Source organism: Onychomys torridus, chromosome 1 (assembly GCF_903995425.1).
Source record: "Onychomys torridus chromosome 1, mOncTor1.1, whole genome shotgun sequence".
Taxonomy (NCBI): Eukaryota; Metazoa; Chordata; class Mammalia; order Rodentia; family Cricetidae; genus Onychomys; species Onychomys torridus.
The window spans coordinates 9,306,958-9,366,998 of record NC_050443.1 but is presented as its reverse complement, the minus strand read 5'-3'; the positions used below and the strand labels follow the sequence as shown (position 1 = coordinate 9,366,998).

The following is a 60,041-nucleotide window of genomic DNA, read 5'->3' as shown; positions in this document are numbered from 1 at the left end:
GGAGGAAGAGGGGATCCAGTGTTTTCTTTTGACCTCCATGAACACCAAGCATGCATGTGGTGCATACATTCACACATTCAGAAGAACACTGATACACATCAAATAAATAAATCTTAAAAAAAACCCAAACAAACAACAACAACAACAAAACCACAATAAAACATGGGGGTTAGAGCAGGAGCTGGACAGATGGCTCAGTTGTGAGCTGCCATGGGGTTGCTGGCACAGAACCTGGGTCCTCTACAAGAGCAACAAGTGCTCTTAACTATGGATCTGTCTCTCCAGCACCTCCCCCTTTGACACAGTGTCTCTTGTAGTGTATAGCCTACGGTGGCTTTGAACTCCTGACCTGTCTGCCTCCACCTCCCAAGCTCTGCAGTTACAGGAGGGCAGGACTAACCATGTTCCATTGAGATAGCCTTTTGCTATGTAAACCCTGACCTAGTAATCACTATGTAGCCAAGCTGGCTTGGAACTCACGGCAATCCTCCTGCCTCACATCTTGAGTGCTGAGACTACAGGTGCATGCCATCCTGGCTGGCTTGCTTTCACTTATCCATTTTCTTTCTCTCCTACTCCATTCCAGCCACATTGACCTCAATATTCCTTGAACACACTCATCATGCTTTATCTCATTCTAGAGCCTCCTCCTCATCTCCCTCAATTCTTTTAGTTTCTGCTCAAATGCTACCAAATTCTTTTACCATCTGCGTGCAATTGCACCACAGTCTCCTTCTCTGGGATTGTTTTCTTTCTACAGCCTTTTTTTTTTGAGGCAGGGTCTCATGAAGCCCAGGCTGGCCTCTAACTATACAGCCAAGGCTGGCCTTGATTCTTCTTCATTCAACTAGTACGCCTTGGAAAATACTGCAAAGCTCTTGTTTGTATCCCCACTCCTTGGTTTTTCCCATTAGAATATCAGCTGCAGGGCTAGAGAGATGGCACAGTGGTTAAGAGCACTGACTGCTCTTCCAGAGGTCCTGAGTTCAATTCCCAGCAACCACATGGTGGCTCGCAACCATCTGTAATGAGATCTGGTGCCCTCTTCTGGCCTGCAGTCAAACATCCTGTATACATAATCAATCAATCAATCAATCTTTAAAAAAAAAAAAATAAGAATATCAGTTGTAAGGAAACAGATTTTGGACTGTGCCTTAGTCCTTGGGCTGAGACCCAGAACAACAATAAAAATGCTTGAGATCTGGGTGTGGTGTTCACCCTTAAAATCCAAGCACTTAGGAAGTAGAAGCAGAAGGATCAAGAGTTCATTGTCACCCTTGGTTACCCAGCATGTGTGAAACTAGCCTGAGCTACATGAAAACCTTTTCCAAAGAACAAAAAGTACCTGGGAGCTGTGTTTGTGAATAAATAAACCATAGGGAGTGCAACGTTCTGTTCTTCCTGAGTTCCCAATATTAATTCTATTGAAACAACTGCTCCAAGTGGATTTTATTTTTATTTGTAAGAATTTATTCCTGCATTTATTCACTGAGCATACTACCATGCCTTATTCTTGCTGTGCTATGGGATGTCTTTCTGTATGCTGTGAATAATGTGTGGCTCCCATTGGATAATAAATAAAGCTGCATTGGCCTATGGCAGGGCAGGATAAGGCAGTACATTCAAACTGAAGATGAGCTGAAGAAGGGTGGAGTCAGGAGAGACTCCACCAAAGGAGCAACAAGATGCCAGCAGACCGGTAATGCCATGGCCACGTGGCAACATATAGATTAATAGGAATGGGTTAGTTTAAGATGAAAGAGCTAGCTAGCAAGAAGCTAAAGCCACAGGCCATACAGTTTGTAACTAATATTAAGCCTCTGAGTGATTATTTTATAAGCAGCTTCAAGAGCTTGGGTGGGAGAGATTTGTCTAGACCTCAGGGCTGGGCGGGATGGAGAAACTTCCAGCTACATTGCTGGAATTTAAATTTTTCGAATTCCAAGAGTTTGGGTGTTCTAACACATTAACCTTCAGAATCTATATGTTCTAATCTGCCATGGGGTTCTAAAACTGCACATTAGCCTTCCAGGATAGGCATAAGCTAGGATTCTAGTGTTTTAAGGGATTCTTTAGGGTTCTAGCAATCCAATATCCTAACAGGCTGGAGTTCTAAGATAGTGACATCCTAGAATTGCAAGATACAAAGACAGAATGCAACTCAGTTTTAGAACACCTGCCTAGAATCCCCCAGTGGGGGGCTGGAGATGTGGCTCAGTGGTAGAGCACATGCCTGGCACCTGTGAGGCCCTGGCTTCAATCCCAGTACTTTGTGGTGTGTAAAGGGTTGTGTACTAGAATTTCAAGATGTATACAAGTCTTAGCATTTCTGGAATTCAGTTTGCTATTCTCATATTCTGGAATTCCACATGCTAATAAGATAATCTCCCTCCCTCCCTCCCTCCCTCCCTCCCTCTCTTCCTTCCTTCCTTTCTTTTTTTTTTTTTCGAGACAGGGTTTCCCTGTGTAGCTTTGCACCTTTCCTGGAACTCACTTGGGAGACCAGGCTGGCCTCAAACTCACAGAGATCCGCCTGCCTCTGCCTCCCGAGTGCTGGGATTAAAGGCATGCGCCACCACCACCAAGCAATTCTTTCTTTCTTAATTGTTTCTTTTCCTGTGATAAAATATTCAACAGCTGGATGTGGTGACATGCGCTTTTTTTTTTTTTTTTTTTTAAATCCCAGCACTCGGGAGGCAGAGGCAGGTGGATCTCTCTGAGTTTGAGGCCAGCAGCCTGGTCTACAGGGCAAGTTTCAGGATATCCAGGGCTGTTCCACAGAGAAACCCTGTCTTGAAAAACAAAACAGAAGAAAAAAGAAACTAGTGATGAATGTATGCCACTGTGCAGAATGCTTTTTCCCACAATTCACATGGATGCTCCCACATCAGTTCACAACAAGGTTAGACCCCCACCTCCCAGATGCTTCCAGAATCTTACCAGTTGACAATAACCATCACAGAATACTGGTACCCTGGAGTGTAGGCACCCTAACACTACAGCATTGCCTTCTCTAGTATGGGCCACCCCTGCCCCGGAGCCTCTGGGTCAGCCCTGTCCCAGAGCCTTTGGGTTAGCCCTGTCCCAGAACAGCAAGGCTCTTGAAGTTTTCCCGCTGATTTATCCTTCTTTCTGTCCCCTGCAGGTGTCTGCGGCCAGGATGATGAATCACACCACCAGCCCCGACGATAATTATGAGTATGATTACGAACTTTACCATGATCTTCTGGATGTCCCTGTAGACTGCCTGGATGGGAGTTGCTTCTCTAGCGATTTCTACCTCGTAAGCCTGCTTCTGCTGTATGCAGCCATCTTCCTGGTGGGTGTGCCAGGCAACACCATGGTGGCCTGGGTGACCTGGAAAGAGTCCCGCCACAGGCTTGGGACCTCTTGGTTCCTGCATCTGGCCGCAGCTGACTTGCTTTGCTGTGTATCGCTGCCCTTCCTGGCTGTGCCCATTGCCCAAAAGGGTCACTGGCCGTATGGGGCAGCAGGCTGCTGGCTGCTGCCCTCTGTTACCGTCCTGTCTATGTATGCAAGTGTGCTGCTCCTGACTGCCCTCAGCGCTGACCTCTTCCTACTGGCTTTCAGGCCCTCCTGGAAGGCTGCTGATCACCGGACACTCGGGGTGCGGGTGGCCAAGGTCTCTTCCTGGATGTTGGCCCTGCTGCTGACGGTACCCTCAGCTGTTTACCGGAGGCTGCTTCAGGAGCACTTCCCTTCTCGGCTTGTGTGTGGCGTAGACTATGGGCGATCCGTGGCTGCAGAGGCCACCATCACCGCCGTTCGATTTCTCTTTGGCTTTCTGGGGCCATTGTTGTTTATGGCCAGTGGCCACAGCATCCTCCAACGGCAATTGACCCGACGTCACTGGCCACTGGGCACAGCTGTGGTGGTGGGGTTTTTCATCTGCTGGACCCCTTATCACATCCTGAGGGTCATAATCGCAGTGGCTGAGCCTTCCTCCTCATTCCTTGCCCGGGTCTTGGAGGCTGAGCCTCTGGTTACAGGCCTGGCCCTCGCTCACAGCTCTGTCAATCCTATAATGTTTTTATACTTTGGAAGGAAACAACTCTGCCGGTCACTCCAGGCTGCCTGTCGCTGGGCCCTGAGGGATCCACAGGATGAAGAAAGTGCGGTGAGCAAGGTATCCACCAGCCACGAGGTGACGTCTGAGATGGCGGTGTAGGCAAGAGGGCTTTGAATTTCCTAGGCCATTTCTCAACTGTGCAGGTGTAGCTGCACAGGTGTAGCTGGATCCAGGAGCTCAGGGACTGCTTTTGTTCTTCATTCAACAAACATTCATTGTGCACTCGCTTGTGCAAAGCCGTGATATACAGGAGCTGGGTGTGGCCATGGCTGGAACCAATTCCTGCCCCCAGGAAGAATGAGCACTTTGCCGAGGAAGACAGATAGGAAGCAGTTGAAGGAATATGTACTATGTCAAGGGTGAAATGTTCCAGAGAACCTAAAGAAGGTGCTAGGGTGAAGGCTTGTGGGGCCTTCGGACATGGTGAACGGGGTGGTGGTAGCGCGGGCGTTACTGCTACCAAGGCTCAAGTGCCCGCTGTACAAAGAAGAGGACCCGGGTTGGAGCCTCAGCCCCTACACAAATGCTGAGTATGGCAGCATGCCTATAACCCCAGCACTGAATAGGTGGGTCCTGGGGGTCCTCTAGCCAACCTGTCTAGCACAATCAACAAGCTCCAGGGAAGAGACCCAGTCTCAAGAAACAGAGTGGAGCAGGCATGGTGGTGATACCTTTAATGACAGCGTTTGGGAGGCAGAGGCAGGTGGATCTCTGTGAGTTTTAGGCTATCCTGATCTACATGGTGAGTTCCAGGTGGGGAGCACTAGATGAAGATATCCAACCTTGACCTTAGGCCTACACACCACACACACACACACACACACACACACACACACACACACACACAGAGAGAGAGAGAGGATCCACGCTTAAATCTGGGGAAATATTCCAAACAGACAGTGCAAGTGCCCCTGAGGTGCCTCTTCTAAGAAGCCCTCCATGATTTGTCCCTCCCAGGGACAAGGGCTCCTCCTTTCTTAAAAATCTCTTTAACACAAATGCCCAGATGAACTATAAATTCTCCAAAGGTGAGAGACAGACTTACTCCATCTTTTAACTTTTTGTATTACGTATAATTATTTTTTGTCTGTGTCAGGAAGGGGCAGGAGTGGGTTGTGTGTGTGTGTGTCATGTTGGTCCTGAGGATCAAACTCAGGTCATTAGGCTTGGCTGCAGGCACCTTTACCTACTGATCCATCTTACCAGCCCCAACTTGTAGTTGAAAGATTTCCTGTGACCCACCTGGCCCGAAGTAGGGACACATCTCTCTCACCCACAGTCCTGCAGCCCATTATTAAAAAATAACACTCAGAGGCTTAATATTAATCATAAGCTGTGTGGCCTATGGCTAAGAATTTTTGCTAGCTAGCTGTTTCATCTTAAATTAACCCATCTATTAGTTTATGTATTGCCACGTGGCCGTGGTATTACTGGTCTGCTGGCATGTTGTTCCTTGCGTGGCAGGCTGGCCTCTCTCCCCACTCTTCTATTAATCTATACGTTTTCAGGTTGGGGTTCCTCTGTGTAGCCCTGCCTGTCCTGGAACTAGCTCTGTAGACTATGCTGGCCTGGAATCACAATGTGGTGATATATTGTGTACCCTAACATACTTGCCTGAGGATCAGAGAAGCAGAACAGCCAGCCTCTACAAAATCCTCAGCCTAAAAAGAGTGAGTTCCTGTTCCTTCACACCTTATATACCTTTCTCTGCCCTGCCATATTACTTCCTGGGATTAAAGGTGTGTGTGCTTCCCAATCAAAAGCATGAGATCTCAAGTGCTGGGATTAAAGGCATGTATCACCACTGCCTGGCTCTGTTTCTCTCCTATACTGGATCAATCTCATGTAGCCCAGTGTGGCCTTGAACTCACAGAGATCCAGACACACCTCTGCCTCCTGAGTGATAGGATTAAAGGTGTGTGCCATCACTGCCTGACCTCCATGTCTAATGTAGTGGCTGGCTCAGTCTTCTCTCTTCTCCCATCCCTTGGCTTGGAAAATACTGTAATTTTTCCAACTAGTCTGTGGGCTTCTTGATATTGTTGATATTTTTTTCTGTTAGTTAGTTTTTGAGGATCTTTAAACAATTTTATTTAAAAAATATCATATAGGTATATATTGTACATTGAGCAGATCCCCGACTCTTACCCAAATTTTGCAGGATTTTAACACGTATGGTATATGGGGTCCACCAACTCTCCTTTACAAATCCCTAGGTCTTGGTTTGGCTTTGGTTGTCTTTATTTGGTAATTTTTCTTTTGAGATAGGGTCTCATATAGCCCAGGCTGGCTTTGAACTTGGTATGTAGCTAAGGATGACCTTCAACATCTCCTGAGTGCTGGGATTACAGTCCTGCATCACCACACCTGATTTATGTGGTGCTGAGGATGAAACCCAGGGCTTTATGTATGCTAGGCAAGTCTTCTACCAACTGAGTCACATCCTCAGTTCCTCACCAGGGATTCCAAGCTGATGACCCAGTACTCAGTCATGCTTCCCCTTACTGGGGGATTCTAGGCAGATGTCCTTGTGCTGAGCTCCACCCCCAAATCTCCTTGAGCAATGTATGCACCTGTCTAAAAAATTCAAAGAATTTCTGGTTAGTTTACTGGGACCAGGGAGCCTTTTCAGAAGGTCCTTTTCAGAAGGACTTTTTCATTTTCTTTCTTTTTTTTTTTTTTTTTTTTTTTTTAAATAAGACACACTTTGAAAGTTTCCATTTAAATTCTTTGGCCTTAAAATGAAGGAGAAATTTCATTTTTTTTCCAAATTTCACAGTTTCTAAAAGTATTTATGTGCCATTATACATAAAATCTCTTGATGTTAAAATTTTATTTAAAGTTAAATAAACTGGTTCTTGTTTATTGTAAATGTTGCTTATTGTAAACTTTCTCTTGTTCAGACTGTTATGTAATTGTGTCTCCAAACTGAAACAAGAGATAATCCTTAAGAGTCAGGGAGTAGCCGGGCGGTGGTGGTGCGCGCCTGTAATCCCAGCACTCGGGAGGCAGAGACAGGCGGATCTCTGTGAGTTTTTGGCCAGCCTGGTCTACAGAGCTAGTCCAGGACAGGCTCCTAAGCTACAGAGAAACCCTGTCTCGAAAAACAAAACAAAACAAACAAACAAACAAACAAAAGAGTCAGGGAGTAAACAACTCACAAGTCTCAGGATGTTCCTGAAACCTACCACACACACCAGGTCCCTTCTTCCCCATGTGCCACCAAGGCCAGGTGAGGTTCTGTTTGTGTAGCAAATATTTTACCCACAGAACCATCTTGTAGCCCCTATTTGTGTGGTTTTGAAAATCTTTGTTTTCTGAGACAGTGTTGCTTTCTCTCTATAGCCCAGGCTGGCCTACAGACTCCCAGCAGACCTCCTTCTCCAACTTCTCAAGTAAGTACAGGGGTCACATGCCCACACTGCCACATCTGACTTGTGCTAATTTCTTAACATAAAAATAGTGATTTCCTTAAGATTTTCAGTGAGTCACATCTCAGTGATTTTCCAAGAACTGTTTGTCATAAAATGGTTTTGGTGGTCAGTGGTGGCTTCCTACTTAACTACAGATTTGCCATTTATTTCCTTCATTTTTTTCTTTAAAAAAAATGTAGTTTGCTGGGTGGTGGTGGTGCACACCTTTAATCCCAGCACTGGGGAGGCAGAGGCAGGCGGATCTCTGTGAGTTTAAGGGAAGCTTGGTCTACAGAGTGAGTTCCAGGACAGTCAGGGCTACACAGAGAAACCCTATCTCAAAAAATAAAATAAAAATGAAAAAAAAAATGTAGTTCTTCTTTGAAAGACTAAAAAAAAATTTAGTTTATCCTGTCTTCTTTTGATAATTATGTCTATTTGGTTCCTAGATGAGTTGTTTTCTGATATTTTTTTTTTTTTTTTTTGAGACAGGGTTTCTTCGTGTAGTTTTGGTGCCTTTCCTGGAACTCACTCTGTAGACCAGGCTGGCCTTGAACTCACAGAGATCCACCTGCCTCTGCCTCCTGAGTGCTGGGATTAAAGGCGTGCGCCGCCGCCGCCGCCGCCGCCGCCGCCGCCACCACCCAGCTGATTTTTTTTTAAACTAGTGTGTGTCTGTGTGTTTGAGTGTGTGTGTGCAGTGCAGTGCCCTTGGAGGACAGAAGGGGGCATTAATCCCCTGGAGCTGGAATTACTGGTGGCTGTGAACTGCTGATGTGGATGCTAGGAACCGAACTTGGGTTCTCTGCAATCACAGTCATCTGTGGGGCTCCCCTGTGTTCCAAATATTTGAGACTAATGTCCAGATTCTCACTCAACACTCATCCCTATCTGGTCTGGTAGTTTGAAAGATGTGTCCCCCATAGGCCCACTTACTTGAACACCTGATCCCCAGTTGCCAATGCTGTTTGGGTAATCTGTGGAACCTTTAGGCGGCAGAGCCTTGCTGGAGGAAGTGCATCACTGGCCACAGCTTGGAGGGCCTATGGCCTTGCTCTATGTCCAGTTAGCTCTATTTGCCACTAAAGCTGTGACCTGAGCTTCCTGCTCTGGCTGCCTGCTGCCATGCCTCCCCCACCATCATAGATACTTTGCTGGAAACTGATGCCAAAATAAACTCCCTCTTCCAAAAGTTGCTTTTGGTCATGGTGTTTCATCACAGCCACAGAAAGTCATGAACACAGTACTTCATGGAAATACAGCATCTAAGATGCTCTAAAATCCAATTTTTTTTTTCCTGAGGCAAGGTTTTATATAAGCCAGGCTGGCCTAAAACTTGGAATGTAGCTGAGGACAACACTGAGTTTCTAACTTTGCCCCCACCTCCCAAGTGTTGAGATTATAGGAGTGAGTCACTATGTCTAGTGTCTTTTTTTTTCCTTTGGTAGGTTTCTCTGAGTAGCCTCGGCTGTCCTGGAACTCACTCTGTAGACCAGGTCTGCCTCTGCCTCCCAAGCGCTGGGACAAAAGGTGTATGCCACCACTGCCCCACTTGTCCAGCTTCTCAGTTACGGTTCTATTGCTGTGAAGAGACACCGTGACCAAGGAAACTCTTTTAAAAGAAATCATTAATTGTGGGCTTGCTTATAGTTTTAAAGGGTTAGTCCATAATCAAGGCAGAAAGCAGACAGGCATGGTGCTGGAGGAGTAGCTGAGAGCTTTACATCCTGATCCACAGGCAGCAGGGAGAGAGAGAGAGACAGAGACAGAGAGACAGAGACAGAGAGAGAGACAGAGAGACAGAAAGAGAGAGAAAGACAGAGACAGAGACAGACAGAGACAGACAGAGACAAACAGAGACAGAGAGACAGAGACAGACAGAGACAGAGACAGTGAGAAAGACAGATAAAAAGAGAGACAGAGAGTCTAGGCTTTCTGTGGGCTTTTGAAAGCTCAAATCCCACCCCCAGTGACATACCTCCTCCAACAAAGCCACACTTTCAAATCCTTCCCAAACAGTTTCATACAAATATATGAGTTTATAGAGATCATTCTTAATCAAACGGTCACATTTAGTTTGTGCATTGCTAGGGATGGAACCCAGAACCTTGTGCAGTACTAGGCAAATGCTCTATTGAGCAGCATTCTAAGGGCTAAGGGCCCCAAAACTTTTTGAAGGCTGACTAGAAGAACAAATGGAAAAATCCCACACCAGACCTCTTATGACAGGTTTGTAGTAAATATAGAGACTCTCTCTCTCTCTCTCTCTCTCTCTCTCTCTCTCTCTCTCTCTGTGTGTGTGTGTGTGTGTGTGTGTACTCATGCTTGCAATCAGAGTACTCAAGAAGTAGATGCAGGAGGATCAGAAATTCAAGGCCATCCTCAGCTACAAAGTAAGTTTGAGCCAGCCTGTGCTATAGGAGACTCTGTCTCAAAAACCAAAACCTGAGACTAGGGAGATGGCACCCCATTTACCACTGATTATTTATTCTTCCTGAGGACCTGTGTTCAATTCCCAGCACCCACATGGTGGCTTACAAACATCTGTAACTCCAGTATCAGGAGATACAATGCCCTCTTCTGGCATCCTTGGGCACTTGCATGCACATGGTGCACATATAAATATGCAGGCAAACACTCATACATCTAAAATAAATCTTCCACAACAAAACAAACCCCAAACCTAATCGAAAAGCAAACCAACCAAACAACAACACAACTCACATTCCCCTCAAACTATGGTGTGAAAGTTACGTTCAAGCTTGTGGTGGTTTGAATGAGGATGGCCTGTAAAGGCTGGTATGCTTGAATGCTTGGTTCACGGGTGGTGAAACTGCTTGGGGAGAATTAGGAGGTGTGGCTTTGTTGGAGGAGGTGTGTTACTGGGGGTGGTATCTGAGGTTTCAAAAGCCCACACTATTCCCAGGTAGTGCGCGCTCTCTCTCTCTCTCTCTCTCTCTCTCTCTCTCTCTCTGCCTTCATCTTTCAGATCAGATGTGAGCTCTCAGCTACTGCTCCAGTCCATGCCGTGCTCCCTGCCATGATGGTCATGGACTCATCTTCTGAAACTGTAAGCAAGCCCCTAATTAAATGCTTTCTTTTATAAGTTGCCTTGGTCCTATCATCTCATCACAGTGAAAGAAAAGTAACTAAGACAAGGGTCTGTGAGTAGGGACATATGAAGTGGTGTTCTGTATTTAGGCCTGGGTCATATCTCTAAGGTATCTCATTTTATAAATCTATGTTAATATTCCAAAATCTGAAAGAAATCTGAAATACTTCTGGTCCCAAGCATTTTAGATCAGGGATACACAACACATAGCTAGCAAACAGAACGATTTCCCCATCTTTTTCATTGCAGTGGTCACAATTCCAGTCACTTGGGCCTGAATCTCCACCATCTCCTCTGCTATCTCACTGGCCCAGCTGATATCACTCCTCACTGTTCTGGGGTCACTACCCTGGTCTTCTTTTTTCTCATTTTGGTTTTTGGCTTGCCATTTTTGGTTGTCAACTTGACTACATCTGGAATGAACTATAATCTATAAATGGAGAGCACACCTGTGAGATTTTTTTTCTTTTGATTGGTTTGAAGTGGGTGGATCTGCTTCTGGTCTACCTTCAAGGCATGAAGACACATGCCTTTTATCTAGATTGATCTATCTATCCATCTATCTATCTATCTATCTATCTATCTATCTATCTATTTTCTAGACAGGGTTTTTCTGTATAGCCCTGTCTGTCCTGGAATTTGCTCTATAGACCAGTTTGGCCTTGAACTCAGAGACTTGCCAGCCTTTGCCTCCCGAGTGCTGGGATTAAAGGTGTGCTCCACCACTGCCCAGCCTTGCTCTGGATCTTGAAGAAGGAGGACTCACACCTTTAATCCAGATTCTGAGGCAGGAAGACACACACTTTAATCTGGGCCACTCCTTCTCCTGGAGGCCTATATAAGAACATGGAAGAAGGAAGCTTTTGTTCTTTGTCTTCTTGCTCTCTCTTTGATATCAAGGGTTTTCCTTCACTGGCATTAGAGCCTACTTCTTTGGGATCCCAGTGTCTACTGAAGACCAGCTGAGACATCCAGGTGGACTGAGCAACTTCTGGATTCTTGGACTCTGTGTTCACAGCTAGCCATTGTTGGATTAGCTGGACCATAGCCTGTAAGTCATTCTAATAAACCCCCTTTCTACATAATAGAGAAAGAGGGGTTCATTCTATAAATTCTGCTGCTCTGAGAACCCTAATGCAGTGTCTCACTGTCTGTTTCTCACACGGGCCTTGATCCTGTCTAAAGCCCTTCCTCTGCTCAGACTCCTTCCATGGTTCCCCTCCCCCTCAGTTCACAAGGCAAAGTCTTGCCACGGTGTCTGCGATCCTCCCTCCCCCTTTCTCTGTCTCATTGCTCTCCTCCATCCAGTCACAAAATCCTCACTCTTCAGTGTTCCTTGCTTGCTTGCCTCGTTTACAAGCAACCTTGGAATTGATCCTCAGCTCCAAATAAACCTGCATGTGTTGATACAAGCCTGTAAGACCAGAACTGGGAAAGTGAAGGGCAGGAGGGTCAGGTCATCTTCAGCTACATCATGAAGGCTAGCCTAAGCTACATGGGACCCTGTCTCAAAAAAAGTGCATGAACTTTTTTTTTTTTTTTTGAGCTGAGGACTGAACCTAGGGCCTTGTGCTTGCTAGGCAAGCGCTCTACCACTGAACTAAATCCCCCACCTGAACTTTTTTAAACTGCTTGCTGTACATATGCTTACTATCACTCAGTAAATGGCAGATCTTTAATTTTGATTATATACTTCCAAAATGTCTTCCTTTTTTTTTTCTTTTTTCTTTCTTTCTCCCCCCCACCCCCAGAGCTGAGGACCAAACCCAGGGCCTTGAGCTTGCTAGGCAAGCACTCTACCACTGAGCTAAATCCTCAACCCCTAAATTGTCTTCCTTTATCCTTAGGATAGCACTGTCCTTGGAAAGGTACAGCCTTAGGGCCTGGGGTTGCTTCTATGCAGCGGGGAGACTTTGGGGGAGAAAACAGATGAGGTCTCTGCTCCTAGGGCGCTCACATCTTACTAGAGCACCCAGAGATAGTCACAAAAACAAGAGTAAATAGGACATGGTGAAGCATACCCACTATCCCAGCACTCCGGAGGCCGAAGTGGGAAGATCATGAGTGGGAGCCTGACAGAAATAGAAAGCTGTTGTCTGAAACACACAAACAAGTGAATAAATAAAATATTAAGCAATATTGTCTGCCATTTGGGGAAACACAAAAAGGAACAGAGGATGCGGAGGCATGCTGCTTGTAGAAGCAAGGTCAGAGACAACAGCTGCAATGAAATAGTACTTGAGTGGAAAACAAGAAAATGAGATTCGTGGAGAAGCTGAAAGGACCAAGCAGACACCATAACGGACTGCTCAGTCTTCTCTCAGAGATCAGGCCTCAATTTCAGTTTCCTGAGATTGAGCAACCAGTCTCTGGGAGGCTGTGAACAAAAGACATAGTCCTTGCAGTAACTCCCTTTCTGCATGTACTCTAACTGCTCAAAGTCAGCCAGTTGTTTACTGTCTGGGACCCCTCACCAACTTAAAGCTATGCGCATGATTCAAGGACAGAGCCCAGACCACTGAGCCAGCCCCCCCCCCCCCCAGTCAGAACGTGCTAGGCCAGCCAGCCCCCATGGCAACTCAAGGAAAGAGCCTGAGATTTGTCCAGGCCTGCCCAAAAATGGTAACTGTAACCCCCAACCAGTAAATTCAAAGGCTTGTACCACCTGCTTGCAGGTTTTCCCTTGAAGAACCCCTCACTCTCAGAGCTCAGGGTGGTCCTCCTCCACCAGCTGTGTCGGAGTGTTGGACACAGACCAAGCCCGGGCTTGTTTGTAATCAGTAACTCCCTGTGTGTTTTGCATTGGATATTGGCTCTGTAGTGGTCTTGCTCAGGGGTCTCGTGATGCAGGCACAACAAAGTCTAAAGGGGAAGTGTTGCCAGAAGAGGAAGCAGAAAATGCAAAAGCTGAGCTACATACACCCCAACCTGGTTTATGCTTATGTGGTTTTTCCAGGGAGAGTATGTAATCTTGGCTGTCTTGGAAGTCCTTCTGTAGACCAGGCTGGCCTCTGCCTCCTGAGTGCTGAGACTAAAGGCATGTGCCACCACTGCCTGGCTAGGTTTATATATTCATATATATATATATACTTTTCAGTGGTTTTTTTTTTTTTCAACAAGTTTGAAAAAACAGGTATTCCCCCCCCCCCCCCCCCCTGCCACCCCCAGACAGGGTTTCTCTGTGTAGCTTTGCACCTTTCCTAGAACTGACTTGGTAGCCCAGGCTGGCCTCAAACTCACAGAGATCCACCTGGCTCTGCCTCCCAAGTGCTGGGATTAAAGGCGTGCGCCACCACCGCTGGACTAAAAAACAGGTATTCTTAAGTTATGAATGGGGAAACTGAGGCTCAGTTCCCCAGTGATTGGTACAACTAGGAGTACTGAGTAGTATTCTCTGGAGTCTCTTCTCACCCATTTAGTCATTAATTCAACATTTATGGCTCTATAGCAGACTTTGAGGGACGTAAGACTGACCAGCACCCAACTTCAGGGTGCTGGGGTCAGATCTGACTGCTTATTAGTGAGTTATATTAATACAGTGATCACATGAATGTTTTATTAATTAATTTTTGATCACATGAATGTTTACTAACTTAATTTTTGAGGTAGTCTCAGTATGTAGTCCTGGATGACCTGGAACCCACTATGTAGTCCAAGCTGGCCTTCAACTCACAGTGATCTGCCTGCCTTTGCCTCGCAAGTACTGGAACTAAAGGCGTGCACTACCACGTCCCTCCATGGGACTGTTTTAATAGTGCCTGAGCTCCCTTGCTAGCCCCAAACCTTGGCTTTTCTGAAATCCTGGGGTACAGGGTACAGACGGCTGTGGGTAGGGCAGGGCCAGGGCCAGGCACTTAACTGTAACCCTTCCTCCGGCCTCCAGAGGGCGCCAAATCGTCCAAGTCCTGGCCTGAAGCCAGGTGCCCCATGAGCGCCTGGTACGCAGGCGCAGCATGGGCATTGGCCCGCCCCCTACTCTTATTGGCTCCTTCGTACGGAGAGGCAGGGTCGCGCTGCAGCGGTCTGCGCAGGCGCAGAGCACTTAGGGCCGGAAGTAGAGGCGTCCGGCGCTGTTTCGGAGGTAAGGGGCGGGGCGTGCGTGCGGGGCGACTGCGTGCGGCGTTCCCTGCTGCGGGACGTGTCTGTGTCTGGTTTCCAGCGAGCCGGGGCGTTGAGAGCGCCCTAATCTAATGAAGGAATAGCCAGGAAGCCGGGACCCAGGGAGCTCTGGCGGTGCGCGATCCTGAGAGAGAAGCTGGAGGACCGAGAGGCCCGGAACTGAAAGGAGTTGGGGCACAGATGGACCAAGAGTCCGGGGACTGGAGAGAAAAGGGGCCCCGGGTGATGGGGTGCCTCCGAGTGAGGCTCACAAGGGAACAGATTGGGAAGAAGGACTAGGTGGTAGTGAGAACCACACTTACGGAAAGATGGAGTTGGAAACAACCCTCAAAGTTGGGAGGTGATGGAGAGTCGTTGTGAAAATTGACCGAAGGAAGGAATGCACCCCAAACTCACGTTTCTCCTGCTGCTTATTTAGCTTAGTAAAATAGAGTGGGGACGGCACTTTCTTAATGTTGTGAGAAAAATGAACTTATATGCTTACATACACGATGGGCTACAGGAAAAAGAGAGAAAAAATAGGTTGGGAAGATGGTTCCGTAAACTACATAACTACATGCTGGGCAAGAATGAAGGCTTGAGTTTGAGGCCGTGGGTTGATCGAGTCTGTAACCTTAGTACTGGTAGGAAAAAGAAGATACGGCGAAAAGGAGGACAGAGAAAGAGACTGATGTCTGAAGATGGAGAGCGAGAGAAACAAACCCACTAAGGGTTTGAGCCTAGAAATAGTCCAAAGAATCAAAAAATGGTTAGAGACAAATTTATAAAGAAAATGGAAGACCCAGGTAGTCTAAAAGCGCAAGAGAAGCCAGGTGTTGGTGCACACCTGCATTCTCGTCACTTTGGAGGATGAGTTTTATTCCAATCTGGGCTACAATGGCAAGTTTGTCTGAAGTAAATGAACAAGAGTTCAGTATGATGGCGCTTACCAGCAATCCCAGTACTTGGATGATGGAGACTGGGTGATGAATTCAGAGTCATCCTTAGCCCGTGTAGAGCGTTTCAAGGTCATCCTGGGCTATATGAGACCTCTATGTCAAACAAAATCCAAATCAAATGAACGAATGCTTGAAATAATAGACTACTTGGTAGGCATGGGATGCTGATGTTGGGCCTAGCATGTGTAGGCAGTTTATTGCCTGAAAGGAGCCCTCTCTTTTTTACAGTCTCTATTTTCTTTCTTTCTTTCTTTTTTTTCTTTGAGACAAGGTTTCTCTGTGTAGCTTTGTGCCTTTCCTGGAACTCACTCTGTAGCCCAGGCTGGCCTTGAACTCACAGAGATCCACCTGCCTCTGCCTCCCAAGTGCTGGGATTAAAGGTGTGCCACCGCCCAGCCCCAGTCTCTGTTTTCTGAGGACCATATTCTAGTAACTTCCAAAGCCTTGTCCTTGTTCCCTTCTAGAACAGGAGATTTTGGAGCATCCTGTCAGCTCCCAGCTTCAGATTACTCAGAAGTGATGTGCTGTGCCTGGTGTCTGCTGTGTCTGTGGGAGCCAACCCAGCCACTTCACAAGGTCTCCCTCAGTCAAAACTAAAATATAGCTCCAACAGTTCCTAGGGCTGGAATGAGCCCCCTCCCACCCCGGTGACTGCATAAAGTAAACCTCTGGACTCTGAGACTGAAGGCTGAGTTGGTGAAATTGCTAATGCCACCAGGAGGTGATTTGTGGCCTTTTGTGTCAGTTTTCCCAGGATGGGTGTCCCTGTGCCTTTGCTGTTTCCCACGTGTTGGAATCTCTTATTGTGGGGAAGAAAGCATTGAATTTGAGTAATAGTTGCTCTTTGGCTCCTTTGCCAGTGTTTTGATATTTGATGGCTATTGCCCCAGTTTTATACATGGAGAAAATCACCTCAAATAAATTTATTTGTTCATGGTAAATGGTCAGATTCAAACCTGATGAACTACATGTCTCTAAGTTCTTAACCAAGGAAGTGTGTGAGCCCTTTTAACAATCATAAGCAACTCCCACCTTACGACATTTTATTTGTGTGTGTGTATGAGAGAGAGAGAGTGAGCACTCGTTTTCTGTCCTCCCATATTGGTTCCAAGACTCAAACTCAGGTTGCCAGGTTTGTTGGCAAATGCCTTTACCCACTGAGCCATCTCACTGGTCTCATAAACCCTTTCAAGAAGGCGGAATGAACCTGGCTATGGTAGCACACGCCTTTAATCCCAGCACTCAGGAGGCAGAGGCAGATGGATCTCTATGAGTTCAAGGCCAGCCTGGTCTACAGAGTGAGTGCCAGGACAGCCAGGGCTACACAGAGAAACCCTGTCTCTAAAACAACAACAATAACAACAACAAAAATCCAGCACTGCTCAGTCACCTGCCATCCCAGCACAGAGGGCACTGAGCAGGAGGGTGATGAGTTGCAGCAGGACTGAGCCTGCAGCTCAGCCGGAGAGCGCCTGCTCGGCACGCATAGAGCCCTTAGTTCCAAACCCAGCACCGTAGACACCCAGCATGGTGGCCACACCTGTCACCCCAGCACTCTGGAGGTGGGGGCCGAAGGGTCAGGTTCATTTTAGGCTACATAGTGAGTCCAAGCCAAGATGTAAGTTCCTATGGTAAAATGAAAAGGGGAGAGAGCTGGTGGTCAAGCTCAGACGTGGAACACGGTCTAGCCTGTGGGAGGCCCTGGGTTTATTGACAAAGACTGAACAAAAAAGAGAAGAGAAAGCAAGCGTCTGCCTTGTTCCCATGCTGCCAGGGCGTGTTTGGGAGGTGGCACAAGCCGGTGCCCTTCCTACAGACGTACACTCTGGTGTCCTCTGCTCTGACTCGGGTTTTAAAGGGATTTTGATTGTGACACAGCACGGAGCTCTTGACTCACTGGTGACTTATCCAGCTGCCAGTTAAAGTACTAGTGGCTTACCAGGGGTGATGGTATGTGCCTGGAATCCCAGCACCCAGGACGCTCAATGCGGAGGCCATAGAATTTGAGGTCAGCTTGGGTTATACAAAGAGACCCTATCTAGAAGTCAAAATACAACCTCAAAAGCACTGGCCAGAGTAGTGTGGGAAATTAAAGCAGAAAGCCACACTCTTCACTTTTGGTTACTTCTTAAATTTATCTTCGATTTTTCAGTGTGTGTGTGTGTGTGTGTGTGTGTGGCCTTGAACTCAGAATTCTCCTGCCTCAGCCTCTTGAGTACTGGGATGACACTGTCATGCTTTACTCATGATGATCTTTTTCACAGTATCAGGGAATAGGGTGGAGGGGGGGGTGGTGGGTGGCCAGGTGGCCAGCTGGATCTCTAGGCCCCGGATGATCCAGGCAGGCTCTCTGATTTCCTGTCACACCTCCTTTCATCTGCTCTCCAGAGAGATCCCAGTTTATATGCTAAGATGAGCCTGGTGATGGGGTGTTCTGTCACATTCTCCCACGCTGTCCCCTCACAGGTGGCCTGCCCAGCTGGGGAGCAATCCAAGGATTTTTCTGCTGTGGTGGACCAGTCCAGGCAGTCCATCATCCTGGCTGCTCTAGGCTTCTAGCCAGCTTCCCCCACCCAGAGGGTGTCAGGGGTGTACCAGCTGCAGTGTGCTTTACCCCAGGGATGTTTTTAGATTGGCCCAGTGCAGTCACGTGTGCACTGGAAGTCAGGTTTTCTAATGGATGCAGGGATTGCAGTTCCTCCCATGTAGATCTGTGAGCGAGCTAGACCTCACTCACAGTGAGACATTTTGGAGTTTGATGAATTTGATACCCTGTAGTCCCTGTGTCACAGTGGCTCCCGTGTCCCCTGAGGATATTTGCTTCTCATTTCAGATGAAGAGTATGAGTGTAGGGGACCCACGGACCTTCCCCTTCATCGAGCCCCCTCCGCCCGCCAGCCTGGAAACTGCTATCCTGTATCTCCGTGACCAGGGGGCCCTGGACAGCTCGGAGGCCCTCACCCCCATCGGGTCTCTGCTGGCCCAGCTGCCTGTAGATGTTGTGATTGGTAAGGATCCCCTCCAGCAGAGCTCACGGACCTGCTCGCCCTGAGTGACTCCTAGGCAAGTCCAGGCCTTCCCAGGACATTCGCTGTCATACAGCAGCTCATTCGTGAGGGTCCAGTGCCTGGTGCTGGGGTGCAGCAGCGAACACAATACACACGGACCCGGAAAGTGAGCACAGGTGTGACAGAGAGGAAGCAGGAGACTGACAGGACGTGTGGGGGTGTCAGGCACCACTGTCACTCAGGGAATCTGATGGTTGTGCAGAGACATGGAGATGAGGGTGTGAGCAGTGTGGGTGGAATGGGCAGGACATTCCCAGTGTAAGCTAGAAGTAGCGTAACTTCAGACTCAGCAAAGGGAGATGGGAGAATCCATTTGGGATAATTCATTTTGCTTAGACAAAAGCACCTGGAACATGCTTACAACAAGTAATTGGTATAAAATTATCACAGTATTTATCTTATTTCTTCATGTAAGTCTTGGAAGTCCAGTGCGCAGTTCCTAGTCCAGTGTTTGGATCAGCCACATCTCAAGTGCTGATCTTAGTAGCCACGTGTGGCTAGTGGCTGCCGCATTGGCACGCCAGGCCGAGGGAACAGCCAGTGCGGAGACCCTGTGGTGGGAACTTTGTAGTGTGATCGAGGAAAGCCTGTGTCGCCGACGGGGAAAAGGGCAGATGAGGTACAGGGAGGAGAGGGCCTTTGAAGGCTAAGAAAAGACAGACAGGAAGCAGCCACTAGGGCAGGCCAGTGTCCAGGCCAGGTGTGTGCATGCGCAGGCAAGTACTGACCACACCTCCTCTGCAGCCCCCTCCTTCCCCTCCGTTCCCATTCCAGGCTTCCCTGCCTAGTAGTGTAAAATACTCGATCAAAATATATGTAGCAGAGAAGCCAATAAATGAACAAAGCCCCAACATTGTGGTATTGGGGCCTCTAGTCTTAGAATATCATCCCAGTAGAGGCCCACTGGCTGGTAGGGCACAGTAAACTGTTCCCTGGCTTCCAGCAGCTGGGGTGTCTCTGAAACAGTGTCAGCCCCATCATTCAGTGCCACGAGCCAGTGGGACAGTGAAGCTACTCTGATGGAGCTCACATGTCACGCATGGGAGGAGGACACAGCAGATGCCTGGGAGGGCACCGGGTGCCGATGGGGCCACACTGGCACTCGAGCAGACACCTGATGGTGGGCCGGAACAGTGCTGTGTCTGGCCTGGGGTCAGTGAGAGGCCTTGGGTGAAAGACTGGAGTATTTAATGGACAGGAAGTGAGCAGAAACTGAAGAGATCAGCCTGGTGAGTCAGAAGGGCTAGGTCTGGGGCCCCTCTGGAGCCGGGGCCCCTCTAGCTCCACACTGTTGAGGGCCTCAGTGGCCTGGAGCAGAGGAAGCCAGCCTGTCTCCACCCCTTACCAAGAAGGGGCATTTGCCCTGTGGGCTCAGGCTCCTGAACCCCGACTGAACAGTGACATGCTGTTAGGACACGCTGTCTTAGGGTAGTTCTCCTGCTGGGGTGCTCCCGCTGGGGGTGCCTAATTGAGCCAGAGCTGCTGGAAAGATGAGGCGGGTCTCAGACACAGGCCCTTCCCCAGCTCAGAGCCACCCTCTGGTCTGTCTGGCGACACTGTGTTGTTGTCAACCCTCTTCCTCTTGCTCATCTGAGTCATTCCTGTACCTCTCATGACTCACAGTGTTCTGTTTCCACCACAGCCCGTATTTTGCCACCTCAGCAGGGCCACCCACATGCTGCTGCCCAAATCTGTGGCCGAGGCGATCTCTCCTGTCCCCTGAGAGGCTGCGTGCCGTGCTCTCTGAGGCCTCCAGGGCCTAAGCAGATGGCTAGTTTTTGTCTGTCTGGAGGGTATCAGACTAAAGGAATCAGAGCGGGGGCCTGAAGAGCGATCTTGGGGCTCTTGCCGTGCCAGGGGAGCTTCAGGCACCCCTCTCCCCCATTCCTCTGACCCTCCTCAGGATAGGTGAGGAAGCAGGCTCACTGAGGAACTGACATGTGCCCCAGGGTGTGGGACAGGTGCCGTCAGGGGAGCCATGCTTGGCTTCATGCTCCACATCGTTTCCTGAGGTGGGAAATCTGTGACCCACTTGACCAAACCTGGGGGGAAGCAGGCGTGTGCATTGGGGAGCAGAGGGCGTGAGGCACAAGTGACCCACAGTGGGCCAAGGTGACTCACGATGGGCTGGCTCTGAGTGTCTCACAGTGAAAGACATGGTTTGGGGCAGTCCCGGGACCTCGTGCAGGCCTGGGCCCTGCCTAGCCAGGCTGCAGCCTGGCTTGGTGCCTCTCATTCCATGGGGCCAGTGTGTGACAGTGTGGAGGAGATGGGCAGGCCTGAGCTCTCAGAAAGTCCTGTGTCTACCTGGGTCTCCAGAGCCGGGGGATTCCCTGCTCCTCACTATGGGCGCGGATGTATGGAGCACACTGAGTTCTGAGCCCATTGCTTTCCTTCCCCATGGCCTTGCCCAGTCACCCTCACTGTCCTTCCTCCTCCTCATCCTTGAACTAAATGAAGGCTGCAGCCAGTTTTATTCTGCGGCAGGCACAGTCAGCCCCAGAGCAGGCCAGGGCAGGCCACGTGCAGGTCTCACTTGGCGAAGAGAGTTGTGGCCCTGGAGAGCTAAGGAAATCAAGCTGGGAGGGCTGCTGGAAGCCATTGTGAACACACAGGAAGCTCCAAGTTTCGGCGGCTGGCCTAAGGAGGTAGAAACCCTGGTCACCTCCAGCGGAGAGACAGGGAAACGGAGGCTCTTGTCCAAGGTTACATGATCACAAATCTCAACCTGTGGGTTTGAATCTGTCCTGGTTCCTGAGGCTCTTCGTGAGCAAGGGGAGCAGAAAGGCTGCTTCCCCAGGGCCTGGGAGGCTTAGCTCCGCCCTTGCCGCCCACAGGGAAGATGCTGATCCTGGGCTCCATGTTCAGCCTGGCAGAGCCTGTGCTGACCATCGCTGCTGCCCTCAGCGTCCAGTCACCATTCACCCGGAGTGCCCAGAGCAACCTGGACTGCGCCACTGCCCGGCGGCCCCTGGAAAGTGACCAGGGCGACCCCTTCACGCTCTTCAATGTCTTCAACGCCTGGGTGCAGGTGAGGCTGGGCTGGGGGACTGGGTGCCTCCGTCATTCTTCCTGATGGGGGAATCTTGCTGCTGTAGTGCCCCGTGCGTCTGAGCCCTGAATCTACCTAAGGAATCCCTTGTCCCTGCCATTCATGCCCTGGGGCCAAGGGACCGCCAATGCCCAGCCCAGCATCAACAGGGAGCTTGGGATTGCCACAACCTGACAGAAGCCAGTGCTGTGTGGAGAAAAGCCAGCCATCTTGGGGGACATTATATACCCTGTCCACCATTGCTGAGCCCTCAGCAGTGGCCATTCAGAGTCACGGCTCAGGGTACCTAACCCAGCATGCTGTTTGGGTGCCCCTGGGGGCGGGAGTACAGCGCTGGGGCTGAGTTCCAGGAGGGGGCCCCCAGGGTTCCTGAGAGTGGCCCCCAGCCTGCCCTTGCTTCAGAGCCTCCTGTGCTCGGGCTCCCTCTCGGAGCTAGCCGGGCCCTGACTCTGAGGTGTGCCCCTCAACCAGGTGAAGTCTGAGCGGAGCGGGAACTCTCGCAAGTGGTGCCGTCGCCGGGGTGTGGAGGAGCACCGGCTGTACGAGATGGCCAACCTGCGGCGCCAGTTCAAGGTGAGGACCAGACCTGGTGACCAGGGCCCCACCACAGCACTGTCCAAGAAGACAGACAGGACTGGGGCATCCTGGGCATGGTGGAAAAAATGTGGACCTTGGAGGGGGTTGCTTGGAAAGGCGCGTGAGTCCCTGGGCCGTGTGGCATCCTGCCGGGGAAGCCCCCTCTTGGCCCTCGAGTGCTGAGGGACTGTGTAACAGGACAGCCAGTGTGTCTGGAGCCCAACATTGTGCAGCGTATCCCAGCTCTGTCTGCCACGTTCTGACAGCGTGCCCGTGGGCACATGCTGTCCCTTGGGCCTTAGCTTCCCCTGCAAACTGGAAGGTAAAAGTAGTGAGTCTTGCACCCTCCATGAATCCCAGTGAGCAAATGTATGTAGCTCAGCAGATGCTACCTGCCAGGCATGTGAGTGGTGTGTGGACAGTGTGTCACTGTGGTCCCCAGAGATGAGTGAGAACAGAGCACGTGCTCTCCATCATGACCGTGGACCCCAGGGTTCTGTGGCTTCTGTCTGTCCTCCGCCTACAGGAAGCTCTGATACACTGAGCTTTGCCATAGTCCGGCAGTGTCTGTAGAGGGGAGGTAACAGGAGTTCCTGGGGTAGTCTATGACCTTGACTGCAGGCGGGTCAGTTGGGACTCAGAAACCTTTCCAGGGTCCCCATGTTGGGGCCCGTCATTCCCTTTCCATGTCTGCAGCTTTCAGAGCTGTGATCCACGCTTGTTACCCCCAGACACTGTGAGCAGCTGATGCGATGTGTATCAGGGTGTAGAGACATTGCATGTGCACACATACAGCATCCATGTTCTCAGGCACGGTGGGAAAAGGGCCTGTGAGAGTGCATCCTTCAATGCCAGGGTAATGGGGAAGGGGGGCTCAGGGTTCCCTCTGGGTTCCCACCGCCAACTCCCATTGGATTCTGGAGTAGGAAGGTCCAGGTTGGTGGGATTTGGCGTTTTCTTTCTTTTTTTTTTTTGGTTTTTCGAAACAGGATTTCACTGTATAACAGCCTTGGCTGCCCTGAAACTCGCTTTGTAGAACAGGCTGACTTTGAACTCAGAGACCCACCTCCCTCCCGAGTGCTGGGATTAAAGGTGTACAACACCACTGCCCTGCTCTTTTTTTTTTTAAAACTTTTTAAAATTTATTTATTTTTTGTGGTGTTGAATCTTGAACCCAAGGTCTTGTTCATGCTAGGTAAGCATTCTGTATCACTGAGCAGAAATTCCCAGTCCCCCTTTTCTTTACAGGGCCTTGTTATATGTATCCCTGGGTGGTCTTAAACTCATGATCCTCCTGCCTCAGCCTCTTGAGTGGTAGGAGAACAGGTATGCATGGCCACGTCTGGCTTGAGATTTGGCATTCCTGATAGGTTCCCAGGTACAGCGCAACTGTGAGAGGGTGAGAGACCCTGTGGCCCGCCCTTAGCCCTACCCTCCTGGGACCCACCGTGCCTGGCCAGGATTTCCCGGGCTAACTAGTGACAGCTCTTCCCAGGGCCCAGAGCTCAGGGCTGACTCCCAGCCCGCCAGCCCTGCAGGGGAGCTGGGGCACCCTCCTTCTGTACTGAAGAGAACCCTGACGCTCTGAGCCTGTGTCAGCCCAGAGCTCACCAAGCGTGCCCACTCACCTGTGCCCTTCCTGTGCCCAGGAGCTGTTGGAGGATCACGGGTTGCTGAGCGGGGCCCGGGTAGCAGCCCCCGCCGACAGCTACAGCCGTCTGCAGCAGCGCCGGGAGCGCCGGGCCCTGCACCAGCTGAAGCGGCAGCACGAGGAGGGCGGGGGCCGCAGGCGCAAGGTGCTGCGGCTGCAGGAGGATGGCTGCTCCAGCGAGGAGGACCACGAGGGCCCCGCCTCCCAGCGGGCTGACAGCGTTGACATCCAGGTGGGATAGCCAGGTCCTGGGGCGGGCGGGGCATGAAGGGGCGTATAACACAGGAGAAACGGCCACCCCCAAGGGATTAGAGTCTGTCTTGCTCTCACCCCATGATTGACATAGCCCCTCCCAACCCGTGCATCCTAGCATGGCACCTTCCACAGTGTGTGTGTGTGTGTGTGTGTGTGTGTGTGTGTGTGTGTGTTCCCGTCCGTGTGTCCGTCCCCGGGGCCACCTCCAATCCTCGTCTCTACAGGATGTGAAGTTCAAGCTTCGGCACAACCTGGATCAGCTGCAGGCGGCAGCCAGCTCAGCCCAGGACCTGACCCGCGACCAGCTGGCCCTACTCAAGCTGGTGCTGGGGCGGGGCCTCTACCCGCAGCTGGCTGTGCCCGATGCATTCAACAGTGGCCGCAAGGACTCGGACCAGGTGGGTTCCTTCTCCCTTCTGTCCTTGGGCTGCTCTGCACACTAGCCAGAGGGGGCAGGGCTGGAGGAGGGCAAGGCAGTGGGTCACACGCAGCTTACGCAGCTTACACAGGGGTCCAGAGGACTTCATGGATGAGGAGGGACCTCGCGCCAGGGGAGGAGAAAGGGGGACTGGGCGCTGGGTGGAGCAGATCTGCGGCCTCTGCTCCAGTGCTTGTCTCTGCCCTCTGCAGATTTTCCACACCCAGGCCAAGCAGGGCACCGTGCTGCACCCCACCTGTGTCTTCGCCAACAGCCCTGAAGTATTGCACACACAGGAGCAGGAGGCGGCCGGCGGTGAAGGGAGGAGCCAAGGTCAGTGACCCTGATGGCACGCAAGCCCAGGTCCCTCACCCGGGCATTCCCCAGGGCTCCTCTCACACCCCATCTGTGCTGTGCTGTGGGAGGGAGCTTCAGGAAAAGCCTTGCCAGGTGGCTGCAGGCAGCATGCGGTGCTGGGCTTCTGGGTCGTTGCCTGAATCCAGCCCAGGGCATCGCAGTGGTCCTGTGCTGGTCGGCCTGTGAGAGCCTCAGCTTGGTCCTGAGGAGGGAAGCCCCCCAGCTTTTGTGCAGACATGCAGGCAGAGCCACAGGGGCCCATCCCCAGGCTGGCACTGTCCCCTGCAGCCTGACTGCTCGCTCAGGAGCCAACTCACCCTCCTGGGGTGTGAGGAAAGTGAGATGGTCATAGGCAAAGACAGGGCTTAGGAGGGGCGGGGTTTAGGGTAGAATCAGCTTTGTTGCCCACCATGACCAGGTGGTGGCCTTCTCTGCGGGTTCCACTTCCTGCCTTCCTTTTTGTTGTTTTTGTGGCACTAGATAGTGTAGCAGGCTTTTTTTGAGCCACTAACCAGCTCCCAAATCATGACACAGACACAGAGACTTCTTGTTTAGTTATGAATGCTCAGCTTTAGCTTAGCTCTTATTTCAATCTCTTTCTCTTTATCTACATTTTGCCTCAGGGCTTAAGCCTTTTTTATTTTTATTTATTTATTTTTCTCTTTCTTTCTGTCTGTGTTACTTTCCTGCTGTCTGTATGTCTGGCTTCTCCCTCATTGTTTTCTCTTCCTTCTCACATTCCACTTGAGCCTAGATTTCTCCTCCTATTTATTCTCTCTGCCCGCCAGCCCCACCTGTCCCTCTCCTGCCTAGCTATTGGCCATTCAGCTTTTTATTAGACCAATCAGGTGCCTTTGGCAGGCAAAGTGAAACAGTAACACATCTTTTCATCATTAAACAAATGTAGCATGAACAAATGTAGCACACCTTTACACAGTTAAAGTAATATTCCACACCATAAGCAAATGCAACACATCCTTACATAGTTAAATGATCCACAAGATATTGAGCCCATAGCCTCACATAAGTGAGACAAGTGTCCTGCCCAGCTACTCCTCAGCTTCTCTCTCTCTTTTTTCCTCTCTTTTCATTTTGAAAATCTCCAGTCACACAAGGTAGTGATGAGCCCTGGGCAGCCCCAACAACTGTCACCATCCGTTAACCCCTGCTTTGCTACCTCCCTGCTAAAAAATGTGATTTGTACATTTATTTACTTTGTGTTCGTGTGTTTCAGGGCACACATGTTACCGCATGCATATGGCTGTCACAGTTTGTGAGAGCTAGTTTTCCTTCTGCCATGTGGGTCCTAGGGACTGAACTTGGGTGGTCAGGCTTGGCAACAAGCACCTCCACCAGCCGAGCCACCTCCCCGGCTGCAGAATTTCAAAGCACATGCCAGACTTCATGTCATTTAATAACAAGGACTGTTTGTGTCAGGACAGTCCTCTCAGGGTGGACAGCAGTTCCATAGTGTTAGACAGCCCAGAGCTCATAGGCTGTCTCGGAGTGTTTATGATAAGCCAAAGCTGCCATTGTAACCCGTGGGCAAACTGTCCGTGTGTAGTGTGATGTCAGGCCCTGAGTGATGGAAGGGTGGTCTTGGGGAGTCAGGTGGGTCTGAGCTGGCCACTTTCACCTTTCAGATGGCAAGGACCAAATGAGCTGCAAGCACCAGCTGCTGGCCTTCGTCTCCCTGCTGGAGACCAACAAACCATACCTGGTGAACTGCGTCCGCATCCCGGCCCTCCAGGTAGGCCTCTGCCCTGACTGTTGAATGGTGGTCTGGATGAGCTGCCCTCTGCCCACACTGGCTGCTCACATGGTCTACGGCTGTGGATGGTCCTTATTTGTGGTTCTATGCATGGTTACTTGTTGAGTGCCTGCTGGTGCCAAGCACTGTTCCCAGCACCCGGTGGCATACTGAGGGGGTCAGGCCCTCTGCTGCCCTCCTGGGCTCGCAGGTCAGGGAAGCCTATGTCATGTCTTCATGGGAAGCCAGGAATGCAGGTGAATACCTGTAACCCCAGAAGGAGGCTCATGAGTTTGAAGCCAGCCTGGGCTATTTGAGATTGTGGTGTTTTTGGTTTTTTTTAAGATTTATTTATTATGTATACAGTGCTCTGTCTGCATCTCTCCCTGCAGGCCAGAAGAGGGCGCCAGACCTCATTACAGATGGTTGTGAGCCACCATGTGGTTGCTGGGAATTGAACTCAGGACCTCTGGAAGAGCAGTCGGTGCTCTTAACCTCTGAGCCATCTCTCCAGCCCCTGTCTATTTTAAATCACCAAGAAAAATAGAGATGTGGAGGAGTGGCAGGAGGTAGTGGGCACTGACTGGTACGATATGAGCTCATAAGATGTGCTGACTGGCCGCAGTCCTGAAGAGACCGGGCCACACTCTGAGAGGAGTCTTTAGCAAGAGGGCCAGCATGGGCCAGGGCCCGAAGGCAGGTGTGTGCTGCTGTGCACGGCTGGAGACTGAGGCAGGTTTGATGTAGCGGCTGTGGGAAGCCGAGCCTAGTCCAGGAGGGGTCCTGCCATAGTCGCTTCTGTGGCCTAGGTGTTCACTTCACAGAGGAAGCTGAGGTCACTTCACCGCCTGGGCCACACAGAGGGAGTAGTGACCCCAGATCTAGGGTCACATGCTGCCCCTGCAGCTCCCCCAGTCAGCTGGATCTCCCCAGTCTTCAGGCCCCTCTGGTTTTGTTCCCAAAGACAGGAAAGAAACCATGCAGGGCCTTCAGGAGGCTGTGGCCCTTGACCTCCACTGAGACCTTTCTCTCCAGCTATGGGTGCCAGCCACCATTGCTGTGGGCCGGGGATCTGTGCTAGCCAGATGGCAGTCATGTGCAGTGGGAGACAATGCATCCCGGGCTCCTGTGTACTATGGAGAAAGGGATGGTGGGAACGAGACATCTGCCATTTGGGGTGATGTCTGGATCCCAGTCCGCTCCCCTTTGACTGTTTGCTTAGACTGTGGAATCTCAAATGGGCATCACCCGCTGAGCCCTGTGGTACCATCACCAGCCTCCAGCCCATCCACCCATGGCCATCCCTGCCCTTCCTGTGGGATTGCCCCCCAAATATCACCATTGAACAGCACACAGGTGGTCCTGGCCCTGCCTTGGTGTCAGAGACCCATGTGCCTGTGTCTGGGGTCTTTCTGGCTTCCATCTTCCCACCTCAGCCTCCCAAGCACTGGAAGCAAAGCATGAGTCATCAGTTTATGACTTCCTGTGATCACATCCATTCCCTGTCTGTGGCCCCTAAGATTCCTCGACTTGTAGGCTCCTGGGACATTCTACTCTTTAATTCTGTCTTGGTCTCTCCAAGTTTAATGTCGGCTGGTGGTGGGGCTGGCTTTGTGCTGTTCACTGTGTCTCCAGCACCAGAACATGCAGAGAGGGCCTGCAGGATTGTGGGGTGGTTGTACCGAGTAGGCAGGGTGGGAGGATGCTTGGAATGGAGAAGAGGTCAGTGGGTGGATGGGTAGGCAGCCAGGTGATGGGTAGACTTGCGGATGGGTGGACAGTGTTAACGGGAGAGGGAGGGACAGTGGGTACGGTGATGGGTAAGTGGGGGATGGGCAGGTAAGGAACGAATGCGTATAGATGGATGGGTTGTAAACGATGGATAGGCAGGAACATAGCCAGGCTGGCACTCTGAGGTGGCTCCTGACTCTTGTCTCTTTCAGTCCCTCCTGCTGTTCAGCCGGTCCATTGACACCAATGGTGACTGCTCCCGCCTGGTAGCTGACAGTTGGCTGGAGCTGCAGCTCACAGATAGTGAGAGTGCCGTCCGGCTCCTGGCCACATCCCTGCGGCTCCGTGCCCGCTGGGAAAGTGCCTTGGACCGGCAGCTGGCTCACCAGGCCCGGCGACAGAGGCTGGAGCAGGAGGAAGAGGTGGAGTCTCCAGCAGTCGGCCCCCAGGAGGTGGCCGCCCTGAGCCGGGAGCTGCTGCAGTTCATGGCGGCCAAGGTACTGTGTGGCCGGAAGGGGCGTCACTCAGTGGGGGTTCATTGAAGGGTTTTTAGTTCAAAGAGGTACCCGAGGTCACGTGGCTAAGGGGAGGCACTAGTATTTGGCTCCAGAGGCCATGCTGCTAGACACCACCCTGTGCCGCTCATTGAGCAAATGATAGGTGCCTTCTGCATGCACGGTGCAAGCTAAGGACATGTGGAGTGTGAGGGCTTAGGTGTCCCTGTGAGGACAGTGGGCAGGATGGACTGAAACCACACTCTTAGGTGGGAACAGACAGCTGCTTCTGGTCCTGCCCCGTGGAGGTCCAGGGAGAGAGATGGCTCTAGGCTGACATCCTGAGGGTGAGGACAGGCCTAGGCAGTTGGGAAAAGGGAGCAAGCCTGAGATACCTTTCAGGAGAGGCAAGCAAGGTGGCTCAGGGCTGGCTGTGGTCTCATCAGCAAGAAGGAGCAGAGGAGAGCCTGGGGATGGTAGTTGGAGGGGCCGCTGGGGCCACAAAGGCTAGAAAGCGGGTTGTGAGTGGCTCTGTGCCCACAAAGTCCAGGGGGGGGGGGCTTTAGGCATAGCTGACTCTGGGAGTGCCCACCCCATCTCTGTCTCTGGTCTCTCCTTCTGTAGGTCCCCTACAGCCTCAAACGGCTCACTGGCCTAGAAGCCCAGAACCTCTATGTGGGACCGCAGACCATCACAGCTGCCCCTCGTCTGCCCGGCCTCTTTGGAAACTCTACCCTCTCTCCCCACCCCACCAAGGGGGGCTACGCGGTCTCCGATTTTCTCACCTACAACTGTCTCACGGTGAGTGTGCTCACTTGCTGCTTGAAGTCTCCTGCTCTGCCCGGCAGGTGGGTGGTTGGAAGCTCCAGCGCCCCCTGGCAGTCACAGTCCTGTTTAGGCTAGATTTCTGCATGGGTTGTAGCCCTGGGGTCTGGGAGGCCCCTGGCTGGTGACGCCCGCGTCCTGAGGCCTTTGCTCTGCTGTAGAGCGACACCGACCTGTACAGTGACTGCCTGCGCGCCTTCTGGACCTGCCCGCACTGTGGCCTGCACATGCCGTTCACACCCCTGGAGCGCATCACTCATGAGAACACCTGCCCCGAGGCGCCGAGGGATGATGGTCCAGGCAAGTCCAGGGGGAGATGTGAGGATCCTGTGCCTGCCGAGCGTGACGTCCTGAGCCGTTGTCCATCACACATTGCTGCCTGTGTCTGGCTTGCTGGATGCTGGGGACCGGCAGCCAGAGACCCTAGCCCTAGCCAGGACCGCGCAGGGCCTGGAGGCTCCTCCCTTAACCCCGTCATCTGTTTTTCTCTTCAGGGGCTGTTGCGGTTTCTGGTCGCACAGCCACCTCTGTCTCACATACTGCCACAGTGCCGCTCTGTGTCTGGGTGCCCCGAATGCCGCCGGCGGCACCAGGCACCAGGGTTGCGTGTGAGCCGTAACCACCCCTTTCCTCTACAGGGTCCGAGGAGGCTGCTCCTACACCACCACCGAAGGCCGCCTCGGCGCTGCAGAGGCCCTACCACTGCCAGGTGTGCGGGGAGGACTTCCTCTTCACTCCCACCGAGGTGCTAAGACACCGAAGGCAGCACCAGTGATGCAGTGCTCCAGGGAGCACCCCAGGTGGGGCACAGTGGGGCGTCCCTGTGAATAAAGCAGACTTTGCACCTGAACCAGTAGCTCTCAGTGGGGAAAGCCACAGCCCTGGTTCAGGGCCAGCATGTGTCTCCCGCATTCTCACCCCTGAGGGGCTCTGGACCTGTCAGGGGACTGCACTGAGGCTGATGGTGCCTCCAGAGTCCCTGTGGGAATCTCCCAAGATCCCCCAGTCTGCTGCCCGGGCAGAGATGTGTGTGTGTGTGTGGGGGGGGGGATGTTAGTGTTCATGTGGGACCTTGGGCTGCACCTGGACACCCCCACCCAGCCTCCTCCTGGATATAGTTTCCAGGGGCCTCTACTGGACTCCTAGTCACACCCCACTTCTTGGTGTCCTCCTCTCCTTTACCCTTACCTGCACAGGTGGTGCACACGGACCTTCTCTTTTGTGCCCTGCTCCCTCTTCATCCCCTAGGGACCTCATCCAGGCCCTGCTCCAGGCACAGCACCTCCATTCTCTGCCCAGCCACTTCTGACACTCCTCCTCCGAAGTCTGAGGTGGAACCCAGCTGTGCAGTTACTTCTACATTGCAGTGTCCTCAGCCCCAGACAGAAGCAGCTTCTTAAGGGATTTTTTTTTTCTCCTTTTTTTAGCTGAGGATCAAACCCAGGGCCTTGCGCTTACTAGGCAAGCGCTCTACCACTGAGCTAAATCCCCAACCTGGGATGGGGGATTTTTATCTCATCGCTGCAGACTCGGAGCAAGAGAGTGAACAGGAGAGAGAGACTAATCTTTAAAGGCCTGTACCCAGAAACTTCTTTCAGGCGGTTCCCACCCCTTAAAGGTTCCGTAGCCTCCCACAGTAATGTCATCAGGGGCTGGGAGACACCTGTCCAGAAAGGCCTGCTGCTCAGGCTGGAGGATCTGAGTTTGGCTCCCCAGAACCCACATAAAAGCTGAGCGTAGCAACACATGTCTGAAACTCCCCAGCTGGGGCTAGGGCTGGAGGCAGGTTGATCCCCAGAGCTCATTGGCTGGCCAGCCTAGTCAAAAACCTTGTCTCAGAAAAGGCGATGTACGCTATACACACACGCATAGTGCAGTCAGCTGGGAAGAGGTGGAGAGAAGAAGTAGGATGCTGGATCTGAAGGAGCGATAAAGCCAGGAGAGGACTGAGGCCCAGGGGTGGAAACAGCCACCGTTACAGGCTCTGCAGCGTTCCAAAGCAGATACAGTCAACTCAGTTCACTGGGGCGCTTCCTTGAAAGACACAGTCTGCCGGAACTCATGACATTGGTGGTTTTTTTCATCTGTCTGAAAGAAACAAGGAAGGAAGGGTTTGCTGTCTCAGGGTTCAGACTGAGGTGGGGTGCATGGCAGCAAGAGCCACTGAGGGCTGTGGGAGTGTGGAGGCGATTGGTTACCCATAGGGGCACCTAGGAAGCAAAGCTTGGGCTGGGAGTGGGACTGAGGCCCCTATGGGTCTTAGGCTCTTGTGCCTAAGAGGGTCCGTGGCTTCCCATCAGGGCCCATTGGAGACACTTGCTCAGGAGGAAATAGACTGAAGAACTCTGTGCATGAGCTTAAGTGTACTGTTGGAGACAGAACAGCACTGGCTGTGTGTCACCTCATACGTCCAGCACTCAGGAGGTACAAGGAGGAGGGTCAGGAGTTCAAGGATATTCTGAACATCTACACGGTGACTTCAAAGCCAGCCAGGGCTGTGGGAGATCTGCACCCACCTTTTCTCCCTGGGTACTCTTAAGGAGAGAGGGATAAGAGATTTAGATAGAAATATAAAGGGGAGAGAGAAAGATAGGAACATAGGATAGCCTCAGGAGGGCCTGGATCCTTATCCACCAGCCTAGAACTTTATTCAAAAGGATTTTTTATAATAAGGCCAGGCAAGGCAAGGCAAAAGACCTCCCCCTTGCTATATTCAACCAAGTGTAGACCCTTCCAAACACCTGGTACCCAGGCCCATGGTCCAATTCTCTTATGCAATCCTACTGGGTAAAGCAAGCTCAGATTTCACTAGGAAACCTCTGTGGGCTCCCACAGGTCCTTCTTAATATTTTAAAAAGCTCTCCATTAAGAGCTTGCAAGTAGCTGTAACAACCACAGCAATCCCATAGCTACCACACCTCCCAGTGAAGGAGTAGAGTATGATAAAGATGGAGTATCTTTTTTGGAATGGGTCTAAGATGACTATAGCAGTCTTAGCTGCACCAAGCCCTTTTTTAAAATTAATAAACTCCTGATGCAACCGCATCAAATAAATCAATAAACTTCTTATGCATCCGCATTAAACTTAAATACTCCCTTAGCTTCAACATTAACAGGTTAACATAATAACTCTAACATAAATATTAATATACACAATTACAGTCCCTACAAACCTACATTCAATAGCAATACTCAAGATAACCATTACACTTTAAAAAACTTTAGCAAACATTCAAAAGCAATTTCTTAATGGAACTATACAAAGCATAGGGTACATTAACATAACATCAGTCCACTCAAGGGACAAGAAAATATTTTTTAAATTAAATTAAATAGACTGAGGAATATTAACACCCCCCTTTTCTTTATAATTTCTTAAGCTGCATCTTGAGTTTAGGTAGAAAAACCCCAAACACAAAACTAGTTCCATAAGAAGTTCCATTTTTACATAAAAATCAGTTACACAGAACAGTTCTATTTTTAACACAAAACAGTTCGTGAATCACCACAGTTAATAGATTCTGTTTATGTAGGTAAAGTCAAAATTGTCCTATTGCAATTAAATCACTCATGTCCATTTCATTTCTTAAGTCTGGAAAGTTCAAAAAATAAATTCTTGTGCTAGTCTTCCAAATATGAAGAAACCCATAACCAAAACCTTTTTGCAGTTAACAATTCTAGTTCAAACAAGTGTCTCTGAAACTTTTGTTCTCAGCCACAGAGGCACTTTCAGTTACAGTAGCATTTTATGGCAGTCTTTCCCTCGGAACCTTGCCTCAGGCAGAAGTAAGTGCCATAGTAACTAAGCCGCTGTGAGCTCTTCAGAAAAGCTCTCTGCACAGCCAGCAAACAGAAGCTGCAAGGCTTTTGGCTCCTGGCTTTCTGCACAGCTTTTACAGTCCTGGTCTGTCTGTGCCTCCTGTAACCAGGCTGTTCCCAGGACCTCTGTATCCTGAGGCTCTGAGGGCTTTCAATTGCCTCAGGCCACATGGGCTGAAGAGGCTGTGAGGTGCCACTCTCAGCACCCAGGGTCGGGAGGAAACCCAGCCGTGGCCCGTCATGGCCACTGTGCCCCAGTTGCATTACCTGCTCTGCTGGTGGTCCTCATATCCCAAGCTCTGCCAAATGCTGCCTCAGGCTCTCGTGTATTCTGGGAATGCACTCAGACTTAGAGCCTCTGTTCCCTAACCCTCCAGTTGTGTGCCCTGAGGGCATCTTTTTATGGAGGCTTTGTCTCCCGCACAGCTGCCAAGGCACCCTGCACTGTCACTCTCCAGCTGCCCACTTGGCTCTCCACCTCTCATGTGGTATCTCTGCCAGACTCCAGCCACCATGGATTGTGGAGACAGACCTGCTCCAGCAGCTGGGTTCCAAAGTCTTTGCTGCACTCCAAGCCACTGCCTGCCATTTGCCTCTCTCAGGCAGGGTGTCTCTGCTTGGCTTGTCAAGGTTGAACATAGCCTCAAGCTATATCTCTCTAGCTGGCTGACTGCATTCTTCCACTATGGCTCTTTCACGGCAGAAAGCATGCAGAATTCTCGCTGCTCATGCTGCTCATGCTGGTTCTGCTTTCACTGGCTCTTGGCGTCTGCTGCTTGGGAAGCTATGACACTCCACAGGTCTCAACCGCTGATACTTGGCTGCTGCTGTTTGCACTGGCATCTACCACTGTTGGCGGCGTCTGGAGCTTCTGTAGCCTCGCAAACTGCCAAGTTTGCAATGGCTACTAGGTCCTGGATGCTGCCCTCTGCGTCCCAGGTCCCATCCTTGCTTGGGGAAAATGTACTCTACCTTAAGTTTCTATTATCCCTATACCTAAAGCCTGTTCTGTCTGACTATACTTAAGCCTATACAATATCCTTATACCTAAATCTTATTCTACCCTAATGTACCTAAGCCTACATTTCTAAGACTTACACATACTGCCATTTTTTATTTTATTTTTTTGGTTTTTCGAGACAGGGTTTCTCTGGTAGACCAGGCTGGCCTCGAACTCACGAAGATCCGCCTGCCACTGCCTCCCAAGTGCTGGGATTAAAGGCGTGTGCCGCCACCGCCTGGCTATATTACCATTTTTAAACCTAATTTAGCAAGTAGATAGAGATTAAGAGAGAGAGAAAAAGAAAGAACCCCAGATAGAAAGAGATATACACTGCAGCTTCACTTGGGCATCTTTCAGCCTCTTTTACTCCCGAGGATAAAATATCATTACCTTTACTTTTCAATTCCTTATGGCATGCCTCCTTATACCCGTAATGTCCCCTCTCTCCTTTTGCCTAGTCTTTGGTCCCTGTTCGTGGCATCATTTGTGGGGGACCAACCCCCACCCTTTTTGCCAAGGTACTTTTGAGAGAGGGATAAGAGATTTAGATAGACATATAGAGGGGAAAGAGAAAGATAGAGACACAGGATAGCCTTGGGAGGGCCTGGACCCTTATCCACCAGTCCAGAACTTTATTCAAAAGGGCTTTTTAAAAATAACAATGCCAAGTGGCAAGGCAAAAGACCTCCCCTTTGCTATATACAACCAAGTGAAGACCGTTCCAAACACCTGGTACCCAGGTCTGTGGTCCAATCATCCTCTTATGCAGTCCTGCTGGGAAAAGCAAGCTCAGATCTCACTAGGAAACCTCTGTGGGCTCCCACACTGGGCTACATAAGACTGACTCAAAACACCCTTCCCCCACCAAAATGGCTTAACATTTGAAAATCTTACCCTTCAGATGAATGAACATAGAGAGACTCTCAGAAGATACTCCCTGTCTTTTGTTCCTCCCCACCCCTGTGCTGGGGATCAAACTCGGCTTTTTTGTTTTTGTTTTTTTTTTTAAACTTTAGGGTTTATGTATTTATTATGTATGCAGTATTCTGCCTGCATGTGCACCTGCAGGCCAGCAGAGGGCACCAGATCTCACTGTAGATGGTTGTGCGCCACCATGTGGTTGCTGGGAATTGAACTCAGGACCTCTGGAAGAGCAGCCAGTGCTCTTAACCTCTGAGCCATCTCTCCAGTCCCCAAACTTGGCTTTGCACATGCTAGGCACATGCTCTCCCTAGCTCTCAGCAAAGAGCAACTCCAGTAATCACCGGAGAAGTATGAACAATTACAAAGATTCCAGCCACAGCCTGAAATGTCATGGAGGATGCCACAAGGTCCCAAGTCTGGTTGTGGTGTAGCTCCAGACTTCTAATCTCTTATCTTTATCGGGTTGCTAAGCCCTAGCAAGAATGATGGGCACATATCTATAATGAAGCCACTCCAAGCTGAGGCAGAAGGACCTCAAGTTCAAGGCCAGTCTCAGGTGCAGAACAAGACCTTGTCTCAAAAAGCCAAGAGCTGGGAGTGGGGCTCAGCAGTACAATGAAAGTCTAGAATCCCCCAGTGAGGGGCTGGGGTGTGGCTCAGAGTTAGAGCACCTGCCTAGAATCCCCCAGTGAGGGGCTGTGGGTGTGGCTCAGAGTTAGAGCACCTGCCTAGAATCCCCCAGTGAGGGGCTGGGGGCATGGATCAGTTGTGGAGGACTTCCTAGAATGTTCAAGGCTCTCGAGTTCACCCTCAGCACCACAGGAAAAAAGTGAAGTGTGAATACATTGACCTCTCATGGAGGGAGTCAGCAATTATGATGCATGATTATGAGCATGCAGGGTCCAGAGCAGGTGAGACAGTTCCCAGTTAGGTAGCAGTTTCTTTCCAACCTTCAGGGAAGCTCCTTAAAACAGTAAACAACTCAAGATTGCTCCAGGAAGTTCCTAAAACTGACCAGACCCCTACCTCCCTATGAGGAAACAGCAAAGACTGTTGGGAGTCCTTCTCATACCAACCAAGCCTCCTGGAAGAGGTTTAGACAACTGAGTCACTTGGAAAGGACACTCTCCAACCTGTTGAGCTGCCTGCAGGCTGTGCCGTGTGCTCCAGGTTCCCAGCTTTGTGAGCTGTCGCCCACGCTGGGGTGAGCTTTGGTGATGCAGGTGTCTCTGAGTCATTTTTGTTCCTATAAGTAACCCCAATAAAACTCAGTGGTTCACCGAAGTGGGCTTTAGTGGTATTCGTGCTTTGGCCTGTCATGGGATCCCATCTGGGGTGAATAAATGTATTGCGTCTCCTCAGGAAAAGTCTGTCACACAACGGCCAGAGAGAGGAAGTGGGTTCCTAGCTGCCGGGGCTTGGGAGCTGGGAGTGAGTGACTTACATAAGATTTCTCTTGCTGATGTTTTAAAAGCCTCAGCTCTTGTGTAATATCAACAGAGCCAGCATTAGTATTATACTTCCCAGGGGCTCAGGAGAGAAACTACAAACAGCGAGAATTATTTTCAGGAAATGAATCGAAGTACACCAAGCTCTTTGTCCGTCGTCTTTATTCCTCTGGGATAAAATCCTATCTACTCAGCGTTAGTTCTTTTCTCGTACCTAGATCCTTTCTTGCCTGATTCCTCTCTACATTTATCTACTGTTCTCTCTAAGTTCTATCTTAATTCTCTCATTTTAATCCTGCCTCATCGGAGTCCTTCTCTTCTCGTTCTTACCCAGCTAGTACTTCCTCATATGACTCTTCCTCATCTTCCATCTTATTCACACGTTCTCTTTGGTCAAAATCCTCCTTATCAGTTCTCCGTCCTCTTGTTCTCCACTCCTCTCTTCCTCTCCATCTCCTTAGACCTCTAGGTCCTCCCAAGTCTCTGAGGTGTTCAGTTATAAACCCAAGCAATAGCAATCCTCTGCCAGAGCAAGGCCACCAGGCTTGAATTCTACGGGGTCATAAAGGCAGGTAAGAGTTTTCCTCAGGCAGTGACCACCAGGCTTTCTTTTACAACCCAAAAAGAGAGTGGTAAAGGAGGAGGTCAACTGAGAGCTAATGACCCGTTATATCAAAAGGGGATCTGTGCGCTCAGTCTACATTCCTAGAAGTGGTTAGGTAAGAAGTTAGGGGTCTATAGGTAAGGTTGTATAAGAAAGGAGGGTCTCACCCTAAATAGCCCAAGAAATAAAGCTATCCGCCTGACCTAGGAGACAGGTGTTGTTTCGTATGGTCTTGGATGCTTGATAGGTATTTTAGATAAATACACTTAGGAATTTTAGTAAGCATGCATAGCATCACAAGAAACTCATTGTAGGAACCAGCTAATATACATACAAAAGCTAAATATCACCAAGACGTCTTAAGCCATGGCTTGACCTTTGGAGAAGTCCTTGACTTTTCCAAGTAGTAGCTTTTGTGATAGTAGCCGAATTCCGTTATATTTTTCTGGGCTTATAGACACTACTTCAAGATGGGCGTGTTGTAAGGCCTGTAATGTCAGCACTTGGGAGACAGAGAAGGGAGAATCTGGAGTTCAAGACCAGCCTGGGCAATTACTGAGACTGTAACTCAAAACCAAAACAAACAAAAAGTAGTGATAATATCAGACCTGGTTGTGTGAGCCACACTGGTGCTCATGCGAGCAACCTTAGTTTAGCACAGTGGCTAACAAAACAAGCAAGCAAATTAAATCAAAACAGAAAAGTCTGCAAGTAGAAGGGGCTTGTTGCAAATAAAAAGGGGTCCAGCAGGAGTGAGAGAGGGAGAGAGAGGGAAAGGGGGGTGAAAAGAATCCAGATTCATTATATACATGCGTAAAATTGTCAATAAAAATAAACATTAAAATTTGTTAGTGATGAATGTGCATTTTAAGCAATATGCAAAAGCTATTGAATTATACAGTTATACCTCAGTGAAGCTGTCATCCAGCAACATCTGTGATGAGTCTGTGTGTAAAAGGCGCTTGCTGCCAAGCCTGAGACCTGAGTTTGGTTCCTGGGACTCACTTAGTGGAAGGAGAGAACCCATTCTCTTCCAGGGTTTATCCTCCATAGGTGTGTGGCATATCCGCTCCTTCTCCAAGAAATAAATAGGGGAAAAGCCAGGTGTAGTGTCATATGGCTTTAATCCCAGCACCTGGGAGGCAGGGACAGGTAGATCTCTGTGAGTTTGAGGCTAGCCTAGTCTACAAAGTTCCAAGCCAGCCAGGGCTATATAGTAAAATCATCAGCTCCCCCTTGTGGAAGCCAGACTCACTGCTGGTATCTGTGTTGATGGCCACAAGTTGGCTTCCTCTGGGAAGTTGACCTTGACTCATAGCCAGCCAATGGCCTTTGCTCTGGCTGTGAAGGATGAGTCCCAGGAAATCTGAGGTGCCCCAGGTCTCAGCGATACAGACTCCTAGTGTCACACATCCCTGGCTCAAAGACACAGGTCCATGAGGGGCCTGATGACATCACCGGCTTTCATCATAGCAACTGTACCCTGCCAGGCAGCTAGGTGCACGGGAGACATGGAGATAATCATGGGGTTTGGAGTCCTGTGGGCTGCTGTGAAGTACTGCAAGTTAAGCCTTGAGGATGACCTGACTCCGTCAGCGCCTGCTTTGACAGGAGGCCCTCCGTGAAATTTCTAGTCTCCTTGGATTGGGGTTATCAGTCCCCGAACTTGGAGTACTGTCTTCTGTCCAGTGTGTAGTGGTCCAGGGATGAAGCCACGTCCAATTAGAGGGGAGATAAGAGAAAGATCAGTGATATCTGCTTCTAGTATTCATTGTTGTTTAAATGCTGAGGATTGAGTCTAGAGACTCACTGAATGCTAGGCAGGGAAATCCGCCACTGAGCCACACCCCAGCCCCTCACTGGGGGATTCTAGGCAGGGGCTCCACCACTGAGCCACACCCCAGCTCCTCACTGGGGGATTCTAGGCAGGGGCTCTACCACTGAGCCACACCCCAGCCCCTCACTGGGGGATTCTAGGCAGGGGCTCTACCACTGAGCCACACCCCAGCCCCTCACTGGGGGATTCTAGGCAGGGGCTCTACCACTGAGCCACACTCCAGCCCTTCGCTGGGGGATTCTAGGCAAATACTCTGTTACAGAGCCTTCATGACCCCAGGCTCATTTTACTTTGATTGTTTTTGGATTTATTTTACTTTATGTACATGAATGTTTTGCCTGCATGCATGTGTACCATGTGTGTGCCTGTTGGATCCACTGGTGCTGGGGTTAAGGATGGTTGTGATTGAACTCAAGAGCTCTTAACTGCTGATCCACCTTTTCAGCACTGTTTTCTTTTCCTTCCTTCCTTTCTTCCTTCCTTCCTTCCTTCCTTCCTTCCTTCCTCCCTCCCTCCCTCTCTCTCTCTCTTTTTCTTTTTCTTTCTTTCTTTCTTTCTTTCTTTCTTTCTTTCTTTCTTTCTTTCTTTCTTTCTTTCTTCCTTGTTTGTTTGAAACAGATGTTCTCTGTGTAGCCTTGGCTGTCCTAGAACTTGCTCAGTAGACCAAGTTGGCCTCAGACTCACAGAGATCGACCTGTCTCTGCCTCCTGAGTCTGGGAGTAAAGGCATGCACCACCACTGCCAGGCCCTGTTTTTTAAAAATGGATGTATTTTGTGTGTGTTTGTATGTGGTGGGCACATGCATGCCACATAGCCACATGCAGGGCTCAAGGAGGAAGATTCACTGGGTGAACACAGAAGGTGCCTGGTCATCTCACCCAGCTCCACACATACACACACTGACACCTAGGAAGTGGCCCCCAAGGACACAGACCCCTCTTTTCAACCATCCCAGTAAGTCATTGGGATGTGTAGAGTCTCCTATTTCCAGATGGGCGCTCACACAGAGGCGCCAGGACAGACAGCCTGGGACACATCTCTTCTGATGGTACACCATTCCGTGCCTGACCAGGGCCACTCACGGTGGCTGTAGTTGCACTGATCCCTCCAAATCACCGAAGGATCAGCTTGTCACCACAAGCTGTCTTCGGTGACATCTGACTTCCCACCCCTGAGAACCAAGTCTGACCTCTCCACCTTCACTTAGCTTCCACTGCCCCCCCTTCTGGGCATTGCCACTCACACTTAAGGGTGTGCTGATTTTTCCCCCCAGGAAGAGATATTTTTAGTTGCAATTAACCTTCCACCCAGTTTCCCTCCTCCTGGGTGGCCCATCAGACCCTACTAATTAGGAAGAATTAAGTTTGAGTCATTTCCGGTCACTGAGAAGATGGGGGTTGGTAAGACAGCTCCACCCACGTCTGCCCTACAACTAGCCAGAGTCTAGCCAGAATCCCCCAGTCCTCTGGCCTGCTGCTGACACCTTTGTCTGTGTCAGGCTGGGGCAGCAAGTCTGCAGCCAACTCCCCTGTGACAGGACTCAGACTTCTTAGCACTCTTCCATCTGCTGGATCTAACAGTGAGTGGCATGGAGGGTCAGGTTGGTCCTTCCAGATGCCTGTCCGTCATCCATCCCACTGCAGAGTCCCCGAGAAACAAACTCAACTTATCCTAGTCACAAGAACAATATCACGCCTGTGAAGTAGTTTATATTAGCTAATTGTAAATTATTTATTTTTGTTAACTTTATTTATGGTATTGTGCATGTCCCTGGGTGAATACCGTGTGTGTGTGTGTGTGTGTGTGTGTGTGTGTGTGTGTGTGTGTGTGTGTGTGCAGGTTCCTGTGAGGCCAGAGAGAATGTTGAGTCTCCTGGAGCTGGAGTTATTGGAGGCTGTGAGCCACCTGGTGTGGGTGCTGGGACACAAACTGTCCAGCACCGTTTCAGAGATTCCCATTTAGGTCTTGCTCTGTAGTCCAGGCTGATCAGAGCTCATCATCCTCCTTCCTCTGCCTCCAGAGGGATGATATTGCAGGCATGTCCCACCATACCTGGCTCTATGTTACCTTTTTAAGACATCCAAGAAGTTTTTTTTTTTTTTTTTTTAATTTGGTTATTTTGCATGTATAGGGTTTTTTTTTTTTTAAAGATTTATTTATTTATTATGTATACAGTATTCTGTCTGCACGTATCTCTGCAGGCCAGAAGAGGGCACCAGATCTCATTACAGATGGTTGTGAGCCACCATGTGGTTGTTGGGAATTGAACTCAGGACCTCTGGAAGAGCAGCCAGTGCTCTTAACCTCTGAGCCACCTCTCCAGCCCAGCATGTATGGGTTTTGTGATGGCTATTCTTGGTGGTCAACTTGGAATGAACTGCAATCCAGAAATGGATGGCACACCTGTGATCCAGATGTTAAGGCAGGAAGACACACCTTTAATCTGTCACACCTTCTGCTGGAAGCCTGTATAAGAACAATGGAAGAAGGAAGCGTTCTTTCTTCACCTGCTTGCCCTTACCCTGTCAACCTTGCCATTGGGACCTACTTCTTCAGGATCCCAGCATACACAGACAAGCTGAGATACCCAGTCTTGTGGGACTGAGAAACTACTATTAGATTCTGGGACTTTCCATTCACAGCTAGCCATTGTTAGATTAGCTGGACTGCAGCCTCTAAGTCATTGCAATAATTCCATATATATATCCATTCCATAAGTTCTGTGACTCTAGATAACCCTAATACAAGTGTTTTATCTGCATGTATGTCTATAAACCACATATGTGTGGCACCCATGCAGGCCAGAAGAGGATGTTGGATCTCCGAGAACTGGAGTTACAGATTGTGGGGAGCCACCACGTAGGTACTGGGTTAGAACTCAGGTTCTCTAGAAGAGCAGCCAGTGCTCTTAGCTGCTGAGCTAGCAATCAAACTCCTATTTCATTTTTTAAAAATGTATCCAATTATGTGTATGTGCGTGTTCTCACAGACTCGAGTTGCACACTCCAAGTGTAGAGCTCAGAAGATATTTGTGGGAGTCAGCTCTTGTCCTCCACCATGCAGGTATCAGGGAGCAAACTCAGGTGGTCAGGTTTGTGGCAAGTATCTCTGTCTACTGAGCCATCTCACCGGCCCTTTAAGTTAATTTTCATTTCTGGGTGTGTTACCTACTCTTGCACCACAGTAAGTTGTAGAGGTCAAAAGATAGCCCCTCACTGGGGGATTCTAGGCAGGAACTCTACCACTGAGCCACGCCCCAGCCCCTCACTGGGGGATTTTAGGCAGGGGCTCTACCACTGAGCCACACCCCAGCCCCTCACTGGGGGATTCTAGGCAGGGGCTCTACCACTGAGCCATACCCCAGCCCCTCACTGGGGGATTCTAGGCAGGGGCTCTACCACTGAACCACACCCCAGCCCCTCACTGGGGGATTCTAGGCAGGGGCTCTACCACTGAGCCACACCCCCAGCCCCTCACTGGGGGATTCTAGGCAGGGGCTCCACCACTGACCACACCCCATCCCCTAACTAGGGGGATCTGGACACTAGTTCTAGTATTGATCCACATACCTACCCTAGACTCTTCCTCGTCCTTAAGCAATGCAGTCCAGCTGCAGTATAGTGGACAGGATTCTGTCACCATGTCATCTGCAGTGACTTATACTGTACAGAGCATTCACAGGCTCTCTGCCCACTGTACCATTTTCTGTGAAGGGCTTCAGCTTGTATGGGTTGGTGTCCACAGGGCATGTGGAACAGACCATCCACGAAGCTGGATGGAGCTGGTCACTTTCAACAAGCAGGTGCTCAGATCCGAGCACCTTGACTCTGCATGCTGCTTTGTGGTGTCTTGGGGCCAATAGCAGACTGGCCCCAGAGTTTGTTGGCTTTGGTGTTGGGCTTCTAGCTGCCCCGTGTCAGTGTGCTGCCACAGCTACCCTGAGTCTGAGAGGCTGCTGGAACTGCTCAAACTGTTTTTAAGGTTCATATGCTTCCTTCTGAGAACATCTTCGGCATTTATTTCACAGAGAGAGCTCACATCTGTGTCATGGCGTGCATGTGGAAGTTAGGCGATTGCTATGGGAGCTGACCCTCTCCTTCCATCATGTGGATCTGGAGTATTATCGAACTTGTGTCTTCAGGCTTGGAATGGGTCAAGGGGGTGGACTTTAACCCCCTGAGCCATCTTGACAACTCTGTTTTTTTTCTTTCGAGACAGGGTTTCTCTGTAGCTTTGGAGCCTGTCCTGGACTAGCTCTGTAGACCAGGCTGGCCTTGAACTCACAGAGATCCAACTGCCTCTGCCTCCTGAGTGCTAGGATTACAGGCGTGTGCCACCACCGCCTGGCTGACAACTCTGGTTTTTATGTGTGACTATGCACATGCAACCGCCACCACCTATACATATGCACATGCAACTGGGAAGAGTCTGTTGTCTCCTCCCACCATGTGGGTCCTGGGGCTCAAATTCAAGCCATGAGGCTTGGCTGCAAGCACCTTTATCCACTGAGCTATTTCACTGACACCTGTGGCCACTTTTAAAGTCCAACTGTGCCTAGTATAAGGGGCCAAACAGAAGCATGATGACCTCAACAATAGTATATACTTTGAGCCACAGAATTCAGGGACAGCTTGTTACACAGCAGCAGCTAACTGAGACATATGGTATTTCAGAGCAGGGATTGAGAGAAAGATGGCTAATGACTGTTAGGGTTTGTGATTCTTCAGTTTCAAATGACCAAGGATTTGAAATCTCAGAAGACAAATGAGAATTTTGATTTCTGTTTTTAAGACTTTATCATTAAAAAAAGAAAAGTAGAAGAATGTCAGAGAAGGGAGGTAGGGAGCAGCGGGCAGGAGGATGGAGGGAACTCTCCTAAACTTTGGATCCAGGTGACCCTCCTTCCTTGACCATCCTTGCCCAACCCCAATCCCTTCTCTGTCCTAGATTGGGGCCCCAGCCACCATCTTCTGCAGATCCTGACCCAGTTCTCAGCTCTGGTCCTGGGCAAAGAGAAGGACAGAAGAAGGATGTAGGACCTGGAGGCTTTGTCTTTGCCTTTGAGAGGCCCTCAAGTGGGCTCTTGGGTCCCCAAGCCTCTGGGGGTCCCAGGGAGGTAGGCGTTGAATGGGGTGGGAGCTTTGGAGGTGAAGTCCTGAAGCCCAAGGACCAGGAGGGACCAATTAAGTACAAGGCTGGTGGCCACAGTCTGGAGGCTAAGACCTTTGGGAGAGAAGATAGACCAAGTCAGAAGGTACTGCATTGGTTCCGATGATAGATGAGTGAATGGATAGGTAGATGAATGCTGGGTAAGTGGATAGATGAATGGATGGAGAGGTGGCTAGATAGAAAGATGGATGGACAGGTAGACAGGTGGGTGAATGGGTGGATGATGGATGGGTAGATGGATGGATGGGTAGTTGGAGGGATAGATGAAGCATCTTTCCATCAAGCTTGGAAAATCCTCATTTCAGGGACCCCGATTTTGCACTGCTCTAGTTGGGTCCATTGCTGGAGACTGCCAATCTTGAGACTTTGGACACTCACCCTCCTTTTGACCCCAGTCTCTATAGGTAATGCCACTCTCCTTCTAAGTTCAGATTCATCCCCATTGATCCTGAAAAACAAAAGAGAGGGTCAGTGAGCCTTCCTGCCCATAGATGCCCTAAGACCTCCTCTCCTTCTGTTACCCAGGGTCCTTCACCAGGATCAGATGAGTCAAGTGTTTAAGAAGGTTCTGAGTTAGGTGGTGGTGGCACACGCCTTTAATCTCAGTACTTGGGGGGCAGAGGCAGGCCATCTCTGTGAGTTCAAGGCTAGCCTGGTTTAAGGAGTGAGTTCCAGGACAGTCAGGGCTACCCAGAGAGACTCTGTCACAAAAAACCAAAGGATGAGGAGGAGAACAAGAAGGAGAAGGGAGTGGAGAAGGAGGAGGAAGAGGAGGTGGAAGAGAAGGAGGTAGTGGTGGTTCCAGCTTTTTAAGAAAAACTAGCCAGGTGGTGGTGGCATCACATGCCTTTAATCCCAGTACTTGGGAGGCAGAGGCAGGTGGATCTCTGTGAGTTCCAGGCCAGCCTGGTCCCCAAAGCGAGTTCCAGGAAAGGCACAAAGCTACACAGAGAAACCCTGTCTCGAAAAACAAAACAAAACAAAACAAAAAACAAACAAACAAATAAAAAAAAACAAAAATAAGAAAAACTAGTCTCAAATTTGGCTGAACCTGGAAGAACTGGAGCTGGCCAGTGGTGTTATCTTCTGCTCCCTGTATGCAGGTAAGCCATGAATTATTCATAAACTGAGTCTAGAAGGTGTTGGTAGAGGTGGAGCCTGGTAGAGGAAGTGGTTCTGCAGAGACAGGGAACTTACCTGGTGTCCGGACTGTCACTTGTGGCTGAGTCTCTGTGTAGCCTGCCATAGGCTGGCCCTCAGGGTTGAAAGATGCACCCTGCCCTAGGAGAGAGGATGGGGTGTATGGTGAACCTTTGGAGGCCTACAAAGGTGTTGTAGTGAAGGCACAGTCTCAGAAGTCCTGTGGAGGGGCTGATGCTGAGGCTTGGATGCTCCTCAGAGTGGGCTGGGGTATAGGCAGAGGCCCAGGAGCCCTTCAGAGAGAGTTTCAATGAGATAGACCCCCTAGGAGTCACAAGGATAGGGTTGGAACCCGATGAGCTGGCAAATGCCTTTAACCTCAGCATTTGAGAGGCAAAGGCAGGTGGATCTGTGTGCATTCAGGGCCAGCCTGGTCTATATAGTGAGTTCCAGGCCATCTAGAGTTACATAGTGAGACCCAGTCTCAGAAACAAACAAACAAAAAAAAATTGTCAATACTTGTTTTAGAAAAGAAGGTGACATTTGGGGTGCAGACAGAGCCCCCAGAAGCCTTGAGAAGGGAGTTGATGTTCAGGTGGAACCACAGAAGCACCAAGAGGGGCTTGAGAGTACAAGATGAACTTCAGGAAGCCTCCAAAGATGTCAGAGTGCAGACTCAGGCACAGGACTTCCTGCCCTTTTGTGTACCTGTGCGGTTGGACTGGTCAATCATGGGCTGCACGATCCGTCTCCGGGCATTAATAAACCTAGGAGGTGTCAGAGGCAAGAAACAATGTGAGGAAGTATTAGGGGGTCAGAGAGCCACAAGAAGAAGGAAGGGGCCGCAGAAGGAATCCACATTCGGGCTGTGAAGGCCAAGGGGTGGGAGGTGACCTTTCAGCACCACGGACAGCACCCAGCCCAACCACTCACCAGTTGTTCACCTGCAGGATGGTGAGCCCCGTGTCCTGGGCCAGCTGTTTCTTTTGCTCTTCTGAGGGGTACGGGTGCTGCAGCCACCAGCAAGAGTCATTCGGCCTGCCCCACTGCTGTCTGCTCCCTAAGGTCTAGCCTTGGTGCATCAGGTCCCCGAGGCAGGAGGAGGGTAGGAGAACCACTCTGCCTCCCTGGCCAAGGAGGCCAAGCCCAACCAAGTCTTGGGCAATTTATCTCCCATCCCCACCTCTCAAAGCGATCAGAGGCAATTGGACAGGAGGGGACTCACAGGCAGGGGTGGCAAGCAGCCCCACCCATCCAGTCCTGCTCAAGGAGTCCCTCAGAGTCCCTCAGAGTCCCTCCTCATCTTCTCCCCCTTTCTCTATATATTGCTCAGCTGGACTTTCTTTTAGTTTTTTATAGTTTTTTTCCCTGTATCCCTGGCTGGCCTCAAACTTGCCTTGTAGATGAGGACGGCCTTGCCTCCCAAGTGCTGGGGTTACAAGTGTGGCTCACCACCTCCTGTTTATGCAGCCATGGGTGGAACCCAAGACTTCCTCGTGCTAGGTTATCAACCCACCCAATTTAACTACAGCTCAAGACCCCCCCCCCCATCTCATTCTCTGTGTGTGGGCATGCATGTGGAGATCAGAGGACAATTTGAGGGGGTCCTGGGAACCAAACTTAGGCTTTGCAGTAAGTACTTTACCCATTGACCCCATGTCACCAGACATGCTCTTGTAGCTTTTGAACAGAGAGGTTTCCTGTGTAGCCCTTTGCCTTCAAACTCAGAATCCTCCTGCCTCAGCCTCCAGAGTGCTGGGATTGCAAGCTGAGCTGCCATTTCCAGTTCTAAGTCTCTCTCTCTCTCTCTCTCTCTCTCTCTCTCTCTCTCTCTCTCTCTCCCTCTGTCCCCAGCCCACCCTCGTCTCTTTCTCCTACCAGCCCCTCCCCATCTGTCTCTAGCCTCTCCTTGTCTGCTTATTGTTCTCCCTCCACAAGGCAGTGTGGCGTAGCACTTAAGGCCAGGCTGCTTTCATTTGAACCTGTGTTTGGCTGGGTGACCTCAAACAAGTCCCTTAACCTCTCTGGGCCTCGTCATCACAATACACTGAGCAAGAGAGCATCCTCCACAGAGTATCCTGGGGCGGGTGGTGGGTGGATGATTGATGGGTAGGTGAGTAGAGAGGAGGGGCTGCTGGGGACGGCTCGTCTCTGGGTGGCTCTTGGTTGAGGCTTGGCCTCTTCTGGGACAGCCCACCTCCCTCTCTCCGTGCCCATCTCCACCCAATCTGAAGGCTCTCACCGAGAGATGCTGGAACAACCAGGCCCTCATGATGTTGGTGGCCACTTTGGGGAAGATCCCCCTCTTCTTGTTCCGTCGGCGTTCCAGGTCCAGCTCCTCATCCTCGCCTGCAGAACTCGGAGAGGCCACACTTGTGTCCAGCCCATCTCCTGGAGAGAGGGACATGCCCGTGGGTGGTGAAGCAACACAGGACCTCAGTACCCTCACTCGAGACTCCATACTGCAGCTGTTCCCCTGCAAGTCCCACAGGAAGGCCAACCTTAATCTTCAGAACAGCTCCCATGCATCCTAAGTCTCTCACCTTGGTCACTTGAGTTGTCCCCACTCTGGGAGGCCAGGCCTCCACTGGATGGACCTGGGGTCCCCGGATGTACAGACCCACTGTCCTCATGGTCTCTGATCCATGTATTATTCTAGGAAAAAAGAATTGGATGTCAATAGGAAAGCTCAGGGAGTCCAGGCTCTGTGGGTAGAACCTGTTCCTGCCTTCCTGGCTGTGTGACCTTAGAAGAGTCACTTTGCCTCTCTGTGCCATTTTCAACTGGGAAATGGAAGACAATAGCAGCTCTCCCTTGGTGCGAGAAGTGTGTGATGAGCTCACTTTTGTAAAGGTGTGTAATGATTGTCAAGTAGGCAGGAGCTAGCACAGTCATGTCTGACACCCTCGGGACCAGAGATGCTTCAGGTTCCAGACCTCACTCTGAAAGACAGGAGTGGCAATGCCCATGAGCCCAGCATTCAGAAGGCAGCCTGGGTTACAGGGTAGGACCCTGCCTCAAAAGAGCAATGAATGAAGTAAACAAAAATCCAAACAAAACCTTTCTCATCCTGAGCTGGGATACTGGGGCAGTGGGTTTCCTGCTCACCGCCAGCAGGAGCCAGTGCTCTGCCTCAGCACCAAGCCCATTAGCATGTCCCAGCAAACCACATGACTATTAACTAAGTGGGAAAAATACAGGCTATAAATAGCCTCTCATTAGTTCAGGTTGGACTTTTTTTTTTGCCAATGAATTTGCACTGAACTTATGAAAAAAATTGTTTCCAGATGTATTATGTTTTGTTCAGTGCTGGGAACAGATCCTGAGGTATCCTGCATGCTAGGCAAGTGCCCTACTACTGAGCCACACCCCAGCCCCTCACTGGGGGATTCTAGACAGGGGCTCTACCACTGAGCCACACCCCAGCCCCTCACTGGGGGATTCTAGGCAGGGGTTCCACCACTGAGCCACACCCCAGCCCCTCACTGGGGGATTCTAGGCAGGGGCTCTACCACTGAGCCACACCCCAGCCCCTCACTGGGGGACTCTAGGCAGGGGCTCTACCACTGAGCCACACCCCAGCCCCTTACTGGGGGATTCTAGGCAGGGGCTCCACCACTGAGCCACACCCCAGCCCCTCACTGGGGGATTCTAGGCAGGGGCTCTACCACTGAGCCACACCCCAGTACCTCACTGGGGGACTCTAGCAGGGAGTCTACCACTGAGCCACACTTTCAGTCCCTCAACTGAGGGATGCCAGGCAGGGGCTCTACTTCTGAACTACACCCCCAGTTTGCTTTCAGAATTTCATATAAAGGGGTCCAGGACCTATTTTTGTATACAGTGTTCTGCCTGCATGTAGACCTGCATGTCAGGCTGTTGGGAATTGAACATAGGTCCTCTGGGAACCTCTGAGCCATCTCTCCAGCCCCCAGGTCCTGTTTTTGTGGGCTTTTTTTTTTTTTTTTTTTTGAGATGGTGTCAATCTGTAGGCCAATCTTGCCTGAAAACTCACTGTGCAGTTCAAAATGGCCTCAAACTCACAGTGATCCTCCTGCTCCAGCCTTCAGAATTCTGGACTTACAGGCCTGTACCACCATGCTAGGCTTTGTCCTGAGACTTTTCGTGTATCATATACTGAACATACTCTCCCTGAGTAGGAGTGCTGTTCCTTCAGACTCCCTGATGGCAGCATTGCCCACAGAGGGGGTGTCACTGTGTGGTTGTTCCAGGGTACACTAGAAACAAACAGTGATGTTGGGGTGACTGTGGTGGCCAGTATCAGGCTCGTGTGGCTGTAGCTCACGGTGATCACAAAGTCTTTTTTCCCTAGTTTGTGATGAAATTCGAGGGTTATAGTGTCTAGTTTTTAAATACATTTATCTATGAATTTAGTGTGTATGGTCATGAGTGTGCCATGGCATCTGTGCAGAGGTCAGAGGTCAGAGGGCAACAGGAAACAGGAAGGGGCTTGTTCTTTCCCTCTGTCACATGGGCCAAGGGGCTCAAACTACTCACTGAGCCTTCTCATCTGCCACTGGATTGTCTTCCAGACTGTGGGTATGGTTAGTGTGGTTGTGTGCACGTGTGCACGTGTGTGTGTGTGTGTGTGTGTGTGTGTGTGAGAGAGAGAGAGAGAGAGAGAGAGAGAGAGCGAGCGAGCGAGCTCTGGGCGACTGTCCTTTGAGCATAGTGTGAATTCTAAGCAGGGACTATATCCTGGGAGTGATACCCAATCCTCTCAGGCAAACTGTGAGCACATTCGTGTCTGGGGCCAAAGAGCTATGTGTGTGTGCGTATGTGTGTTGCATATGTGTACTTGTGTATGCATATGCATGTGTGCATATGTGTGTAGAGGCCAGGGGTTGAATGTCTGGTGTCTTGCTCAAATTCTCCCTGCCTATGTACTGAGGCAGGATCTCTCACTTAACCCAGAGCTCGCCAATCTAGCTAGTCTAGCCTGCCAGCTTGTTCCGTGTACCTGTCTCTGCCTTCCAAGTGCTGGGATTATCTACATGGGTGCTGTGAATCCAAACGCAATCCAAACATGGTGAGTGCTTTACTTACTGAGCTGTCTCTCCAGCCCCAAACGAAGGTAGTGTGTGGGTGTACCCCAGGCTCTGGAGTTGTGCAGTGTGCCTGTCTCTCGGTTGTACCATTGTAGATGTATTGACAGCAGCTGGATGTGGTCATCACATGGCTTTTTCCAGTTGAGGTAACTTGATCTACACAGCTACTATGTATGTTATCTGGCATTCTAGGCAAATGCTACTCTATTTACCTATATTTCTAAGTCTACCTAGATGAATATGAGCCCATGTGGCTGTTGGGCAATATAATATAGCATGTGTGCACATGCCTGCAGGCCCTGATGGTTATGTGTGCACAAGGACTTTTTGGTTAGTCTATGTCCAAGTGTGATCATCTCTGAGTTTGTCCAGCAGTGTCTGGAGCTGTTTGGCTCCACCAGGATTAGCTGTGTGATAGTGTGTGTACACTGTGATTATCCTTAGAATATCAGTGCCAGAGTGACTGTGTGGTTTGTGCTACTATCTCAGGGTCATGGCTTGTTTGAGGATGTACAACAGATCTGTGGTCCGTGCTGTTGTGTCGTGAATGTGGCTTGTTCCAGGACTTTGGGTGACTGTAGGGTCTGTGCTACCGCCTCATGGTTGGGGCTTGTTTCAGGAGGTGGTGCTCATTATGGTCTGTTGAGTGGGACTGTCTATACCTGACTTAAGCTGGTGGTGTGTGCAGTTGCCTGTGCTGTGGTCCAGTACAGGCATGTGGGAATGTGGGTGCAATGCACACTCCACAGCGGGCACTTCCGAGGCACTTGGGTGTGCAACACGCCTTCCTGCCGAGTCCCTGCCCAGCTGTGGTAGCCAGGAAGTGCCTGGTGGCCTGTCGATGCCCACCTGGTCTGGGAGACTGGGGCAGGAGGCCGAGTAGTCCTCAAGGTCCTCCCTGTAACCACCATCCCGGTCCTCGATCACCAGGTCTATGGGCATCTTCCCCTTGAGGCAGGTGATGTATCGGTGACAGAAGTTGTCGCACAGGTTGTGGACCTGGGGGGGCAGCGGGGTACTGGGGGGGCCACCCGGGGGGGGCCAGGGCTCGGGTGAACAGGGCGAGGGGGCATTCTGCTTCCACTCCAGTGGGGAGTAGGGCGAGGGGGTTAAAGGGAGGAGGGGTAGGGCAGGTGCAAGTGAGACACCCTCACCTTCTCCAGCTCCAGCAGGTGGAACCGGAGTACCTGGATGGCCTGGACCATCTGCAGACAGAGAGGAGGAAGAAAGGAGAGCAGCTGGGTGTGGAGGTGCCCGCATGGGATCCCAGCGCTTGGAAAGGGCTGAGGCAGGAGGATTGCCCACAAGGACAAGGCCAGTCTGGGCTACCTAGTGGGTTCCTGGACAATGGGGTGAGACACTGTCTCCAAAAAAGAAAGAAGGAAGGAAGGGAGGAAGAAAAGAAAGAAAGAAAGAAAGAAAGAAAGAAAGAAAGCAAGCAAGCAAAGCAAAGCAAAACAAAGCAAAAAGCAAAGAAAGAAAAGGATAGGGACAGAGGAGCAGAGAAACCAGCTGTACCAAAGGGCAGACAGAGTCAGATGAAGTAACTCAGCATTAGGAAGAGTTTGATTGATGGCTGAGGTAGAAAGGGAAGCGACAAGGAGAGAGTCCATCACCAGGGGAGCTGACCAGCCCTCTGCTCTGGTTCCCACCCTCCACCTTGTGAACTACATTTCCCAGAGACCTTTGCCAAAGGATGAGGCCCATAGGAAGTACTGGGGTACAAAGAAAGTGCATTTCTCACTAGCTTTCACGTCTCCCTTTTCTCCTCTGCATTTTACAGACGTGTAGGGAGGTGTCACCAGTCACCCTGACTCCCTGGTATGTGGAGCTAGAGTTGCAGAGCAGGATTCTTATTCTGACCACCTGGAGTTCTCAAATGGGCTTGGAGATGTGGGCCAATGGTTTCCTGTTCTCACCCCTTACTCAACCCCAGGAACACAGGTGGGGAAGGACAGGGGGCTGGCTGGTGGAACACGGGGACACGGGGAAGGCCTGGGCCTCACCAGGTTGTCCAGCTCCGGGTTGGAAGAGAACAGCGGCCTCTCGGAGCGGATCTGGGAGGGAGAAGAGAGGCCAGGCAGGGTGGTCCGCTTCCCACCGCCCTTTCTGCTACCTCCCCTGGTGCCTCATTCTGGGGCTGCCCACCTGCTTAGCAAAGGCAGCAATGTCCTCATTGAAGGAATCCGAGGAGCAGACGTCACCACCTGGGGATGAGCCCAGCCCAGCCGAGGCCCCATCGCGGGGCGAGCATGTGGCCAGTTCACACTTTTCAAAGACCAGGGCCAAGAGCGGGAATAGGGGGTGTCTGGGAAGAACAGGAAAGTGGGCACGCATGAGGGGAAGTACGGAGTGCTCGGAGACAGACACAAGGAGAGAAACAGACCCCGAGAGACACAAAGGACACTGAGGAGCCTCTGCGCTGTCCCTAGACACACTCACCCATAGATGTCATCCTTCTCTCTCTTCAAGCTGTCACTGTCCAAGCCTGGGGCTTGGGGCTGGGAAGGTCGGTGTGGGCCATAGGGCCCAGGGGTTCGAGTTACTGAAGGTGCTGCCTCTGAGAAGCTGGCCAGGGTGTGCTCTGCAATGCCGGGGTAGTGGCGCAGCTCATCATACTACCGGAGAAGGGACAAACCGGGAGGTCAGCATCCTCAGGGCTCAGTCTCCTTACCCCAGACCACACAGTGTGCATGTCAGTCTCCAAGGATCCCAGCCTCTGCCCTCTTAAGTTCCAAGTGTCTCACAGAACTGTCCAAGTGGGTATGAAAGTTCACTCAGGACCCAAAGAAGACCCCCAGGTCAGGGCATGTCTAGGGAGGAGCTGGATGGCCAGTAACCCAAGGAGAGAAAAGGGCAAAGAGATGTAGAGACACAGATGTAGGGGGAGCCAGTCAGTGAGGGACAGCATGGAGGAGAGGGCAGGGCACTATCCAGAAAATCCACAAAATTCACCTGTGTATGCAGTTTCTTCCTGATCATTTCACAAATGTGACAGTACACTTAGTACTGGGTTCCAGGGCCTGGTGCATCCTAGGCAGGGGCTCTACTACTGAGCCACACCCCCAGCCCCTCACTGGGGGATTCTAGGCAGGGGCTCTACCACTGAGCCACACCCCAGCCCCTCACTGGGGGATTCTAGGCAGGGCCTCCCCAAGTCTTGTTTTTGAGATAGAATCTTACTTTGTAGCCCATGCTGGCCTAGAACTCAGAGCAATCCTCCTGCTTTAGCCTCTGGAGTGCTGAGATTATAAATGTGAGCCTCCACACAGCTAACTACACACCTCAGAATGTCTTAACAACTTTTCACATCCAACATGTAATTCCACCATACCCATATACACACACAGTTGGGCACACAGCCTACATACACACCCGTGTGACATATAAGCACATATATGCTATAGAGCATGTCCTCCACAGCATGCAGGCTTCGAGCACCACACCCCCAATTGCCAGAGATAACCCTATACACACAAACAGACAGACAGACAGACACACATGTGTGCACTCACACACAGGGGTGGGGGGCAGAGTGAGCGAGCCTAACACTGAGTAGGAATTGAATGAATGAGGAAATGAAAGATATTTGGCACAGTCTGACAACAGTCAATAAATACATTTGGGGGAAGGGTAAACCCATTCCACCATGTAAACAGCTCCAACCAGAAATAGGAATATGGGGGCCAGAGTTCTGGGTCCCCTTGTCACAGAATCACTAATGGGGCAGTTGGACTTTTGATCTCCAGGATGAAGATTGTCCCTGGCAATGGAGAGAGCCGGGCTCCAAAAGGCAAAGGGCTCGCTGGGATGAGGCAGAGGGTCCTGTGTGCTCCAGCCAACCTGGGTGTCCTGGGCCATCTGCGTGGCTATCACTTCTCTTTTGCTTCCTGGCTAACTTCCCTAGCACCCTGAAGTGAATTCACCTGCTCCCTGTTGCTCATCGAGAACCCAGAAGATGGGGTCCTCATGTGTCCAACCATCCCTGCCCTCAGGGCTCCGTCTCTCCCCGCTCCAGGACCAAAGGAGAGTGCCTTGTCTAGCAGCCTAGTAAGATGTCCCACCCCTAACCCCAGGGTGGGTCTGAGACAACAGAAGCCTGGGGGAAGGCAGAAGGGAAGAGGATGAAGTGGAGGGGCTAGGGGTGGGGGAGACCCAAGAGACAGAGTAGGGGGGGCATGGAGGGGGGAGAGCGACAGAGGAATAGAGGGAGGGGCAGAGGGCACTCTGAGGGGCCAAAAAGGGACACTGAGGGGCAGAGAGGGGCTTGGGGCAGGACGGGCGCGGCCACCTACCCTCCGGGCCATGGGCCGGCGCCGCCTGTCCTGGGCTCGGGCGGTCACGGCCGGGGGCTCATCGCGGCGGGAGGTCCCCGAGGTCCCCGCCGGGTGCCGGGGTCTCTGAGCGGCCGAGACCCGCTGCTCGCGGCCGAGGGCGGCGGCGGCTCCTCCGCTCGCGCGGGCCGGGCCTGTGTCACATCCGGAAGTTCACGCGGAGACGCTTAACCCGCTGTCCGCCGGAGCTGGGCCTCCTCCGGAGCGTCCCCTCCCCTGTGCTGCCCCTCCCCTCTCCTTTGAGTCCCCCTCCTCCCTCTCCTTCCCTGCCCTCGCTCCCTCCCGCGGTGCCATCCCCTCTCTTCTCCACTGCCCTTCTTGGGCTCCAGGCCTCCCCCAACCCACCTTGGCCGTGGCCTTTGTATGTCAGATTCGCGGGGTCCTGTGTCTGGAGCTGCCCCGGCTCCCCACCCTCCCTCCCTCTTGGTCCTCTCTGCTCCTCCTTGCTCTCTCCCTGCCTGGCCGCCAGGGGTCGGCTGTAGCTTTCTGCCCCCCCCCTCCTCTCTCGTCACCCCTGTTTAACTGTGAGACAGGATTAGAGCGAACGAGGGACAGGAAAGAACTAAACTTGTATTTTAGTTCGTCTTCTTGCTCTGGTTCTGTCCCGGGCCTCCCCTGGGGGACAAGGGTGTCGCGGGCCCGGGGCACCTGTGTCTGGCACTTTGCCCGGAAGTGGCCAAGAATTGGATTGGTGGAGCATCGCTCAGGGATGCTGCGTGTTGCTGTCCTTCTGAGCCCTGCTTTCAGGAGGGTCCTTAGCCTGAATGAAGCCCCCTCAGCTGCTCTCGGGGAATGGGTAGGACCTCCGAGCCTGGGGTGGGGGTGGGGGTGGGTAAATCGTGGTTCCGGCCACTAGACAAGCTTCGAAGTGTGGTTCCAGTGGCGAAAAGTAATTGTGGCAGGGGTGCGTGGCTGGGGAGGCAGGGGGATCATGGGTTAGAGACAAGCCTAGTTATGTAGTAAGATTCTGTCTCCAAAAACCAGAGATAAAGAGGAGGGGGAATGGGAAGAAAGGCAGGAAAACTGAAAAAGTCACACACCTGGAGACATGGGCACGCAATCCCAGAGAGAGATGGCCCAGAGAGTGGAGGCGGCTGAGAGCCTGCTCACTCGCTGTGGATGCTGTGAGCCCCCGCTGGGCTAGCTGAAGGTACATTTTATGACTACCATAAACAGCGCCTGGCACTCCTTCATCTTCTCTGCTGGAAATAAAACAAAAGCCAGGGCAGGGGTGACAGATGGGGTGACCCTGAAGCAGGAGAGATGGGGGGGGGGGGGGGGGCTGTGATGGCCGGCATGAGATGGAGAAAGGACCGTAGGAGGCTGGGGAAGGGGGCCTTGCAGAGTCTGCTCCTCTCTCTCCCGACTGTTCTCTGTCATCCCAGACGCCCACAGATCCTGATGAACGGCTACTGTTTGGAGTCCAGACCTTCTTCCAACATCTTTTCTCTCTCTGCAACAAGCCAGGGCTTCAGGTTTCGGGGACCATGCCTGAGTGTGGGCTTACCACACTCAGTGGAGTCCCCCCTTCAGCTCTCCCCACTTTGGCCCTTTAAGGCTGTGACCGAGGGAAGAGGTCTGGTCACACATACCCACCCCTGACATACATATTGTGGGTATAAAATTAATTCAAATAGCTTCCAATTAAATGTGTGAATATACCCTATCTGCTCTGTGCTCCCAACCACACTTCCTCCCCCCCCCCCCCACTACCCTTGGTGGAGGTTCATGGAGGGGACCCAGTGGTCAGGGGCCACAGCCTTGATCTGTGTCTTGGTAGAATCACGTTTGCCCTCATGGGAGCTGGTGTTCAGATTGGGGGGGGGGGGGCTGACAGGGTCTCATGTGACCTAGACTAACCTTTAACTCTCTATCCAGTGGAGGATAACCTTGTTGTGCCATCCTCCTGCCTCAGACTCTGAGGTCATAAGCTGGTGTTCCCACACTCAGCTTGATTCTTCTGTTCCCCACCCCCACATCCATCTCTGGAGACAGGGTCTTTGGAGCTCAAGCTGTCCTCAAAGCCATGATCCTCCTGCCTCAGCTCACCACCCCACCCCCATCCCCACCCCCGGCCCCAGGGGCTGGGATGACCAGTATGCGTTGCTCTGCCTGGTTCCGAAGCTGCATCTGAGCCAAGGTGCAGCCTCACTCATTCCAAGGTGGAGGAGGGAAGGAGTGGACAGAGATCGGCAGGGAGGGGTGGGTGACAGAAATAGGAGAGGGTATGTGCTCACAGGAAGTCCAGAGCCGGCTGCTGTTACTGTGCACACAGAAGAATCTAACAGCTCTGACAAAAAAACCAGCAGCTGGGGCTCGTGGGCATAAATCTTTTTAATTAATGAAAGGGACTACATGTTGGAAAAAGGAAGAATGAATGTCTAGGTGATGAATTGATGGGAGAGGTGGGCGGAGGCAGGAAGAAGGCTCACACCCCCCCAGTCCGTCTAACACACAAGGCACAGATATGCACGTGTGTATGCACACTCTCTGGCCTGTCCTCCCCTGAGCTCTGGCTGCCTCCCTAACATGAGGTTGGAACCCTTTCTCTGGGACAGGATGGGCTGTTGGCAGCCAGTGTTTTCTGGCTGGTGTCCCCCTGGGAGCGGGTGGTGTTTGGACAACTGTGTGTGCATCTGGATGGAGCTTGGGATCTGCGCTGGCCTCTGCTTGTGTGGCTGCTTGGGACAGATCCTGGGTGACCCCACTTCACCCAGGGAAAAGCCCCAGACTACATCGCTAGCCCTTGAGGAGTGCATGGGGCTTCCCAAATCTTCCCAGCTCAGCCTCCCGGGCAGGACTCTCCCACCTGGGCTCAAACCATGGCGGCCCTGACTATGGAGTAACCACAACCCTCAAGGATGCTCAAGGGATCCAAGCGCCCCACCCCACCCCGTCTCTGTCTCTCTGTGTGTGTCTCCCGCTGTTACTCTGTCTCTGAGATCCGCCATCTGCCCCTCCGATTCTTTCCACACTCCTGGTCCTCCCAGCCTGGCCTGGCTGCAGCAGAAGGAACCATTTATCTCAGGAGCCCTCCTCATTCCAGGCCTGGCCATCCATCACGGAGGAGGCGGTGACCAGGGCAGCTCGTTTGTCACCTGCAGCCTGCTGCTCTCCCCTCCCGCCCGCCCCACCAAGCAATCATTCCATTAGCCATGGCCGTGCAGTCCCAGGGAAAACTGCCTGACCCCGGGCAGGGGGCAGGAGGCTGCGGCTGTCTGCCCTAGGCGCCCACCCCCATCCTTTTCTCTTCAACTCTGTTTCCCCCTGGCCCCTTCAGTGCCTTCTCAGTCTCCTCCCTCTGCGACCCCCCCCTCGGTCTCGTGGTTCACTGTGGTCCCCCTTCTCTTCCCCCTCCTTCCTCTTCCTCCCTCTGCTTGCTTGGTCTGTCGTCCCCCGCCCCCCTCGTCTCAGCCTCCCTTCTCCTTCTGGGTCTTATCACTCTGTCTGCAAAGATCCCTCCTCTTCTGACTCCAACTTGTATTTCCATCTGTCACCCTCCATTCCCCCCACCCCCGCGGGGGCACAGAGAGAATGGAGAAGAGAGCAGGGAAGGGGACCGGAGGGAGATGGGCCAGGACAATGCATGAGGCACCTTGGGGATCATCTGAGGACTGAAGTGCCCCGGAGCTGGAAACCCTATCCTATTCTGCTTACCTTTCTGAAGTCCTCCCTGGAGTCTGACTTCAATCCTCAGGCGCGGAGGAGGCTCCTTGGAGAGTTGCCGTGAGGATGTCTAATCCTCTGACTGTGGTGCCTCTCCTTTCTCATACCCATAGTTCTACTGGAGGGAGGACCGGAAAGTCCTCCCTACTCAGCAAGGCAGCCATGACAGAGGCCCTCCATGAACCCCACGGATCCCAGGGCAACCATCGTGAGGCGTCACCCCCATCACTGCTCCAGAGAGGTGTCATGTGACACCTCAATGTCCCCATCTTCTGGTGGGGAACTTGGACAGCATTCTGCACATTCCCCCAAGAGGGCTCCAGCAGAATGGAGACCCCGTGGCCCACATGGGCTTCCATCCTTGCCTCAGGACAGTTTGTGGTGAGCTCAGCTGATGACAGTGACCAGGCATGACTGAGAAGACTGAGGAGATAGGCATCATTTTGAGATGGCTCGTTGTAGGAGCTACTCAGCAATGCCTGGGAACCTAGCCAGTGGCTAAATGCCAGCCTCGATGGTGCTGGGAAGATGCTCTCAAAATGAGGTGAATGTTTAAGTCAGTCGCCCAGTTAAAACAGATTGGTTGTATGGGCTGTGTCCAAGAAGTTGAAGGCTGTAAGAGAAAGAGACTGAAGGTCTAGGAAAATAACTCCAAGATCTGAGTTCAGATCCCCAGCATTCCAGTATTTTATTTATCTAGTATTACATGTATACATACACAAAGCAATAAAAAAGTAACTACTGTGGACAGTTGGTACTGGAAAAACGCTGTGAGCAAGCCTGGAGGAGCACTGGGGTACTGCAGAGGAGCACTGGGGTACTGCAGGAGGAGCACTGGGGTACTGCAGAGGAGCACTGGGGTACTGCAGAGGAGCACTGGGGTACTGCAGGAGGAGCACTGGGGTACTGCAGAGGAGCACTGGGGTACTGCAGAGGAGCACTGGGGTACTGCAGAGGAGCACTGGGGTACTGCAGGAGGAGCACTGGGGTACTGCAGGAGGAGCACTGGGGTGGTGCAGGAGGAACATTGAGGTACTGCAGGAGGAGCACTGGGGTACTGCAGGAGGAGCACTGGGGTACTGCAGGAGGAGCACTGGGGTACTGCAGGAGGAGCACTGGGGTACTGCAGGAGGAGCACTGGGGTACTGCAGGAGGAGCACTGGGGTACTGCAGGAGGAG

General features: G+C 51.3%; 3 protein-coding genes across 4 annotated transcripts; 2 read left to right on the top strand and 1 right to left on the bottom strand.

Moving 5' to 3' along the window:
- Nucleotides 1–3,160: 3,160 nt before the first annotated feature.
- On the top strand, nucleotides 3,161–4,733 carry LOC118574752 (C5a anaphylatoxin chemotactic receptor 2-like). The gene has a single exon (XM_036175652.1). The coding sequence runs from the start codon at nucleotides 3,161–3,163 to the stop codon at nucleotides 4,187–4,189; it is 1,029 nt and encodes a 342-aa protein (XP_036031545.1). The 3' UTR covers nucleotides 4,190–4,733.
- Dhx34 (DExH-box helicase 34) lies at nucleotides 4,511–30,699 on the top strand. The gene is made up of 14 exons (XM_036173623.1): nucleotides 4,511–4,656; nucleotides 5,048–5,118; nucleotides 14,499–14,696; nucleotides 18,465–18,680; nucleotides 21,578–21,771; nucleotides 22,264–22,365; nucleotides 24,018–24,251; nucleotides 24,499–24,672; nucleotides 24,905–25,025; nucleotides 26,693–26,799; nucleotides 28,743–29,027; nucleotides 29,649–29,825; nucleotides 30,011–30,149; nucleotides 30,488–30,699. Exons 1-14 carry the CDS (start codon nucleotides 4,511–4,513, stop codon nucleotides 30,622–30,624), a joined length of 2,301 nt encoding a protein of 766 aa, XP_036029516.1. The 3' UTR covers nucleotides 30,625–30,699.
- A 13,562-nt stretch (nucleotides 30,700–44,261) lies between these two features.
- On the bottom strand, nucleotides 44,262–56,470 carry Meis3 (Meis homeobox 3). 2 transcript variants are annotated; one of them, XM_036202535.1, is made up of 14 exons: nucleotides 56,237–56,470; nucleotides 55,158–55,330; nucleotides 53,305–53,480; nucleotides 53,011–53,170; nucleotides 52,869–52,919; nucleotides 52,017–52,067; nucleotides 51,712–51,861; nucleotides 48,337–48,448; nucleotides 48,036–48,184; nucleotides 46,727–46,803; nucleotides 46,502–46,560; nucleotides 45,851–45,934; nucleotides 45,032–45,101; nucleotides 44,262–44,707 (listed from the first exon to the last, which is right to left on the bottom strand). In XM_036202535.1, exons 1-13 carry the CDS (start codon nucleotides 56,244–56,246, stop codon nucleotides 45,052–45,054), a joined length of 1,302 nt encoding a protein of 433 aa, XP_036058428.1. In that variant the 5' UTR covers nucleotides 56,247–56,470; the 3' UTR covers nucleotides 44,262–44,707; nucleotides 45,032–45,051. The 2 variants fall into 2 exon arrangements, with proteins under 2 accessions (XP_036058428.1, XP_036058435.1); XM_036202542.1 differs by having other exon boundaries at nucleotides 51,712–51,810.
- Between the last annotated feature and the right edge of the window lie 3,571 nt (nucleotides 56,471–60,041).

What these genes read in the sequence shown, in the direction of transcription:
- Meis3 (XM_036202535.1), bottom strand. An exon ending in ACCCGGAGCTGGACAACCTG is followed by an intron (nt 52,068 to 52,868) that starts GTGAGGCCCAGG and finishes CTCTGTCTGCAG; the next exon opens with ATGGTCCAGGCCATCCAGGT. An exon ending in ATCCTGCAGGTGAACAACTG is followed by an intron (nt 46,561 to 46,726) that starts GTGAGTGGTTGG and finishes GACACCTCCTAG; the next exon opens with GTTTATTAATGCCCGGAGAC.
- LOC118574752 (XM_036175652.1), top strand. Translation starts at nt 3,161, where the DNA reads ATGATGAATCACACCACCAGCCCCGACGATAATTATGAGTATGATTAC.
- Dhx34 (XM_036173623.1), top strand. Translation starts at nt 4,511, where the DNA reads ATGGTGAACGGGGTGGTGGTAGCGCGGGCGTTACTGCTACCAAGGCTC. An exon ending in ATAACCCCAGCACTGAATAG is followed by an intron (nt 4,657 to 5,047) that starts GTGGGTCCTGGG and finishes TGTCCCTCCCAG; the next exon opens with GGACAAGGGCTCCTCCTTTC. An exon ending in TGCAGTTCATGGCGGCCAAG is followed by an intron (nt 29,028 to 29,648) that starts GTACTGTGTGGC and finishes CTCCTTCTGTAG; the next exon opens with GTCCCCTACAGCCTCAAACG.